The sequence below is a fragment of the Caloenas nicobarica genome, chromosome 1 (genome assembly GCF_036013445.1).
Source record: "Caloenas nicobarica isolate bCalNic1 chromosome 1, bCalNic1.hap1, whole genome shotgun sequence".
NCBI lineage: Eukaryota > Metazoa > Chordata > Aves > Columbiformes > Columbidae > Caloenas > Caloenas nicobarica.
The window spans coordinates 65,759,091-65,831,179 of NC_088245.1; the positions used below are offsets into that span (position 1 = coordinate 65,759,091).

Sequence of the window (72,089 nt, forward strand, 5' to 3'; positions counted from 1 at the left end):
CAGAAGAAACAGCATCAGGAATGTCAGAGTACAAATGCATCAAGGCGTTGGGAGAGAATCACCAGGGATCCATGATTTGCATCAGAGACACATATCTCTCTCCAGTAACATGCAACTTTTCTTCACACACGAGAATGAGATTTTCAGGAAATGAAAAGGATTTTCCAGATCCCATCCAGGGTGAAGTCACTCCCATTCATTTTTACCAAAAATAATGCTAAGGGCCTGTTTTCAGTTTTAAAGAGAATGTCCATGGAGTTTCCTTAATGGAGATGACTTCTTATTTTGAGGAGTATCTCTGACTACTAAAGCTCACTTTAATTTGGGTGTAGAATAACATAATATATGAGATAAAATTACAGGAAAAAAAAGGAATTCATATATGCAAGTAGCAAATAACTGCTCTGTCATAATACAAACTGGAGATTTGTATCTTCTTGCCCTTTTGGAGCATAACTGGACTATTGATCTCTGTCCCCATTTGACATCTTTCCAGGCAGCAGTTTGCACTTTAGGTTCAGTACTGACAATCAACAACAGAGAAGCTGTCACATCCCGTCACATCAGGTCCTTCATTTGCTGCCTTGAGAACTTGAATTCATAGCCAGTATCCCTTTCTGCTCAAGCCAATAAATATTCTGACTACTGATTACTAGTGCATTTCACAAACTCTCAACAGAAAGTACAGCAGCAGAAAGGAAAAGATACCATAATTAACCACAGGTAATGAGCTCAGGTTCTCACTATAAATTTACATCCCTTCCCACTGCTAAGGAATTTGTTATGTAGTAAGTATTGAGTAGCACAGAGGAAAGTACACTTTACACAGCCAGTCTGATGAACAGCTCTTGCACTGCTGCACAGGTCACCCTGTGCTCTCATAAGTTTTCGCCCTTAAAAGGTGAGAAGTCAAAATTTTCCACAGTTTTCTGTTCAGCAAAACTTAAGGCAAGCAAAGCAGGGGTATCCTACACCAGCGGATGCTTGGAAGACCATGCAATGCCCCCATGAGACTCTGCCTGCTCTGTGTGCACCAACAAGACATGCAGTAAACAAGGCAGGGCTCCATAAATGAGGGACCCATTGCCATCATCACACGGACATTCTTTTTGGAAACTTTGAAAGAGAAGCAAACTGCACAGTGCTGCCTCCCCCAGCTAGATGAATTTGTGCAAACATCCCTCAGGCCTCAGGTTGACACAGGTCTTACTGCCACTGGCAGCACCACGGGGTCATTTGCACACAGAAGATCTGGCCCTGGCAGCAAATTAGGGACTAAGGCTTTTGTTAGATTCTGGCACAAAGATCTCATTGTTTGTGAGTGTCTTTGAACAAGCTCTGTTGTCAGTGTGTAACTGATGTAACTGTGTGACTGGAAAGCATAGTCTCTTCTTCATATCCAGTCACCACACTGCCTTTCACGATCCTGGAGAAGATTGTCTCACCAAAATATCACAGAAACTGCAGGAGGACTTGTGAAACCACTAGGATCAGCTTGTCAACTCCTAATATTCAAGCGTCTTAAAGAAGACCCTCCAGAAATCTTGTGAACATGTCACGGTTGGAGTGGGGGCAGTGCGGCAGCAAGGTAGAAGGGTTAGTGTACTGTTGTTGTATTTATTTATGTATTCTCTCTCACATGCACAGATACACACCCTTCACAACCTATGTGATACACAACAACATGAGTTCTGTCAGGTTTCACAAATATTTATCCTGGGGAGCCTAATATTTCTACTTCTTGTAAGTCTTCCCAACAAGCAGATGGTCCCGGCAGATCTGCAGTGACATCTCACCTGACAAAAATGTCAGTGTCCAAATTCATCTTACCCAAAGCTTTCGAAGGACTATAAACATGGGAGTAAATATTCACATCTAAAGAACTTCATTGGGTTCAAAACTGCCAACCTGCCAGATCAAAACCCATAAGCAATGATCCATGCCTTCAGCAACTGACATTTTAGGACCAAACTTGTTTTCTTGAAAGCACAAGCTTTTATTCTTAACTGAAGCTGTGATATTTTCGCACGTCTGCCAAAGAGTCTTTCAGCCCTGCAGCAAGGCGAAACCATCTTTGTTACTCAAAATACAAATCAACAAAGTGTCCCCACCATAATGTAAAAGAGATAACTCTCACTAATCAGCATACTTTCTAAAAGCACAGCCCAAATGATATGAATCAGCATCTGTATGCAATTCCAGTCTCAAAATTCTGACTGAAAAGTGACTCCCATAGTTAAAACTATTGCTTCTTTAAAAGAGTAGGTTGAGAGGACAAGAGACAAGAAGGGCATGGAAGGAAACAGAGAGAAAAAAGAGAAAAGAGGGGCATGGAAGGAAATAGAAATTGATGAGAAAAGGACATCTGTGACATAGTGAGTCACGGATTTGTAAAAGTCAGAAATATTCACAGGATTAAAGAATCCTGTAGGCCCTCTCCTCTCCCTGGCCAGCAGCTCAGACTCAGGTGAGCAAATACCTAGCAGAAGAAGCAGTCATTCGATTAGCAAAGGGTTAAAATGGAGAAGGGTCAACACTTCTCAGAGAACTGGAAATTATTGAGGACTGAAGGGGCAAAGTTAGGTGAATGTCCAAAGGCATGTATTTCAGGATTAATAATAGGATTTTCTGCAGTTAGAATGCAGGTGACAGAGGAGGTGGAAGTTCATGTGAGATCAGCCAAACAAGAGAGAACTATGAGCCAGAAATATGATGCAAATGTGAAAAAAAGTGATGTAAGGTCTGTCAGGGAAGATGTTTCTGGTAGAGAATCATTAGCAAGTAGCAGTGGAAAGACTTTATTCATGCTGATGGCTGGAGGTCTGGTTTCCTCCCTTCCAGACAGTCATAGCTCTCGGCCATCTCAATGGGTTCTGCCACTGCTCTCCTGCTCCTGGGGGATGGGTTGCTCCAGTGCAGGGTCAGCCCAGACATGGCCTTGTTGGCTAACCCTGCTGGTGGCACTGACGTGGAAAGGGCTGCGAGGATCCTCATCAGGGCCTCAATGTGTCAGCTCGGGAGCTGCGTTTAAGCTCCAACACTTGTCCTTGGTCAAGGCAAGTTACATTGTTGACCCTGACCCACGAACTGATTCCTTGGCTTGACCTCTGTGGATGCATTTGCAGTCCCTGGGCTGTGTCTGGCTCTGGTGACTGCCGATGGATGTGCCCTGCTCACCTCTCTTCATCACGTGGGACTTCGCCAGCAAGTCCACTGCCCTGCCTGCTCTGCCCTCACCCTCGACTCCTGGCTCCCCTGCCCTTGCTGCACCCTGATACAGGGAGGAGATAGTCAACCTGGAGCAGGTTCAAGGTGATGAGAGGAGCGCAAGAGAGACTGAAGGGGCTTGCATTGGTCAGCCTTGCAATACCATGGCTGATCTGGAGCACAACTGCGTCAATAAATATCTCCAATGTAAGCAGACAGGAAGAGGAACAAATTAAATGAGCAGGAAGTGTTAGCACGAAAATAAATGTAATCTGGAAATTAGACACAGATTTCTTACCACCAAAGCAGTCCAGGTCTTGAAAAGCCTGCTAATCAGTGCAGAGGGAGCAGGCACAACAGCTTTCAGATGGAGTCCAAGCAGCCCATGGAAGACACGGAGAGCGAGGCCCAGGTCCAGGATCTCCTTTGTGCAACACCTGCGGGAACACAGCAATGATCAGTGCACTCCTGAGGCTGGCAGCAGGCTGGGAAAAGGGGGATACCTGTGGAGACCAAACTCTTCCTTCTCACTTGCCTTTTCACCACAGTGTTTGTGTCTTGTTTCCCTGCTTCCTTCTCCACACTGCATATTCCTGGCATTGTGACTCCACCATGGTTGGCTAAGGGAAAGGAGGTAGAAGTCCCCATTTATCTTTTTGGTAAAATTCCACTTTGTTTTAAACTTTTTTTTTTTTTATTTAGCGCTACCACACTCAGGTGCATCTGACTCATCCCTCACTTCTCGACCTAGCAAATACTGAAGTTAATTACAGTTGGTGTGCTGACTGCAATCGACCATTTACTCTGTGCTGTTCTCTCACGGTGAGCTAAAGAGAAAGCCTGAGCCCATATTTGAAATCCTCATTCAAATACTGCTTTCAGTCAAGCAGTTTAAAATCGCTTTTCGGGAGGGAAAGAGAAGGAAGGGGGCTTAGGGGGAGTGTGGTCTTATATTTGGTGACTGCTATGGAGCTGGAACAGCAGGGAAAGGAAGGGCCTGGTTTTTGCTATCCATAGTAGGGAATTTAATTTAAGGCTGATGTGTTGCTGGTTGGAAATATGTATTAAGTACCCAGATGCAAGAGAAATGGGTACAGAAAACAGCAAAATAAATACAGGATATTGGCTCATCTATTCAGAGGGCTGATTTCCCAAACCTGGCACATTGGGGATGCGCTGCCTGCCCTGATTTTGTGTGTCACTGATTTGGCTAGGATATAAACACAGAGCTTCACAGTTATTGAACCACTGTCCCAGACCCAGCCAAGGCTGAACACAAAGCAGGCCTGAACAAACCAGCAGGCAGACTACAAAGGAAAAGCAATTGTTCTGCTTAGCAGCAGCACTGTTTCTGCTACGCTTAGCATTGGAACAAGTTAATTTGGGAGCACAGTCTTCTTTAAAAGGAAGCTTTGCTCAGCCCAGCATCCCAAGGTTTCATGCAGCGTGCTGCCCTTTTCACCAAGCATGAGCCACGAATGCTACTGACGAGATATTTTTTTACTACGCGAATAGTATAAAAGCTTCTGATAAAAATCAGCTTGCTTAAACCTCTGTTTGGCATCTTGTTAAAAACTGATATAATGTTTGTCTGTCATCATTGGCTCACAAGGAAGTTTCTGCCATGATTTAATGAGCAAGAGGAAGGATTTTACTCTTGAGACAAAACAACAAACTGCAATATCAAAACGCTAATACAATTTTTCCTCCAATGCCCTCACTTTAAATCACTTGATTTTAACTGACCTTTCAGAGAGGTAAAAATAGATCATCATGAGTAAAAACCACAGCCAAAAAATAAAGAGCAGAGTCTCTGAATGCACGTAAACTGTCCGTAGCTCCATCCTGGTTACCAGAGCTATAGAGACCACCAGTGTCTAGAAACTTGGCCAACAGCCATTCAGCAGCCCAAGAGCCATGAGCGAAAGTGAGGAGGGGGCACTTGCAGCACAAAGACTCACTATCCCAAGACCCCCAGTACCTGGCAGGGGCCAGAGGAGCCCTCGGGGGCATCAAGTTCCTTTGGCGTAGGGGATGGAGGGAACTGTCCTGCCAACAGGACAGAGCAGGCACCCACAGCCTCTCTGCAGGGTGCGCAGACAGCCCTGGCAGGAAGAAAAGGATATAGCCTTGTCTTTTGCTTGCTGCAAGTGACCATCTTCCCACACTTTCACATTTCCCGGAGGCAGCCAGCATAAATTAGAGCAGTTTTCAGTCTTCTCTGAGCCATTCAGGGTACCCAACATCAGGCTGCCAGAGGTGTAGCCTGCACTTTGCACTCACTGCTGGATTAAGCTATGCAAGTGCCTCAGCTGCTCCTGTGCTGTCCATGGCGAGTTATCCCATAGCTGCATACAACTATTCTTCATCCTCAGACATTTCTGTGAGACGATAGCACCACAAAATGCCACAAAAGGAGAGCAAACAGCCGCTCAGACCCACTCTTCCTCGCCTGCCAGAGGGCAGGAGACACATTGGGGAACAAGGAGCGAGAGCTTAGGAGCCCCTTCCCTCCTTTGCACAGCAGCAGCGCTCTAAATTGCACTCTGGCCTCATTCACCAGAGCCAGCCAGCTGCGCAAAATCTGAATGAAGACCTGCGAATCCATCCCCACGCGCGGGTGTTGTGCAGGCAGCCGGGCCAGCGCTGCCCCTTGGCCGTGCCAGGGAACCGGCTCCAGGGCCATCAGCTGGCGTGGCGGAGCGGAGGCACCGACCCTCTTGCTTGGGCATTGCGTACAGGAACAAAACGAGAGCTGTATATTGCATCCTTGTTCAAATAGCACTGTATTTTAGCACCAGAAATAGTATCTTTTTTTTTTTTTTTCAGCAAAGCTACTGGCAGAGAAAGATACAACTTAGCATGAAAATAGGTATCAGAATAAGGCCCTAGCTGAATAGTCAGTACTCTGCATAATTCTCTCTTTTCATCCCCTCAGCCTAGATCCTCTCCAAATATTCAGATCAAACTCTGCAAAGGAGCTCCAGCATTTTGGCCATTAGACGTGAAAGCTGGAACATTTGGATTCTGCCTCTATCATATCCCTCTATTTTGAATAAAATCGGCTCTCTGATTTTGACATCAGGCTAATCATGAAGCCTCTGTCCCTTTCTCTCTCTGTCTGGCAAAGATCAAAGAACTGAAGGAGATATACTTACTAGTAAAAAAAGAAAATAAATAGATTATTTTAAGGAATGCATTCAATTCCCCCTCTACTAATATTTTGTGCAAGAAACATATTACTCAACCTTCAGCATATATGAAAGCATGTAAGGAGAAGGACAGAGAGAAAACCAGAAGTCAGGATAAACTGCAGAATTATATTACTGACATTTAATGGCAAAAATCTTTTTCAAAGACCCCAGCATGGTTTACACACTGTCTACATTTGAATGATGCATTGTTAGACAATGGAAAAGGCCAGCAGAGGGAAGTAGTCTAAAATTATAAATGAAAATTACAAATTACAAGTGAAAATACAGAACAGGAGACAAGCCCAACCATGCAATTTTCATTTTAACTCTCTGGGCAGTACAGTAAAAGGGCTAGCATACGCTCCCATCAAAAACAGTGAGAATAACCCTAAGAGCCATCTTTCTCAAATCACAGATGAATTCAAATGGGAAGAGGCATGCAACAACAAAAAAAATAGTTGTTAATGCATAAAACTACTGTATGTCTTCCAATAGCTGGACTCAAGAACCCTGGTTAAATACTGACTTTCTTTCAGAGTCAATCAGATAATAAGACCCCTTTAGAAGCACAGAATAGTTAAATTCATCACCATAATTTAATTGTAGAAGGTTATTAAAGAGCACTTCGACTCCCCTCCTGCTTCGGCGCTGCTTTTGTGTATTAAACTCAGACTAATCAAATTGCAGATTCCAAGAGTACTGTATTAGTCATCCCCATCCCTTTTAATTTGTTTAATGGCCTCCTTTTTTCTCCCTTCTCTTGTGTGTGTGTTCTGACTGGCTGTGCAGCGCTTAGGCTCACGACATGTAAATAAAGAATGGATAGGGGAACAGTTCGTCGAAAAGAATAAAGCGTGCCTCCATTCTAAAGTTACATTTGATGTCAGCGTAATTCATGGGACGTGTACTGCAAGCAATGGTGCTTATTATTTCTGCTTAACTGTCTACAGACACAGGAGGAGAGGGGAGAGGGAGAGGAAAAAAAAAGGAAGAAAGAAAAGAAGTCTGAATTTACACTTACCACTTCAAAAGCCCTTTTGTGCTTCGCCAACTTCTCCTGGCTGAAGATGCAGTATTTTGCCAAAAAGTCGACTGCAAGAGCAGACAAAAAAAAGATAAAATAGCCCCAAAAAGTACTCTTCCCTCCACTTTTCCTTAAGCATTTTTGTAAATTGCCATAAAGAAAAGTATTTTTTAAAATGCACAACAATGCTGGCCACAGAAATCTCTTGTAAAAATTTCGGTTTGTGGGCTGCTTCTTATGGGTTTGGGGGTTTGTTTTGGTTTGGTGTGTGTGTTTTGGTTTTTTTTTCCTTACACTTTCTTATTTAGAAAAGTCTTTTCACCTGGCCCAGGGCACTAAGTCAAAGTTAGCTCTGAATAGGAGATGTTTAACATGTATAACACATAAGAGCTCCATCTGGGTCAGGCAGTAGTCTGGGAGCGTGGCAAGGGCTTGTTGTTTGTTTTAAATGTCCCAGAAAAAAACCTCTTCAGACTCAAGTTCTGCAGACCAGCATCTTCTAGATATACTCCCAGGTCCAGAGGTATCAATAGAAACCAAATTCCTTTGGTTTGTTCCAGTCAGAAGAAACAGGTATAACAACATAAACTTTCCTCTTCTGGTATTAAGTAGCTATATCACAGAAATGTCACACTTTAATCTCTCTTGATTGAGACCAAGTGGGATATACTGGACCATTAAAAATATCATATGTGATTCGCTGTCCTCAAGGGTTTTTTTGCTTGTTTCCAGGCCTATGATCCAAGAAGACATGCACGTTGAGTTATTGGGCTGTATGAAGTTGGCCTTGCTTCCTCACAGCTAATACAGCATGAAAAACTGCTGGAAGTGGGATGAGGAAATTGAAGAGAAATTTCAGGTCGTGCCACAAACACAGGCTGAGCTCATGAGCTCTGTGGATGGTACTGACTACATCACCTCTGCGTTCAAACTCCTCCTAACACTTATTTGTTCCCTTCTAATTTCTTTCTCTGTGTCCCTAGGATGCTGTCTCTATCACTTCATCATCACCTTCATATGAAACAAATTCCATTTTCACTTCAAGAGAAACTGCCAGCAAATTCAGGACCTGATGGGGAAAAAGTGTTGGACCTCAGCTCTTCTAATTTCCTGTTCATTTAGAACAAGAACTGGAAAATAGCAGTAATAATTTGCAAAAGGGTGCCATAAAAAATTCTGAATTATTATTTTATCACCATAATCATCATTATCAGTAACATTATTTTACTGTAAAGAGAAAGCGAGTGACTCACAGGGCTGTGGCAAAGCAGTATTCTGACTGGTATCTAAACAAGCTCGCAACATAAATCTGCTTCTGTTTAAAAGAGTACATTTGACTTCAAGTTGTGTTTTGTGATATGTGCAAGAAAGGTTCCTATTGGGAGGGAAGGCTCATTGTTTGTTTATAGCTGTGTCCTAAACAGTACAAAGGGACAAATGAGATACCTAAATGCCATTGTTTCTTATATGTACTCCAGATGAACCAAATCTGTATGATAGCAACAACAGCAAAAGTATCTTGGCTTTCCATGGCAAAACAACAACAGAGGTTTCTGTTTCAAGCACAGCTTGACAGACGCTCCAAGACTGTTATTCACGTGATGTGCTTCCAAATTCCAAACTATACTACAATACTGAAAGGAATGAGAAAACTAATTTCTGACAAAATTGTTTTTGCAGTTATCTATCTTATTGGCAGCACCTAAGAAAGCTTTAAGTCAAAGAAGACCAAATGCACTAGTGGCATAGCTTCTGTAAAATAATTGCACCATGCTTAGTACTGAACACTTCCCCAGGATTTAACACAAGAAATTTTCAGAAGTTGCCATCTTTTGTTTGCACACTGACATGGACTTGGGAGGTGTAGATGTTCCAACCATCTGTGAAACCTCACATAGGGTGATCTGCATTGGCGCCATCTGGTGATTCCGGAAAATATCAAACCATAAAAGAAAAAGTGTCATGCTTGCTCTTAATAAAGTCTTGACATTTCTTCTCACCAAGTATTCCATAACATTGCCACTTCACTTTCAACTAAGTTGTTAACCAAATAGCCCTGTAACGATTTTGGAAGGGGTAAGGGGGTAAGTCATCTCTCTCCCAGAAACAGAGGATCAGGAAGGCAAGCTTTAGTTTTTATTTAATCAATTTTTAAGGTCAGATTGGGCTTTTAGATCATCTACTCTGATTTGGTGCATAACAAAGGCCAAAAGATGTCACATATTCCTGTGTAATTGGTACAATTATTTGTACCTAGCTAGAGCACAGTTTTCTGGAAGGGTGTCCTGTGTTGATATGAAGCTGTTAGAACATGGAGAATCCCACACAGATATGCAGTACATTATTTCTAAGATCAATATTTGGCTTACATGTCACTTGAACTTCTGTTTAGTCTCAACAACAGCAGTTTTTGCAAGGTTAAAGAAGCCTTTAATATCCAGTACATCCTCCCTGTAAAATTACTTATACGCTGTAGTAAAGTTCACGCTCAGAGAAAATTAAGTGGAGCTCTCTTGTCATTTCTGTCAGACATTTTTACCAATCCTAAAGGATTTTTCAAGTGATTCTTGTCCTCCCTCGAAAAGTTGATATATTTTTAAAACATGGACACCAAAACTGTATGGACAGCATCACCAGCAGCACAGATCTCCTCTTAGTTATTATTTTCCTTTGGTATGGCCAAAGGGGAAAACAAAGAGCGGTTTGCCATTCTGATCTTGGGCATTAATGTCAGCTTTAGGGAAGGGGTTTTCTCTAGCCATGTTCCTCATGCATCTGTTTCTCCCTCTTTGTTTATTCCCTCCATCCCCAGGAAGTTTCGAAATCGTTGATCAATTTTGACCAAGTGCAATGGAGGCGCAGAGGTTTGACAGGAATTAAGTACCTACAAGTTTCATGAAAACAGGCAGCAGAGTAGAGGGAGGGAGGGAGGCCCTATTAATTCCCTCATTGAGGGAAAGACCTCAGCATGAGCTCAACCTTTGTTACAGCTTGGAAATCCACACGAGAGAGAGACCCTGGAAAGCAGCCATCATTAGTAGCACCGCTCATGGAACCACCTGTTTAATTAATTATTCTCTGCCGTAAAGAACCGTTTAAAAAACAGCTCCATAGCTTTCAATATAAGCTTGCTTGCAGTGCCCCCAGTAGGAGTCGTGGAGACTGAGGTCAGGGGAAACTGGGCCCCATGTGTATTGTACCTCTTATAATACATACCCCTAAAAGGCTGCTAGAGGTCTTTGGGCTCGGGCAGACCCAAATGCGGGTCTGCCATATTTGTCCCGCTGTTGCTCAGTACTTTACAGCCAGGCACGCTCTTCTGCCCTACCGCAGTCAGGCTCTTTCTCCACTCCCTAGCTTTATCTGAGAGCCCAGAGCTAGTGACAGAAGTGACTGCATCCAAAGTCATCCTCAGGCCCTCTCTCCATAGCTCTTCATTTTGCATATAGCTGAGAAAAGCCTAAGAAAAATTTGCTAATTCAAAACAAATCTGTGCCCAGCATGTCTGTACCAAAACTGTTAGTATCACGAACTGGCTGGCTTTACGGGGTGGTGAGAGGGTGCATCCGTCATGCTGGAATAGTTAGTCATCCTATGCCAAATGTCAAGTCTTGACTCTAAAGCATTGAAGTATTCCAGCTTTGCAGCAGCACATTTTCAAGGCTATTACTTCCATAGGTACAGGTAGAATAATGTACTTTTCCCTAATGTCAAGGAATAAAGAGACTGTTTTTACTTAAATTAGAAATATAACCAAATATTTCAGAGAGGATTGCAAGACTAAAATTTAGGCTCTTAAAAGAAAACAAAAATATACAGTAGCCAGGACTGGAACACTTTTCTAGTCCAGTACGTGTAAGACCTTAACTCAAAAAGGCACTTAAGAGAAAAATAAGATATATTACTGCGACGGATAACAGGAGAATTAGTCTTTGCTTCCTTGTTCACAAACTGTGCACCACCCGTAGCATTTACTCCATACACTGTATAACTGCTTTCTGCGCTCCTCCTGTGTGCTTCAAAGAGTACACAGGAGAGGTTCCATGAAAGCTGGCATAAGTTTGCAGAAGGAAAGGGCCCAGCAGGTGAGTATGAACAAGGGTAGCTAGGGAAAGGTCATATAAGACACCAGAGAAATAAAAGAGGATCCAGGACACAGCCAGGGAGAGCGTCCAGGCTGGAGGAGACTTGCGTGGGGACCTCACGGCCATGCAGAGCTCATGAGCCACATCTGCTTTGGCAGCACACTCTGTTCCTGAGGAGGGGAAAGTGGCTTACTTTGCTCTTGTGAAATAAAAATCTCATACTCAAAGTAAGCTTCTTGTATGAAAAGAATATTAGAATTGAAAAGTCAAGTACTTAAAGGCTAGGAAATAATGGAAAATACTACCATGCTGCATTCTGAAAGGCCACATCCTGATGAAGGGTGGAAGTCAGACTATACTGGAAACTTCATCTTTGGCATTTCAAAACACTTCAAAACAGGAGAAAAACTGAGGCAGCTGTAACATGAAATCAGTAGCAACCTCTGTTCCTACCTCCATAACTTCCACTTAATTTTTGATTACATTTGTTGTATGTTCTTAAAACTATAAAGAAGATCTAACATTTTATGAACATCAAAGGATTAACCCACTTAACCCTCCCTGAACAACACATAATTCCCCTTTTACAGATAGGGAAATCAAGAGATTAAGTAACATTTCCAAAGCCAGCAAGCACAGTGGTAGCAGACATAAAAAATCACTGCTCTTCAGCACCATGCTTTAACAGGAGACAATGGTCTCCCATGGGTTATCTCTGTCAGAGATTTGAAGGACATCAGACTACACTGGGCTGTCAACAGAGATAATGGAATAATTGGCAACTGTGTCTACGGTGCTTTTCCTTTCAGCAAAGCTGGATTAGGACCTTCAGCCAATTAAATAATGCTGTTGACTGGGCAATCATAGATGTTTACGAGACAGATAGAAAGAAAACTACAAGAAACAGAATAATGAGGAGCTTGATTAAATACTAAAACAAGTATACCACTTAAAAGGAGCTTAAGAAGCTTTGCTGAAATAGAAACTACCTGTGTTGGGACTTGACCATTCAAACATCAGAACTGGGAACCCAAAACTTCAGGTTCCCAGCAATAATTCTGGAATATTGCTATGCAATTTATCACATCTGCCTATGCAATTAACACACCTGCCCATGCAATTAACACACTTGTTCTTCAGAACAAAGCATTTCGTATGGAACCAGGGGGCAGAAGAATACTGAGTAAAGATATAGGATGAACGTCAAAAGTGTATGCACAAGCATACACACCTCTTCCCAAAAATCAGTCCACTTTAAAGGAAGTCCATCGATATTTTGCAAATGCAAGGGAATTATTTTCTTATTTGCATTTGCCTGGCTTCGAAATCTAACGTTAGCATTTCTAACCAAACTAAATGATTTTTAACCAAACTAAATGATTTTTACATACTCTGTTACAAGAAAAATATGAAAATTCATTTAATCAAAAATGTCTCCTAAATGGGGCTTTCCAACGTTTTTACAGGTTTTCAGTGTTTGCTATGAACTGTGTACAGTGCTAGATTCAATAGATCACCACTGCATAGATAAAAGCATAGAATAGGTTCAAGAGCCTGTAAAGTCTGTACTCTCATACTACACAAGTAAAAGCAAATTGAGTCACATAACAACACTGTTTCATATGAAACAGTAGACCTCTTTTCTAGGGTAAGGGGGTCCAAAGGGCATCTTCTTTTACAGGCCTCCCCAACAGACACTCCTGTAACTCCCAGGTGTGGCCTCCATGAGACACTGTAAATAAAACATTTTATTCCCCCTTAAAAAGAAATACACCTTATAAATTTAAGATTCAGTCTTCATTCTGAAACTGCTTTCTCCTCACTTCACCACCTTTCTTCTCTCTCACACACCTATACATAAACACCGAAATCCTTATATTTTGGATCCCTCTCCCTAGCTTATGCAAAGATTAGTTATTCTTGGCAAATAAGGGTATGAATGCCATTGTAGTAGCAAAAGACAGCCAGTGTAGTAGGAAAGGCCAAGAGGAAAAGATTCTGCCATATATCATCAAACTCAGCCTTCCTGGGCATAAATATCTGAATGTAATGAATGGGATAAAGGCTGCTCAGGTAAGAGAAGATTCTCAGTAAACTGACTTGTAACTGAAAGAGAAACAGAAGAAAGTTTATGTGTGCCCCCCACACGTGCCCAATTGATGAGCAGCACAATCTATTTCATTGCACCTGTAGCCCTTGATAAAACTTACGTGTTACAAAATCATGTAGCTCGAATACTGATGTCTGCTCTGGAAAAATCCGTTTCTCTCAAGCCATCATTCTTCTTGTAAAGGGGTGGTTTTCTGACACCAGTTTTTCCTTTGCTAGCCCAGCTGCCTAGTTCAGTCATGCTCTCCAGCCTTACTTTGTGCAAACCAACATGCCAAGTTTGTCTTTTACCAAAGCAGAAGTACACCTGCAGCTTTTACACCCTCCTAAAGATTTTCCACTAACATTCAAACATGATCTGGTTCTATATCATCAGGCAGACATTTGATTCATGCTGCTTCTGGCTCATGCTCTCCTGGCCAGGCACAAGCAAGAGAATAAGGATTTATGTTCTTATGTTTATATTAAGTTATTATGCTTTATCTCATCTAGGTCTTAATATTTTGGAGTGTATTAAAGTTTGATATTTGGCTTTGCAATTCAGTTTTCTTCCAAGATGCTCTGTCCAAAGAGCTGTGGGTCATTGGACACTTTTTGGTTTCTTCGCATCACAAAAGCATCAGCAGGAAAATCCTCAGTGATCCTGCTTTATGAAAACAAACAGGCAACACAACTCACAACAGTTGTTTTCATCCTTGTTTTCATCCTTGGCACTGATGTGGAGGTTTACTAGTGAGCATAAGAGAGCTTGGGGTCTTAATTGTTCACTTGCATGAACTTCTGGGGTTGCCTGGAAGAAACTTGATCAAATCAAATAAATTTCAAGGCAGCGTCTGTCTTGTCAGGACAAAATGGGAAGCCTTTTGTTTCTGTGGGACTCAGGCCTTATCAGCTCATTCTGTCATTCAAACTTTCTCAGCCCACTTGCAAATCCTCCTGGATTTATTGCAGATGTATGAAGCTTGCTGGAAATAATAGTACAAGCAAAGAGGCTAGTCAGCTATCAACTCCAAGCTCTGGGTAATACCAATGGGAAATTATTCACACAAAAGGTGCGCTGGGGTGACAAATGAAGAGTGCGCTTTGGTCCATTGAAGATGCTGGGAGCTTGGACAAAGCTAACACACTAATACCAAACAGCTCGCTTTATCTGATCACATACTGAGCTTGCCTCCCCTTCCCCAATGGCAGCACCCTGCCCCCACGTCCCCCCTGACACTTTCCTTTAAAGGACACAGGTCACTTTCTTATATGCTGTGTAGCATGAAATGGTAATCTACAGCAGGAACCTGTCTAAAAGGCCATTATCTTCTCCTCTCCTTCCCGAAAAGACATCTTTAATGTTTAAACACAGCAAAACAAAAATCTTCCTCAACAAAACAGGAGATTTATGCCATGTTTTCCTATATATCCTACCCACACCACTGAGACATGGAGATAATTCTTTTGCCCCCTTTTTAATATTTGAGACTTTCCTCCACATCATTATTGTATACTCACACCCTCCTTCTTTAATTTTTTTTTTTTTTTTTTTCCCTGAAGGTCACAAATTAATTTCTAATGGGTCTCCTGCAGGGGCTGCATGGAAATACCAATTTGGTCCTTGGGTCAGTTAGTAAGCAGTACAATCCACTGGCCCCCAACACTACCACTGTTTCCCCCCAGAAAAGGATGCACCATCAAGTCAGCATGGGCTGAGCCTCCAAAGACCTGACTGCCCAGGTTCTTTTGGGTGAGTCACACAATATCACATTAGGCATGGTGGCAACATCTAGGTGTGCTGTGAAGGACCCTGGGAAATTTGCTGACTTCCATGGGGCTGAGCTCCTTAGTCAAATTGCGAGAAAGTTTGGACATCTGCTCACCTAATGCTCATAAAGTACTTTGAGGCAAATGAGCACAATGGAAGATTTAAACTGTATCGGAAACAAAAGAAATCCTAGCATTGGCATTAGTCTACTACGAGTAAGAAGAAGGTACATAAATGACAATAATAACAATAAAGAAAAAGCAGAAATGTTCAATATATAGTCCTTTGGTGTAATTAAAAAACCACAAAACTGATATACTGAGCTCACTGACGTAATGAAATCATAGGATGATCATGATGTACCTTCCCTTGCAATAATAGTTTACAGGAATATTAGAAAGCAAACACAAAAGTTAGATATCAGCCCACCTGGAAAACTGTTTCCAGGAGTTTTAATAGAAATCGGAGCAGTTCTTTGGCTCCCAACTCACTGAACACTGAGGAAGCACCAGAGCTGGGAAGAAAGCTAATATTGTGCCACTGTTTAAAAAGGCTAAATGGCATGACCCAGGTAATTATAGACCTGTCAGCTTGACATCAAACCCAGGCAAAACAGTGCAGCAGCTGATAAGGGATTTGATTAATAAAGAATGGAAGGAGGAAAATATAATTAATGCCAGTCAACACAGGTTTATGAAAATAGATCTTGTCAAACTAACTTGATTTCTTTTTTTGGGTAAGATTACTGGTTTGGTTAATACAGGTAATAGACTTAGGACTTCTACTGTGTATTTCACCTGGTATCATATGAAATTTTAAGACACCAGAATGACACAAAACTATCATGCTACCTATTCAGTCGGTTAAAAACTGTCTGACTGGTCTAAAACCCTAATTGCAAATGAAGAACATTTATTGAGCTGTATCTTGGCCCACTCCTATTTAATATCTTTGTCAATGATGCAGAAGGAAAACTAAAGGACCACAGAGGGCCAGTTGCTTGGGAGAATGATAAATTAAGCAGCTTTGTTGCTGATCCAGAGTAATCTGGATGGCTCAGCTAGCTGAGAAAAGGAAAGTGATATGAGCTTTGAAGTGACCAGATGTAAAGACTTCCTAATAGAAAGATATGAGGGTCATAACGAATAGTCAGCTGAACATGAACTTCCAGCTCAATACAACAGCCAACAGCTCTAATACACTTTCATATAAATAAAAAGGAGAATATGAATGAGGCCTAGAGTTGTTATATTACTTCTGGCTGAAACAGAGTCTCTGCAGATGCTCTTAAGGCCTGATTTCCTGCTCATGTACACCGAGAAGACTCAAGTGCCATCCCTAAGTGTCCTGCCAGTACCCAGATGCAATGGAAGGCAGTGCTACCAGGATGGCATCTCTCCCTTATTGCACTACTCAGCACACCTCCCCAGCAAGCATTGCCTCCATCTGAAGCTATCCAAGTTGGCTAAAATGCCTACAACATGGCCACATTACCTCCAGCCACATTGCTTCACAAGTTGTTCAGTTTTCCATGAACACGATGCTGCTGTGGTTAGTCCTTCACTGAGATCCTAGAAGTCCATGGTCTGGGTTGCCTCCTGCTCCCAAGAGAAGGCCCAAGAACTTTTTGCCATATAGATGATACACACCATCTGCAGATGGCATTATAGATTTGCCAAAGTCTTTCAAAATCGGAACCTGTATAAGCCCCTTGTTACCTGGCTGGTCTGACAAGGATAGAGGCCTAGAGTAGTCTGAGGTCACATTAAGGGTCTGCTGTGTGGATGATAGTCACACGCTCCCAGAGGCAGTCCTTGGAAGTAAACACTGTCCACATAGCATTGTTGTGATATTGATGCCAGTGTTGCAGAAAAGCTGTCCAACATCCTCTTCACAGCCCACTTGAGAGGACACCAGAGAAGAACCATGCTGAGCAATGTCAGCAGAGCAATTCTCTTAACTACATGATCGCTCTTTGCGACACTGAGTGATGATTATATCAGACCTACTCTGAGAAGCAGAGAAGTATCCAAGCACCCTCCCAGCATGAGGTTGGAAAGCTGTTCCAAGGGTCTTCATGTAGGGAATTATTTCAGTACGGCAAGGATTAGGACTGGGCATTCACTGGCTTAAACCATTTCCAGAAAGACAAAGCTGAACAAGTGACAACATCTGAGATGACAACTTGGAATTTGCCAATCAGATTGAACTGCTTTGGTTTTATTGAAGGGAAGAACAGGAGTCAAGATGCATTCAAACTGTCATTGTAACTTTTGTGTGTTGTCCCAGATGCCTTGTGATGAGACAGATTAATAAGAAGTTGCTAAATTTCTGACTTTAACTTCATGCAGAAAAAAATATTGATTTTTTTAAATTTTAGGATTCTGTTAGGTACAGCTCTATTTTAGATGTAACACAAACACTTCTTTCTATCCATATTTTTAGCATCGAAAAACCTCAGCCTTTGTTATATTTTTATGGGCCCTGTTGTTCTTTCAGAGGTATTTTAATGCACATTGTTGTTTCTGTTTCAGCGAATGTTGCTCATTTTTTCAGAAGCAGATGGTGTTTGCTGAATTTTGTTTGTTCCAAAAATAAGCAACATCCAACTGTTCACTATAGAGGTGTGAAAGAGGAAAGGCCTGATGCATAAACACAGTTTCTCCCTCCTACTTTCTCTTGCTATTCTTCTGCTGAAAGAAACTGCTGCTGTCTCGTTACAAGCCTGCAAGGCTGTGCAGTTCATGCTGTCACTCTGCTAGAAAGGGCACATATCTCCAACGAGCATCCCTGCCAGAGCAGACCAGTAGCTAACAGCTCCTGGGAGGCCAGCCCACGGAGCTTTGTGAGAGCTTCTTTGCAGCCCACCGAAGGAAGAAAACACTGCAAATGTTAGCAGGTAGCCTAAATGAGGACACATCAGTATCCCTCTGTAGTCAATGGAGAGAAGTAGGCTTTTCCAAAGACATGTAGCAGAAATTGTCTCTCTGCTGACTAAAGCCTATAAATATTCACTTCCAACTTACAGTTTCATGGGCAAATGAGGTCTCCAATCTGCTGACCTCCCTCCATGTGCCCCTGGGCAGGAACAGCAGTGCAGATACTACACAAGGTCTCTGGGGATGGGTGCTCCTGGGCAGACTGCTCTGAAGATGGCAGGGGAACCACTGCTTTCCAGGACTGTACTCTACCAGGAGGAGCGAAACATGTAAGGGGTGAGAAGATGGATACAATCTGACTCACATCTAGGAGCTCAGAACACCACATAAAAACCACAAGGAGACAGTTCTGGATTCATATGATCATCTTTGTGAAAATAAAGGCATATAATTATAACAATTATCTATAAGAACAGGAGCAGGGACAATGCCTATCCATCCCTCTTTCCTCTGAGCAGTGTGTTCCGTGATCCCAGACACCAGCTCAACACCTGAGGCTTACTCCCCAGGGTTAGACACAAAGGCCCAAGAGCACCAGTTCTTTGTGCCCTTATAGCCAGGAACTGCACTGTGCTATCTACACACACCTCAGAACACCAGCATCAAGCCCTTCCTTGGTATTCGCACCTCTGTAGCAGTGGTTTGTGCAAAGTCCTGGCTGAGGCTTTCTCCAGCCCTTGCTCCACCTCATTAAGCCTCATCATGATGTGACTGCATCGAGGCCCAGTTGCTTTGATTTGATTAAGCTATTAGAAAGTGTTAATTTAGCCAAACAATCCAGCAGCACACCTTTAAATCCTTTGCTAGACAAGGACCCTTAAGGACTCCTGAGGGCAGCTGCCTGCCTGCAGACAAGGCTCAGCAAGGGTTTTGAAACACCGGCCACTGAGCAATGCCAAACTGGAGAATCTGTGGCATCTGGGAATATCTTTTCCGAATAAAGTATTAAAAAAAACATAACCACTGCGGGGTGCCCTATTATGTTTTTAAAATACTCCCAGTTTGCTTAGTGTTTATCCCGAAAAACTAATTATACTTGTCGCTTAATGTAAATTGCTGGATAAATAAACATAGAAAACACAGAAATAGGAGCTTAGAGACTGCTATGCTTTCTTCAAAATGCTGTCTGAAGGTTCATTATGCTAAACACAAAAGAGAAGGGAACTTCTCACAATGCACTTATTAAAGGCACATTTTCTACAGAAATGATTGTAGCATGATTGTACAACAGCATATAATTTGCTTTGTTGGCATTTTCAGCATGAATATTGCCGACGGCAAGTGTGGATGGGAAAAGTGGCTGCGGGGCCACCATTTGCACTGTTGGGAGCTGTCAGGACCGGTTCACAGGAGGAGGATACCCCAGCCCAGGAGAGGAGCACTGGCACAACACACATGGCCGACAATGGGGAAAGAAACCCTATGGCTCATTTGCACACACGCCTATCCCTGTGGTGGTGGAAAAGCTCAAGTTAATGCTGACACCTCAAAAGACTTATGTGACACCGCTGTGATCATTAAGAGCAGAACATGTTGCAGCAGGTCCCTAGCTCTACAGATGGGATCCAAGCCAGGTGTGAACATGCAGTTATATTTCTGTCAAGACAGACAGAAGGGTACAACATGGAGTTATGCAACACTAATGACCGCATGCTGGCTTAATGCCACCTGAAAGAGGATAAAAAAGACCTGATACAGGAAAAGGGTGGTCCAGAGGATCATCACCTTACATGACAAAAAAATGGTACGTACAAAATTGACCCAATAAAACTTTACACCACAGCCATGGTAATTCTGACACAGCTGGAGGAGGCCTAATATCAGTGATACCATATCATTCACCCACCACCTTGGAAGGGAGTTTCCTGAGAAGCAACAGGGAACACATCTTGGTGGGGTTTTGGGTTGTGGTTTTTTTATTGTGCAGATACAAGCAAACAAAGAGAGAAGCTAGTGGAAGAGGTAAACATGAAGATGATACATCTGAAACTGACCACTGAAATATTTCTTGACTCTAAACAGGAAACACAGTTGGATGGGAGTTTGGCCTCACTTCAGTTGAATTTACCATCTACAAGACCCAGTTGCAATTTTTCCTGTATGGCACCAAAACAGCCCCAGAACCACTCAGACCTTGGTATATGCAGCGAGGAAATCAGGCTGATGAGGCCAGGAGGGCAGGGATTCCTCTGGGCAGGCTGTGGTTTTCACACCTGGCCATGGCCAGGCTGCAGGTCACTGTGTAGATTGAAACACTCACAAAATAAATTTGTCTTTCACCTTTCTAGCCTCTTGAGAGACTTTTTTCTGCCACCAGTCTCAGTCCAGTAGATGTTTTAACTTTGTCAAACTGTTCCTAGGAGTCGTGTGTTAGTTTGCACTGCCTTTGAAACTCAGTTGTTATCCTGAAAGGGCAGGAAGTGGGGATTAAGTCCATTAGATGTTGTTTGAACAACCCTCTTTTCACTCTGCGTTGTGACTCTGCAGTCTGCCAGCACATTTCAGCCTCTTTCCAGGAACTGGCACCACGGGATGAAGCGTGGCTGGCTGAAGACCTGGCATCTGCGCTGACTTTCATAGGTACTACACTGGAAGAATCAGAGAAGGAAACTCAGGGGTAGAGGAGGAAGAAATGTCCCTGGCACCACCCTCTGCAAGTGGAGCCCAGAGGACTTGGGTTTTAAAGAAGCCCTCTGCTGCCTGTGGGATACAGGAGCAAAGTACATTATTCGACTGAAAAACGTGACAACCTAATCATCCTGAAGGGTACTATTATTGTCTGCTTAATATGCTTTACAGTTCCGATGAACAGGGAAGGCTGGCTGACAAGTGTAGTATGATGTATCTAATGGCTCAATACTACCGTGATGGATCCATAAAAGGAATCTAATTTCACAGTCTGAGGGAAATACAGATCATACAGTTGGCACTTTAAGGCCACTGATTTCAGCAATCTGTACAAATAATTCCAGTTTAGGGTATTCTGGTGGTTCAGCATTTTGCTTTATTTGCTGCTGTCTAATTGAAATCTGGGACCTAATACTGAAGCCTGTAAAGGCTTAGACATTACAGGATGCAAGTCTTATTTGCCAATCACACAGTGACACCAGCGAGGATGTTTTTAGTTCTAATCAGATGAAACAGAGCATTTGAAAACTCTTCGGATCAGAATTATATCGCAGATCAGCTTGAATTGCACATGCAAAAAATTGTAAGTTTCATGCATCTCACTGGTGCACATGACAATTGAATTATTTCATACACATAAATTGGTCCAATTGTGTAAAAAGAAGGCCTGCTCAGGTTTTGAGTGTATTACACAGTTTCGAAAATAAACCCCCTGTCTCTCTTCTGCTATCATTAAAGATATCACTTTACACAGGACATAATCTTCAAGAGTGTATTCCTGCTGATTAAGGGTTATTTGATAATCATGATCATGTCTGAAGTATGGCAACATAATAGAAAATAGTGGGGGCAGGGGTTTGTTTCTAATGGTACAGCTACCCTCATTCTGTTTGATCTCTGGAATGAAACATAAGCTTAGACACAAAAGCTCACCAGCTTGGAAGCCGGAGATGGTCCTATTTTCAGTATGTTGGCAAGGGGGATCTGAGCGTTCTTGAGTTTTGAATTAACATGAAAGACTTCTGCTTCTTCCTCCTCCTCTTCCTATTGCCGCTCCATGACTTGGTGGCTTCTGTAATCCAGACTGGGAGGTCTACCCAAACCCACTTCAAGGGTCTCGTGCAAACCTTCCTCACAGTTCAGAAATCCCACCTCCAGTGCAAAAGCCATCTTTCTTTTCATGTGAGTCTTCAACTCGTTCTTATAATGCTAACTGACAAAAGGTAAATCATACATAAAGGTATGAATGGTAAGAATTGTTCCAAATCAGAAAACAAAATATTAGAGACTAGATATGCGTTCCTTTTGGCCCTTCCCTGGTGAACAGTTAAGAAAAACATGATGTAATAGTTCAGAGCACCGAGTGTTCGTATTTCTGTTGCCAAGTAAAAAGGTGCTTACCTCACATTCCCAGTGCTGAGAATGCTCTCATTTCAGCTGTCTTCAGAAACTTTGCAGAACTACCTTGGTCTGTGTTATTGGAATAATGAATGTGCATGCCCTGTTCATGAAAGTCTGGAATATTACTCTTAGGGGCTACACTGGCTGTTAGGAAAAAAAATAGTGAAAACTGTCTGGAGTTCAGCCTTTTATCATTAAAAGCTGTGCCTGAGCAGTTAGTTTTATTTGACACTTGCTTGTTAGGAAGACTTTAGCTTGCTGGCCGCTGTTGGGTGGGGATGAAGGACCTCTGAAACCCCCTGGGCACCCTACCTGAAAGGAGTTTGCCCAGTGTAGCTGGTGCTTTCAGAAAACCGAATACTTTCTTCACCCTGAGAAGCCCATTTACACCAGCCAGTTTGGTTCAGATAAAGTGCTAAGAGGGAATATGGTCCCTTTCTGAAAAGGAAGGACGGAAGGAAGGACAGAAGGAAAGAAGGAAGGAAGGAAGGAAGGAAGGAAGGAAGGAAGGAAGGAAGGAAGGAAGGAAGGAAGGAAGGAAGGAAGGAAGGAAGGAAGGAAGGAAGGAAGGAAGGGAGAGAGAGAGAGAAAGAGAGAGAGAAAGAGAGAAAGAGAGAAAGAGAGGAAGGAAGGAAGGAAGGAAGGAAGGAAGGAAGGAAGGAAGGAAGGAAGGAAGGAAGGAAGGAAGGTAGGAAGGAAGGAAGGAAGGAAGGAAGGAAGAAAGGAAGGAAGGGAGAGAGAGAGAGAAAGAGAGAGAGAAAGAGAGAAAGAGAGAAAGAGAGGAAGGAAGGAAGGAAGGAAGGAAGGAAGGAAGGAAGGAAGGAAGGAAGGAAGGAAGGGAGAGAGAGAGAGAAAGAGAGAAAGAGAGAAAGAGAGGAAGGAAGGAAGGAAGGAAGGAAGGAAGGAAGGAAGGAAGGAAGGAAGGAAGGAAGGAAGGAAGGAAGGAAGGAAGGAAGGGAGAGAGAGAGAGAAAGAGAGAAAGAGAGAAAGAGAGGAAGGAAGGAAGGAAGGAAGGAAGGAAGGAAGGAAGGAAGGAAGGAAGGAAGGAAGGAAGGAAGGAAGGAAGGAAGGAAATAAATTACCCCTAAAAGAAAAATCCATAATCAGGAGGACCATCAATAGAGGAGATTCCCCGTTGGTGAGGTGCCTTCTTTCAACTGAGAAAATTCCCTACATTTGTTTATTTTAATCCAGCTGGCCTGACTTGGATTTGTAACCACCAGATGCATTGCAAACAACTATGGATATTCTAAGGAAAACCAAATAAAGGCTTTTAAACCAATAAGTAGCATTCTTGCAGATGTATGCAGAAGACATTCACAAAATGGATAAAATTGCTGCTCCTCACACCCCCCCCCAAATATTTAGGATGCCTGCATCAAGCTGTCTTTGGTTTGTATACATATCAGATTATAGAGGATCTGCCTCTTAATATTTTTTTTAAAGGATGGCAGCCTTAGTTCAATAGAGTTAGTGAGGCAATCCTTTAAGCTGTGTCAAAATGCCAGTTATCCTAAGATGCCACCCAGATTTGAATAATTTAGAAAGAGACAAAACCACAGAAAGGAGGAATCATCCTTTGACTACTTTTGCTTTTGACACGGCTGCCTCCCTGTCCTTTTAACCAAAGCATCTTCGTCTCTCTATCAGCCATGACAAGTGCCAATCAAACCTTGTGTTCTAGGGGAAAATGAAACATGAAACATTTTCTAACAATCACTGACCAAAGGTCCACTATCAGTGTGTGGTCTGGGGGAAGCCAGCCTTTTCCTTTTTCTCTTCTAATCTCTGACCCACTGTTTACCTCTTCTTTTTTATATACTTTAATCTCTTTGTTGCTCCAAAGGATACTAAACAAATTGTAGGTCAGCATGGATTAGGCTGCTTTGTTATCAATGATTGGTACATTTACTTTTGCTTTAACATCTTCAGCAACAGCTGAATGTCAAAAAGATCCAGCAAGGGTTTGTTTAATCACAACGAAAACTATACCCGCATAGTCTTACAATTGCATTGTCAGTCTCAGTATAAAAAACTGGGATACAATAGGAGACTGTGACCATGGACCTGCATTGTTAACATGTTTTTTTCAGAAGTACTACTCCAGTAATTCAGTATTATTATAATTATAATCATATTCATGGTAACCTTCATCAGATCAGGACAATAGTTAAGCTTCATAAATTTGCCTTTCTCAATTCTGCTCCCATTTGAACAGCAGTTGCACTGGATTCAGTTTATGCAGCTTGACAGCTGTGGAAATATTTTCAGTAGAAAAATGACATAAAGTTGCTCAGCAAGCATACAAATGTACGGATCAGAATTAAACAGGGGCATCATTGGACAATGGACAGATTTTAAAGATATATATAAGGATCAGATCTCTTAAAGCAAGGCAGACATCTCTAGACTCAGGTGAGGTTTCTTAAATCAGCATTTCATCTGTCCAGCCTTCATACAGAGAAGGGTGCTGTGATGTACATGTAATAGGTCATAAGAAATTAAAAATGGGCAGAAGAGGAGAGGAATTTTGTTTAAAGTCTCCTGACACTGAAATTGGACCTACTTACATCACCTTACACATTAGCAAGGCCAGGGCCAGGAAGTTTTCATATAATCCCCACAGCAAATAAGATCATCTTTTTATACTCTTGCCCCATCTTATTTTTCCACATCAAGTTCAAGGGTTTTGTCATCAATGTCAAAGTGACTTTACCATCCTTGACAATTTTATTTTCTCTTACCTGTCATTGCTTACCACCCTCCAAGCACCACCAGAAATACCAGACCTGGCCCTTAGTTTTCCATGTCTCTGACAAGTATCACTGTTGCCTTCCCACATTCACTTGACGTGGGAAGTGACAGTCCCAACCTGAATTGAATTATCAGATCACTATCCTCCTCTGCACCAAACTACTGCCTACTGTCACCATGTATAAACCCTTCTCATTCAAATTTCTACAGGAAATTGCTCAGAGGAGAACTGCTAGGACAAGAAGTTGTTGGCATAATCTGGTACGCCTGACCGCTTTGTAAAGTTTCCAGTTACTTTTAATTTTAGACATTTATTTGTTTTGGAGTTTCCACCCATAGTAATAATACAGTGATATGAAGGATCATATGTCAGCAGCTATTTGTATGTTTCTTTTCACTGACAGAAAAATAAAACTCATACCCAGTGAACTTTTAGAAATTTCTGAGCAATTTGGAAACACAGATACTCAATTCCATATACAGTATCTTAGAAGGTTCATTGCCCATTGTAGTGTTTATGTAATATATAATCTGTGTAAATATATCACTATAATTAAGGCCAGAGAAAGAACATACGAAAATGCACGTAATATTGGAGAAATAAAAAAACAATAATTGACTTACGAAACACCTGAGAGCTTTTAGGTCCCCAAATCAAGCAACCAAACCTTCAAAAGTAAGGACTATTTGAGATCAGCCTCTGTTCAGCAACCTGTGAGATGTATAATAAAGACAAAGTGAGAGATCAGAGGAAAAAAACCCCAAACATGCATGAGCAGAGGTGAGCTAAGAAAAGGGACTAGAAACCAGGGGATAAAAGAGCAATTTATCAAAGGAATCAGTAGTATTTGTTATTAGGTATACAGGCTGGTGTGCTTCCGTGAGAATGTACACACAATATATAAAAGTTAAGAAAGCCTTAAGGAAACAATCCTCAGCTTACCTGTACCATCCCCAGTCTGACAATTGTCCAGTAAAGTGAGCATCTCAGGTCTCCAGCATGGATTCAGTTTTATGCAAACCTGTCAGAAAGATCTACAATAAATGAGACTGAATGAGGGCCAAGAGACTTTTATCATATTCTAAATATTAACAAGTTTATCAGCAAAAGTCACCAATCTCTTATTTTAATGCAATGGCCTTTGTTTTTCATATTATTCCAATCAGATACCTGAAGAAATACTTGACAATAACAGCAATAGAAGATTTGAAGATCAATGGAATAATTGGGTTTTTTTGAACCCATTTCTAACATTTAAAAGGCCTTTTAATGAGACATTTTTTCTTTTGTTTTCTTTTTTTTTTATACCTGTGAAAGCAAAAGGAAATTGTACCAAAAAAAAAACAACCAACAACCAAAACACTTTCATTTGGATGCTTTCTCTGCCAGTTTTTTGCATGTTAGCAAGAGATTCTCTAACAAAGGTGATGGACACAGAGCAAGTTTAGCCCAGACAGCCTCATGCCCCAACAAGTGCATGTTGCCTGCAACACTTCATGAGAACTTCGCTCCCCAGCCATTACAAAGGTAAATGGGGCTGTGTGAACCACTTCAAGGCAATATGCTTGAATTTACAGTAAGGGGGACTCCACTCACGTAACAGAGAGCTGATTTTAGAAGATATTCCTGCCAGTTGCCATCACCTGGTATAAATCTACGTGTGACTCCATGTGTCTTCATCCCCAGTGGTGGGGCCAAGCTGCTCAGGAAGGAGGTTACCCTCAGGATCTCCCTCTCGCAAAGCCCTCAAATCCAAGCTATGGGACATGACGGCCTGACTGAGGCAGGGGAGATAGCTGGATAGATGGACCACAAGATACAGCACAAATTTAGGTTCATATCTGAGCCAAGCATATAACAATGACATCCCTCAAACAAAATGCAAGCTGGCAGGCAGCATCACTTCAGCCATCTTATTTCCATTAGCCTTCTTCCCCAAGTTTGGCCTGCTTTCACTGTATGTTTTGCCCTGCTGACGCCCAAGACAATGAAAATATCATAGTTAAGGCTCTTGTCTCCTACATAGAAGCCTTTTGCCTTTAAAAAAACTGAAACTGAGAGAAAGAGTTTTTACATCTCCACAGTACAAGCCGTTGAGGACAGATACCTATGCTCACTTGGTGATTCTGAAAAAATATGAAAAATAAACACCAGGTTGATAAACAGCAGAAAGTACCACCATCTGCAAATTAAGCTGTACATTCAAGTCACTTTACTCAGGTAAAAATGCGAAGAACTGAAAGCGTTGTACATCTGAATATGAGAACTCTCGAGGGATCTCAGGGCAACAAATGGTAATCTGCACCTTGGTCTGCTGCTGGGGCACCTTAAAAAAGCTCATGTTCAGGTCACTGCTTGGTCTTCAGTCAGGCAGAACTTCCCAAAGAATCAGGAAGGTGTAAAGACTGAGGTAACACAAGCAGTATGTTTGCTGGAAGTACATGTACACTCCCTTGCTCCATGGCAAAACAGAGGAAAAAAAGTTAACTTAAATCATTTAAGTGAAGCTTTAGGCCTGTTTGGGGCTAAGACCATGCACATATTCCACTTCTGCATCTGGTCTGAAGAGCATAATCTCCTCTATACATGCTCTCTGGGCGTCTCCTATGCAAGAAGTACGGGAGATATAAAAAGTTCTTAATGAAAGTATCTATATGAGTAACAGTGGTTTAATTGCAAAACATCTACAGATCAGGATATCCTTAGTCACTGTCTACTGTAATTAACTTTTTGAGAATATGTTTTGCCTGCTACAGCTTATAAATAATTGTGGTTAGATCAGTCTAATTACAGAATGTGAACAGACTTTTCATAAATAAAATACCGCTGATGTCTTCACACTAATTGTTGTGTAACTCTAGCCTCACATGTCCAGGAGTAGCTGTGCTAAAACACTGTAAATCAATTTAGCAGTTGCATTCACACATTGACAGACTCTGTGACAAACAGGGTCACATTTCCTACCTAGATAGCCCCTGCTAAGTAGTCAGTTCTAAAAGAGTAATTTGAACAGGTTCACATTAAAAAATACATGATATTACACAGAGGAAGGTATAATGCTCTTATTGCTGCTCCATCCCTACAACAACATATTCTGTTGCATGGCTAAATGCTGCTTTTGTGGCCAAATTCATGGTAAAACTTCAGCAAAAAAAGGGAAACACTAGACAATTAACAAAAATAATGGCTATATAATTCCTTAAGAGGGTAGTTTAACTGCTAGCAGCTGTTGGTGCAGTGCCCAGGTCTGCAGAGGTAACCCCCACACAGGAGCCTACCTGTGCTGTTCTCAGAGCATCTCTGGGTGTATGTGCAGCATGTTCCCCTGAGCAGGACAGAGGTGACAGTAGTGACAAGTATAGGGAGTGCCTGTTCTTACCCATGTACTCCAGAATCTGACTTTTTTTTTCTCCTTTAGCATCAGTGCCCTTTATCTACTACTCAGTCTTCTGCTTCTCTCCAAGGTAAGAGCAACCATCCAATATACATCACAGTTATTATGCAGAACTCTTCCTTTAGTAAATCAACTTCAAATGTCTAACATACCTAAGCAGTACTTAGTCAAGGCCTACTAATTTATTTCTGGACAAACTTTAAACATTAATTCTTTTTTTGCAGTCAATTTCATTACACTTCAGAATGGTCAATACAATTTATTCCCACCATCCCCTCGACTATATCTGAATTTGAGGACTTTTTAGCAGAGAGCTTTAAATGTAGTTCAGCAAAATGACAGAAGGAAAAAAAGTTCAGACAGGTTTGGACAGCTCTGCAGAACAGGGTGAAGACTGAAGACTGCTTCTGGCAGTAGCAGTGCTAATATAGGTTATTAAGTGTTACTTTCAGTGACATTTTGCAGATCATGAGCTACAGCCACTGGGTTGCCGTTCTCCTTTGCTTTCTCTCCTGTATAAACTGCCAAAGCAGCATGGTCTGGTTCACTCCAGAGCCTGGGATTGGCTATAGACTGAAGCAAAGCAGGGCAGTACTCAGCCCTGCTGCATGCAGGTGGACAGCAGAGGAGCTCTACGTGCTTGGACGTAGAAGGAGATACTATCTATAGGAGACGTGCATACAAGATATTGACTTGACTTATGCATGAATGTTCAAGAGCAGCTGAACGGACACAAAAAGACTTGACTGGTGGATTTCTGCAAAATTTTCAGGGTCTTTCACTGCAGTTGAGGGGTAGGAACTGCTTCACCACGTTGAAAGAAACCATAAGACTCACCAGGAGTAGAAAGGCTTGTTGCGTGCTGAGAAGGTGTTGCTCACAGATGCCTGCTGATCCTGCACAGAGCCATTCTGCCCTGGACCATCCTCGCTTCCCTTGTTCCTTCACTGTTTTAACTAAGCAGAAAAGTACCACGACTACAGCAATTGTGCCCTCACTGCTATCTTTGCTGGGCTGGTCCAAAATATACTCTGTTTGTGGCTACAGTTGCGCTGTTACTGAGAAAATGAGCCTCCAAATACTGATTTTTTTTTTGCTACATGCATCCTTATTAGTGAATTCAAGACTTCAAGAATTCAAGAATTATTTGTCCGTGATGTCACAGCTGCCTTTTACTGCCAATTCTATTTAATCCAAGCATCTTATTCTATCCATTCAAATATCTTCTCAAAGAAGGAAAATGCTATGGCCACACTGTCTTTAACTATTTAACATTGAAACTGACTTTGAATTTGTAATAATTCAATATTATGTGGAATAGTACAGCATTTGCTGAAGGTAATATGTCCAGTGCTAAAATACTGTGAACAGGTCACGGACAGACACATAGGATTCCATCAAAATTATAATTTATTATGGAAAGAAAAAAACTGCAGTCCAGAAAACAAGCTGTTTCTGATGTCTTTTCCCATACAATTGAAAAATTCAGCTCTTGTTCAGTTTGAAGTCATTTGGGTAATCAATTTCCATAGTCAGAAGTGGGAAAGGAGCAAGAGTTTATATTCAAGAGCTATCACCACAGAACTGCTGTGCATTCCTCCCAGATGAGCTCTGTGGCCATTTATTAAGCAATTCCAACACAAGTTTGAAAAATAGCCCTGGCAGAGTTCTGGGACTGTTTGTATATTGTACCTGTATCAATTGTTGATAAAATAACCGATGGCAGCAACCAGACATGTTGCCTTCCTCCTCCGTGTTGAATGACACACTCACACTCATCCTTTTCTCTCTTTTTTGCCCAGTACATTTTTATTTCTGTTTTGCACAGAGGTACAGCTTCAGCAGGTGGGTTATAAGGGCCAGTGGTCACAACACAGGACCCTGTCATGGAGGATGTGAGATTGAATCCTCTCAGGCAAAGGTAGGAACTGACCCTGAGAGTCCTGTCTCCTCTGTGACGCAGCTCTCTCCACCCTTGTTGCTGCTGGGACTTTTTAGGAAAAGCATTTTTTAGGAAACTGCATTTCAGCTCTGTCCTGCTGGTTGTCTTGGACAAGTTTCAAAGACACTTGCTGGACCAAACCCTTCAGAGGGGTTATGTGGAGGAAGCCAGAGCTTCCTATTCTTCTTCAGGCTCAAGGCAAAGGAGGGATGGAGCAGTTTAGCATTGGTTGAACCACGGCAGAAGCAGATCTGCAGTATCTCTGGACTTACAGTCAGTAAACATCAGTAGGAAAGCAGTGACAGCAACTTTACCAAGTGGAAACTACTTATCTACATTAAGGTATTAACAGCAAATTGGTCTGAGGACCTGGTAGTGGTGGGCACATCAAAGAGGGGTGGCCCTTGCTCTGAGGGCTTAGGGTCAAAACAGGGGAGATCTGGAGTAAGCCAAAACATAGAGACGTGAAAAGATTTATCCATGCTTGCTTAGTACACCAACCTGAGAACTCAGTACATTTCAGTGCTCCTCTCAGTGAATTTCTGAGAGCTTGACATGAGTTGGCCTTTAATGATGGAGGTACAGAGCAACTGCTGTTTCCTGGGAGGTTTTTTGAGAGAGTCAGTGCATTTATTGTTTTTGTTTCAAAACAATGGCATGGTCACAATTTCCTTTCCTTTGTTCTAGCAACAAATTTTCTTTTATTTTTTCAATGGTTTTATCGCTGAAGGCTGTTTGGCTTACAGGTTGTACCCTGCTGCTATCAGGTTAGACAGCATTCACTGTATTTGTGTTCCATGGTGGTGCATTAGTCATTTATACAATACAGACTAAACCAAATCACAAAGGAAGCAAATTTAACTGAATATATGGATCAATCAGGGAGCTTGTGAATTTTCAGCATCGCTTGTAAAAATTGCGAGAATGTTGAAAATCATCTCGCTTTCCCTTCTATTCCCATTTTTTTCCTCTTAATTTCTGCAATGATAGCAATATGAGTGGAGATCTCACCCAGAGAGCTGAAGTGCCTTCAGGGTTAAGGTCAGCATGTAACACCTCCCTGCCTGTCCTCTTGAGGTCTGAGGAATTGCCTTCATCAAAGGCAACTTCTGTTCCTCCTGAGAGATCAGTCCTACAAAGTGATAGGCTCAGGAGTCACAGGTGGTCAGCACTGGGAGCAGCACAAGCCCATACTGCAGTCTGGCTTTGGAAAACAACAATAGTTTGAGAATGCAGTGGTTTTCTGTCTACTTTAACACCAGACAACAGTAAGACAAGCATTTAGCAATAAGAGTAGCACTTCATCAGGACAAACCACAGAAGCCTCCTGCCTGCATGAGGCAAGAATGTAATATTGGGTTCACAGTGATATTTCAGAATGCTATATTAGCTATACCACCAATTTCCCTCTGTTGGTTTTCATTGACTGTTATAATTAGTTCATTGAGTTCATATAGTTCAGGTGAACTTCCCCAGGAAGCCAATCTACTTAACATGAAGACAGGATATTTGGTGAAAGGAAAATATGTATTTTCAAATGGGGCTTTAAGATAGCTATCTTATCATTTTGAGAAGTGCTGTATCTAGAAATTCCATCTATTTTTTGTAGGTTTTTCCCTCTCTCTTCTCTTGAGGAAAGAAATGTAGGCAGCAGGTTGCACTTTGGACACTACAGTTTACCTGCTTCTGCTTCTGACTTATCTGGTAACTGCTAGGGTGAGCAGCAATCTTTAACCAAAGAAGATTCAGATATTTTTATTCCTAATTGCTTGTTGCAATGCATTTCAGGAATAGATAAAGCATTTCTGAGGGTGCTTGGTGATTTTATTCCAGTAGACTGCAAACAAAAGCACAATGAGAAGTAATTTACACCACATCTTGCAATTATCTGCTGGTGATGAAGAGATACTCAAGGCTATGTTAGACCCAGTCCCACTCCAATGTAAAAACCAAGATCTTTTACACCAATTTCAGTATGGTAAATCAGACATACAGTGCACACTATCATCCTTCCTAATGCATACAAGGATGTGCTATGAAGACACACTGCACTACATGTAAGGACATTCAGATTGAAGATTTCATTGTACAAGGTGCTGAGTGCTCTGGCCATGAACTAGCATGTGGGCAGCTACACTGAGAATGAGCAATCCATAAACCAGCAATCTGTGCATGCTGAAACACTCTGCTGACAGCGAGAGGAGGGCAAGTGTGTGAGTGCATGTCAGGACTCAGTTCCAGGGACACCCGAACCAGGGGATGGTCATCGGACCAGCTGTGGTCAAAGGTGGGAAGTAAGGAGAAGCACTTCAAACCTGGAGATGACTTATATCTGTGCAGTGCCAGTTGAGAGCCAGAAGCAACTGTGTTAGCACACCCTGGGGATCAGCCTTGTACTCACAGCCATGTATGAGCAGGGGAGCAAAGACACCAAGCTGTAATTTTTCCTCTTCTTTTCTTCTGACAAATGCTAAGTAAAATGATGGTTTATACTAATTCTGGGCTGTAATGTCTGTGCCAGTTAGTTACCTTGCATGTGTTATCTACTAGAGTGCTTCAGTGAGAACAGAAGTACTAACCTTAATAGGGTGTTGCCATAAATCCTCACCAAGGGAGCTCTGAATTCAGAAATCAAGCTTTCAGTAGCTACATTTTGTTAACGTAACAATTTTTTACTGAATCTCATTTTATAGCCATATACACAAAATTTGCTGCAGTGTCGTCTTTTTTTTTTTCCCTCTCCTCTCTCTATGGCTTATAAAACACTTCAGTAATGGAGAAGTATAAATGTATTCTTAAGTACCTAACAAAAAACTGTTCTGATTCCCAGAGAGCCATTAGAGTCCCAGTTCACAGTCACATTGCCCCAGTGGTAGTCATTTGGTTTGGCGTCAAATGTATCTGCCGAAGTACTGTTATCAATAATTATTTGCTTTATACAATATGCCAGGCCTCCAGGCATGGGTGAGGACCTCACTGCACTGGGACGTATAGGCCTATGGATAATGTAACCTGGAGCTTGTTCTGCTTATGTTAGATTACCTTTGTGCTCATGTAGGACATGTAGCACACAACATTGGGAATTCAGAGAACGTATTTTTCTACTTAAGACCTTTATTTAGTTTTGGTGCTGATAGATTTTCTTGATTTTGATGTGGAAATTCTCAAAACAGTTGGCTTATCTTAGCCATAGCTGCAGGATGACAGATGTGTTAATAATTTTTAAAATATTTTTAAAATAGTTCGCAAATAATATACTAACTAGACTAAAGCTTTTGATCAGTTAAATTGCTTACCATTAAATAGAATATAAGTTAGGTGGAGAGGTGTATTTTGACCACCGGAGGGCTCCTATATTTTTTCCATTACTAAATAAAAACACTAAACAGTGGCTGGCCTCATTTAAAGTTACTGAAAGAATAATCTGGAGTTAGCAATGTATTTGATTAATTTCGCCTGTATTTGTACTTGGGTCACTGTAAACAGACTGTCTTGAACCTATGAATTATTCAAGTCTATTCACAAACGCTTTCATCAAATATTTTCAGATTTGCAAATTCTGCATATGTTCACATTCCAGTTGAATATCTGATTCACGATGTGCATGGCCACTTGAGATACTAGTGCACCAAAGCAAATCTAAACTTTTAATTGTGTGTTCATTTGTATGAACCATTTAATTCATATATCATTTTCCAAATAGTACAAATGGCCAGATAAAAGGCCACCGAAGACAAACTGATGATTTGTGTAGCTTCTGGATGAGGTCAAGCCTACATATTGCTCATTACTTCCACAATTCCATCAGTGAGAGACAGAAAAAAATATCACTAGAGTCTTCTTAACCAGAAAAAGCAGCCAGGATTTGCAACTTTTCTATCCCAACACGCAACTGAACTGGAGTTTTCCAGGACTGCTTGAGCTTTAAAAACTGATTTGCAGGCCTGCTGGGATAGGAAGGCAGGTGCCTCTCAGATCTTTGTGGAAAACAAACAAGTAGTTATTTTCAGGATCCAGATCAAACACATTCTTCTCACATCACTGACCCTCACCTGAAATGCACATCACACTCAGACTAAACCACAAGCTCACCTCAGCCTTCTTAATGATAACAGGTCACTTGATACATTCGATAGAGCGTGGCTGATTCAGAGGATCTGGCCCTATTTACGGTTTAAGCCAGTTTCTTCTTGTTCTAGACCTCCAGTGCCTTCCAGGCCAGTGGGGCCGGTTGACAGTCCCTGAAAATTCTCACAGGATTTTTTTAGGCTATACTTGAACTTTTGCATGGAAGTTACTGTAGCCCCACATCCCAGTACTTTCCATTTCCAGTGAGTAAATCTTGTCAGTCCTTTGGGGTCTGGCCAGATATTCCTCCTGTCTTCTCTGGGTTGGTGTTGCTTGTGCCAACAGCAGAGATGTTTTGCTGGGACTACTATCTTTCCTCTGTCTTGCAAATGTAACTTCTTTTATAAGAACATTTTGGCTTTCCCCAATACTTGCAAGTTCCAGCCATGAAGCAGACCCTTGGTAGGCATTTGGATGCTGTATGATTGGCATCATTTATATGACAGAGTGAAATTAAACATCAGGTTGACAAAAATCTCCTACAACAAATTAACAAACTATGTTATGCACTTCTGATGAAAGATGAATGTTTCATACATGTGAAAATGAGAGGTTGCTGGGAGCCTGAGGAACTAAACCCCTTAATTTCTCTGATTTCTGATAAAACACTGGATCAGTAAATATTTGTCAACATTAAAGGTCCAGCTCATAAAGTAACTGACATGATGGAATATCTTCTCCAGGAGAACAGCAGTAGCACAGGGACAAACTAATTATCATACATGGTTTTTTTAATTTGTTATGGATCTTTAACATTTTTAAACATTCTGAAGAAATACAGCACAAGGCTTTCAGCCTTCTTAGGCTTTAATGCCAGGGGGAACACCTTCATAGAATCATAAATCATAGAATGGTTTGGGTTGGAAGGGACCTTAAAGATCACCTAGTTTCAACCTCCCTGCCATGGGCAGGCACACCTTCCACTAAACCAGGTTGCTCAAAGCCCCATCCAACCTGGCCTTTCTAAAAGCGATGTACAATATGTCATGAATTGTCTGCACTTTTTCCATTTTCACTCAAAATCTGTAATATTTATTGAAACTTTTACATTGATTTGGAATTACTCAAGGAAGGATGCTTATGTTAATGTCATTTACCATTTGTGATTGGACATGTCTGTGGTTCTAGCAACATTACACAGCTTATCTGCTTCGAAGCTTTGCCCCACTGCCCATCGATGCAATGAAACTTGAGTATCTGCAGGATAAAAAGATTGGGAATAGTCAAACCCTTAGTAAGTTTTGAGGAGCCTGTGGGTCTTTTCCTTTTGGAGTAGAGGAAGTTTTCTCACCATCTGTGTTAGTTTGGTTCAGATCTAAGCACAGAGGAGAAGATTGGATGCTGTCATGGTGGGAAGCTTTTGCAGTGGGAATGGCAACCACAACTTCCTAGTGGTCATTTGACTTCCCGGTAGTCATGCTCTAGATTTGCCTTTTCTCCTTTGGAAAATTATCTCCAGGTTGCTTCCTTCCTCTGACCGTGCTTGTTTGCCTCACTGCCCACAGATTGTTGTAACCTCCTCTGTGGGGTATAACTGTCTTTGAAGCACAGATTGGATGGCACTGACTTAAACCAGAGCGAGTTTTCCTCACAGAAACTCAAGTATAAAAAGCTGCATTCTATATTAAAAAAAATCCCAGTAGAAAGACCCTGCCTGGCTAATCTTTTGGGGTCTTTTCTTTCTCCTCAGATAAATATAATTCCCACCCCCAAATTACCAAAATCATTGAAAATTACCTTTTACAGTTTTGGCTAAAAATTGGCTCAAAAAACCCCTAATGAAATATTAATAGTTTTCCAAGTGCTGATTGCTGGGCTCTACTTCAGTCTTTCCCATCTAGTGCATTGTACAGATTGTATTTGCTTACAGACCATGCAGACCCACAGGTCCTGTGTAACTTCACTGAAAAAACAGAGTGCAAGGCTGTTTTCAGCATCATCCAACTCTTCCCAAAAGCTCTCGCACTGATGACTCTCATGTGTATGAGCTGAGCACAACACAAACATCTGCAGTGACAGCAGGCAGAGGACACTGTCTCGTGCTCAAAAAGCGCATACAGCTACAGATCAGGTGACAGGATAATTGTTGGAAGAACTGAGCCTATAACCCCACCACAGGCTGTTCTGATCCCATCTCATTCCATCTTCTCAGTGTTAGCAATCCCGTTGTATGTAAAACATGCTCCTATTTCACTCCTCTTTTTAATTATGGCAGGAAAGGTTTACCCTTGAATTAAATGTAGTTAAGAAAGCTTTCCACCATCACGAAAAAGAACCCCTTCGTGTTTTGTATCTTTAATATGCTTAATTTGCAGGGTCCTTTAAGAGCAGCTGCTAGTTTTATGTGTCAATCGACTGCCACACAAAAGAGAGTGTGGCAGTGAGCTGTGGGGTTTGCTGACACAGCACACTGTTTCAATTGAAAACAAGAAATAGAAGGAGCAGTTTGGGAAACCTGACACTAGCTGTTACCTTTTGAAACCAAAACTCAACAAAATAAAGGCACGCATACATACTACATTTTTCTTTTTTCAAATGAAATCTTTTAGATGCTGTTGGAGACACAGGTGATTGGCAAGTCCTTCTGAAAAAAAACATCTGTTACAAAGGAGAAGAGAGGGAGATGGAGAAGGTGCCATTTTTCTATCACTATAGTAAACACCTAATGCACCGTAAACAGAGCAAGTCATGCGGTAAAACATGAAGAAGCTCTTTTTTAATCATCTGAATAGAAATTTAATATCTTTGCATTTGCTAAGTAAGGCAACTTGCCCAAGCAACCAGATACACAAAGCCTTATGCATTTATTCTGCCTTTGTTGCTACTGAACAAAGCTTCTAAGTCACAAGCATTAAGGCTGGTATTTACTATGCAGTTGCACACGAGGGCTCATTAGGAAAATTAAGGTATCCAAACATGTAAGGAAACCTGAGAAATCAAATAGCCACATACAGAGTAGGAAAAAAAAAAAGCTACTCAAAACTGGGTAGCAATAAGAAGAGTCATATTCAATATACCAGCGAAGCTCTTATACTGCAATGGCAACACAGCCATACACCAGCCTTTTGGCACAACTGTTTGCACCACTGCAAGCACTATGAGAGGAAAGTCTTCCAAGAAGCCTGCCAAATATACAGGCATCATCTCCTAACGCTAGGGATAAATGCAGAACCAGGTCTGGAGACCTTCAGGAGGCAGAAAATATTTCTAATGCTCAGCACACCACGACAAATTAGAAACTCTTTTGTGTGATAGTTATAGAATTCATTTTGCAGAAAAATAGAAAGTCTTCCCTTTGCATGGGCAGAAAATAAAATGGCACCTCAGGTTAAGCCCAGGCTATGAATAAATGCAAATTCCCAATCAGAATATCAATATGAATAATTCTTTCAGAGGAGACAGAGACCAGATTTAGCCTCTGGATCAAATGGCTCTTGCAGGTGGTATTTCAGTAGGCAAATATGACATCGTGAGCTAAAATCTTTACGTTAGCTTTAAATAAACAGTTTCTCTTAAAGTACTCTGTTGTCTACCATGATAGTCCTTCTCTGTAACCACATTTGAAAGTTTGATGCATGACTGCAACAGCTCTGACAAGAAAGAGAGAGGCCAGCCGTTCCCCAACCCCAGGGCATTTTCCTGGCACAAGGATTCCTGAATTCAAGTTCCTGATTTGAGATGAGTACCAGGAAGAAGCATTTTGTCTGTTAATGATCTGAGCAGCTCTGCACATTATCTCTTCACTGTGCAAGGTACCTCTACATGCTGCCTCTTCCCCTGCACTCCTCTATATAGTTATGACTCTTTTTCCATCAGGATCCAAGTGTCTCTTCCTGACAAATTTATGGTGAAGAGAGAATTCTCTGAGGTCAGATTTTTATCTCATTTCCTTCTTAGCATTTGTATTAAGATATTTTAAAAGCTCAGGAACATCTGTCAATGTACTGCTTGTCTAGGTTTGCTGATACTCTTGTCACTTTTCTCTTAACTGCTGCATTCTTGCTGAGTGTTTCTACCCCCTCTTTGTTTTTTTCATTAGATTGAGAGCTCTCAGGCAATTATTATACTTAGTTACAGCTCCCAACACAGTGGTTTGTTGATATGGATTCTTAATAATCACAGATAATACGGTATTCATCAGTGGAATGTAAGTCGGCTTTATTGATCACCAAGCCACCATATGCAGTTGTATTGTTCTAATATTTTTAAATGCTTTGGGACAAACACAAGAAGCTGACTGGTGCCTGCGCGTGTCTTTGATAACCACACATACAGACAATGCATAGGGATAGTCCACAATTAACTGTTTTACGGAAGCGAAGGGGGCTCAGAGGAGCTAGGAGCCAGTCCCAGGGCATTGGTGGCCCTGCAGGGAGCTGGTTTCCACACCTCAGGCTAATGCCTTAACCAAAGGACCCACCTCCCATACCAGCAGGAACATGACATCCTGCTCCCTAGCAGTTATCCAGCGAGGCTTGTAAAATGCAAATTCTTGGTAAACCACATGACCTTTCGTTTCATACTGGTGAATAATATTTTATGTATCAGTTTTATGAATATTTCCTACCATTCTCTTCACATCTTGACTCATAGATATAGCTTTCCTTTGATTTCTGCTTTATTTGTGCGTTAAGGCTATAATCTGTTCTTCAGAAAGTTTATATATACACACACACATATATACACATATGTATGTGGGTGTGAATACATATGTAAATATACACAGTCACACATATATGTAATATATGCATATTTCAAATGGAACAAATGCAAATTAACATATAGTTTTGACTCTTCTTCCACTTTGTTTACCTATAGAGAATTACTAAGACATAGTAGCTTCATGACTTGAAAGATGAGACCATGATATTGCTATTTCCACACTCCCAAGGAGAGTGCAGGTGTTTCAAAGCATTTATGAAATCACTTGATTGACTCTTATATAGAAATCTATTGACAATAAGTTGAACTTTTGCAGCTAGGCTGTAAAAGATTTGATTATAGTAACAATACTAACCGTCATCAATGTCATAAATCTTAAGAGAAAGGACACATATGTCACATACAATGCATGAAAAAGTTGTCCTTTTATCATGGATAACTTACCATTGTGTAGACACTCTGCTGATCAGCTATTGCATTATTTGAATAAGTATCTGATGTCTTGTTTTCTTTCAAGGAGGCAGGTGCAAGATGAAGCAGGAAGCCTGCCAAGAAAGATGATAAATTGCCACTCAGTGCTGGGGACCAGTGCTTAACATTAATGCAATGCTGCCAGGAACTAAAGCAATAGAGTAATAAGAAACTAGGAAGAGAATAACTTATCATGCCCCATTAAATGGATTTGCTCCATTTTCTTTATCCATTATAATTTCTAGCACCTCTAAACCAAAACATTGTCATTGTCTTATTACAAGTGAAGTAAAATAGGTTTGGAAAACATCCTATGACTTACAAGCCATGGAACTATAAAACAATGATACCAGTTGCTTTTCTGCTAGGGGAGTAGTCTTGAAGCTAACAAGTTCAAATAAAATTATACAGACAAATATTTGCAAAGAAGTATGGCCTAGATTTTGAAATCCTTACCCACTTTGGCAAGTGTTACTCCCTGGATGAACTGGCTCATTCAATAACTAGATCATGGTGTAGCTGGAAGTAACAGAGGGCCCATAACATCCCAAGATGCCTTGCGCACTGTTTATCCCTCACTGCACTGAATTTGGATTAATATGATATAACTTTGAAAAGAATTCCACACAATTTACATCAGTTTATGTGAGAAACAAATGTAAGCCTTGTAGCAAACTTACAATTGGGTACTTACATGTAAGTTAAATACTGCACAAAATGCCAATTGAGTGAGAAGATTTGCATTCATGTTGACCAAAAATAAGGTTCCATGAAAAATGGGTTCTTAACACTTTGACATTAGAAATTATATCATCCAGCCATTGTATCAATATCAGTCTAAGGTCAAGTTACGCACAGACACACACTTTCCACTTTCCTAAGCCAACAAATAAAAGCAAAACAAACACATAATTTATTTCTCATTTGTGTGTACAATAGAATACATGGGGAAAACATAAGTTTGCAAACTCTCCAGACCTTAAAACTTTGACTTCTGAGGCAGCTATGGCCAGGCTATAGCCGAAGAAACAGACAGTGAGGTTCTGCTGGCATTTTGCTTCCCAGGAACAAAACTCTGGCAGGAACAAGGATGTTCCTTGCAGGCTCAATCAGTCCATCTGTTTTGGTTTGTTCTTTTCTGGGTGGCCAGGTCACAGGCATTCTGGAAGATAAGTGGAAGACCTGGCCTTAAAATGATCCCTGCCTTATTTGTTTTGGGTAGTGGTGTAGGATGAAGTCTATATGTATAACCAGAGACCCTCTCTGGTAGTGAAATAGGCTTCAACACACTGTAAATATTCTATGCTATATTGTCCCCCACCATTTGGGAACAAAACTAGTCCTGCTCATATATAGCCAGTTCAAGAAGAAGCTCTGTTCAAACCAGTTGTTTTAAAAAATACTCTGGGTTTTGCCAACTATGGGAAATATAGATCTGGGATTCCCTTCCTCTCCTTCATATAATTAAAATATAAATACAGATATCACTCTGGGGCATTCAACCCCAATCTTATCCAAATCAGTAGGTACTAGGGAAACCCACATCAGCATTTTACTGGAATTCTGAAACACACAAAAATTAACTAAGGTTGTTCTCAACATTCATCCATCAGTAAAATTAAAATTAAATTGAACAACTGATGACCAATGTCATTCCTGTTCTTGCACCACAATAACTTAGGGTAATCTTTATATTTTGAAATTTGGCCATAAGTCAAACACTTCATCTTTGGAAATCTTAATCTTCATATAGGAAAGCTGCTTTAAAGCTATCAAGATGAAAATCATTTAAGAAACATTTTTTTAAAGCTTGCATAAGATACATATCCTCATCTGTATTATGTCCAGAAATTTGAGTGATGTTCAGAATGAAACCTGAAAAGCCATGCGCAATTTAATCTCATCTGCATTTCCTCCAGAACTATGCATCATACCACCAAGACAAAGCCAAGACAGAGACAGATAGCTCACCATTTAGGTGTTGATTTTTCAAGTTGTACATCCCTCTGAAACAATTCACCAGCAAATGATTACATCCTAGCTTTATTTGTGACATGTGTGGTATGTCTGCCCATGTCCCAGTTTATCTTAAGCAAAGGTGGATTTCCTGTTGCAGATGTGACTATGACATGATTAGTTTAGTTTCTCACTTAGTGTACATAATAGGAAACCAAAGACAGAAAAAAAGCTGTGGCAAAATCTGAGGAAAAATGTGCCTGAAGTTAATGTGATGAACTGATGCTTGGGAACTGAACATGGGGGTACCATAAAGGAGGTAACTTGTTGCTATAGGAGAGGCACAAGTGCTAGTTCATAATCAAACTCCCTTCTCAGTTTACACTCAAACATCTTCGTGGTGTCATTAGCATATACATAACTAAGGAAAGCACCGGGCCTTGAGAAGTCAAATTATGGGTTTGCATTTCAGCATTTCTGAGGGAACGAGGAGATCCCAGGCTCAGGATTTCCAATTTACGGACCTTGTCAAGAACATCTCATGCTAGCTAGAATAAAACCAAATAGATATTCCTAAATAACATTAATGATTTTACATCCTCATCCTCAATCACTGAGGTGCTATCTTTGACCACAGGGACTATAAATGGTAATAACAAGATGGCCTTCAGGACTGGCTTTGTAGCATCATCACTAAAAGGAGGATACATCTGAGCTCAGTGAAAACATCCTTGGACTCTGTAGATAGGTACAGCTGACATACATAACCTCATAGAAAGGGGCTGGGTTCCACTGCCATGCCAATTGCCTTCTCCTCTTCCATTTCTGTAGCCTGGCTCCTGCATTCTTTCAATTTCTACCCAGCTGCACCTTCTATGTGTTTGCTTATAACATACTGGGACTAGTTTCAGAGTCAGAGCACTATCACCATTAGATCTGAGATTATCTCCCATCTTTTTGCACTCCTCATTCTTTGCTTTGGCTGAAGGAAAATCCTCAGTAAGAATGCCTTGCCAGTTGGTTGGACTTCCTGTATCTGCAGGCAAATATATTAATTGCTGTGCAAGTGAAGATCAGAGTGACTCTGAACAAAAGCCCTGTTGGTGTAAATGTCTTTCTACTGTTTATGCTGGTGGTGTTAGGTCCAACATTATTTTGCCTCTTATATCCTGAAAGATCTGCTGAAAATTTGCTTTGTTCGCAAATCATTCTAATTATACTTTTCGTGATGCAACTTTTCCTATTTCTCCAGCAAAGAAAAATTGATACCAGGCACTCATTCATTGTTGGGCATATAACCACTGCTCAAAGCTCACTTCAAACAAGGGGAAAAATGCTATTAATTACACTGAAACTTTCTGAAAGGATAAAAAGGCATTTGCAAAGATTTACTGATTTTGCTGTGAATACTTAATTCCTAAGAAATATCACTTCTGCCCTGGCTTCTTAGGAGAGAAGAAAGGAAAATGTGCCACAAAATTAAATTCCAGCAAACCAGGGGTTAAAGAATTAGTATAGTATGCAGATTCTCTAGTGCCTTTCTGCATCTGTAGTCATGTAAGCTATGAAAAGTAAGTGCATTTCTTGTGCTTGACTTTCAGAGTTGCTCGCTGTTGACTCAAAGAAGGTAACAGGGAAGAGACGTCCAAGAATTGTTTATATTTCACTGTACATTTCAATGTACATTGCACAGGTAGGTTTTTGATATAAGGAGAAATAAAAAGGGATCTTCAAATGGCTTCACCTTTATTTTTTAGGAAAATAATTGTAGTATTCCTCTTGCAACACACTAGTACGATGTCTTCCTGTGATCCTTTTCTCTATAGTCAACATCAGCAAGTGTGTTTCAGCTAAAGCCATGTTCCAGGACCGGGAGATCTGGACTAGCATTTATTGAAATGAATGTCATTATCAATATAAATCTTAATTAAATAGTAAGAACTTAATTCCTTGAACTGACTTATCAGTCACCCTACTAGTGCTAGTGGCCACCCTCAAGACTACAAACAGGAAGGTTAAATCTTAGCCAAGCAACTGATTCCTCAGTCAAGCAAGAAGACCGAGAAATCCTGAACCAGTAACCCATACATAAGTTAAATTCAGTGCAACACAGAGAAAGCAACAGTTGCTTGTTTATGGATTTTTCTATATCATGATCAAGTCTGAGAAACCTGAAAAGAAAAATATACCTAAATGATTAACAGCATCTAGTATGCTTCTAACTTAAAATATGTTATGTTGACATTTCCCATGGAATCAGAATTCCAAAATTTTGGGGCAGAGATCCACACAATGATGGAATGTTTTTTACATTATCAAATGTTTCACAGTGATAATTCATCCTTCTGTTTTGTTATCTATCTTGTATCATAACATGAATTATAAATAATGATGAACACGAAAAGCAGTTAAAAAAGTAATCTGAACTTATAAGAAAAAATCGCTTGGGGATTTTTAATTAAAATAGTAACAAAATCAGGATGATTTGAGGGAACATATTGTTTTTCTAAAATCAAAATATTATAAAAGGAAAATACATGAAAACAGGAAATTTTCATTCAGCCTGAATAAAAAGTGCAAACTCCTTCAAAATAATTTTAGAAATCATCTAACTCCTACATAAAATATTGCAGTAGGATTCACAATATTGGGGAGAACTTTGCTTGGCTGCTGTGCATCATTTCTTTCAGTCCATCCTTAAATTCTTACATGAGGGAAAAATCCATAAGTGAAAAATCTTAATGATTGAACATCATCCTTATGATGTAGACAAGAGACTAGAGACAATTCATTCTCTGCATTTTCTTCACTACATAGTCAGTGCACAAATGAGCATTTCAACAGCTATAGAATATAAGGTTGTAGTTATTTTTTGTAGCTATTAATATACACATTCAATTTTATTAAATATTTCAAATACAAAAAATAAGACATTGCAGAGTACAACATCTAAGACTAACCTTACCTATCAAAAGGATTAACTTTTGACTAGTACATTTGGACACAAGGCTAGAAAGATATCTTAACATTTTGACCATATGTCAGCAGCATCAAATCAGTACTGAACTGAGATGGTTCACAAGAGACTTCTATGTTGATGCTTAATTTTAAGGTTTGTTTGTTGATTTTAAACCTTGGTGAAAAATCTACTCCTAAAGTGCTATAGGCTCTGCTTATAGATCATGATGGCTATGAGCTGGAATCAGAAGGAAAGACTGTCTTGTCAGATGAGTCATCTTGTGCTGGGACAAAAATGAGCCTGTGTATGGATGAAGTTCTCAAAGTTCATTAAAGGTCTCTTGTGAGGCACTATATTCGGATGTTCAAGCTGCCCTCTCACTCATGGGGTCTAAGAATGCAAAAATATATGAAACACTCTCATTAGGTTAAAGTTCATGTTCAAACAAAACCGTATTCAGACGACGGTTTTCAAAGTTTCATAAAGCAAAAAATGTCAAAGATTTTGACCCAGAAACCATCTATCAGTAGTAACACTGATGCTGTTGGCTCTTGCTTAACTCAGTGCCCTAGAACTGGTCTGACAAATTACTCCTATCCATAGAAAGACTCAGTAGAACTCCCTTTCCTGCCCTATGGGCCTGCGATCATTCCTGTACACCCACCAGGGAAAAAAGTGGGCTTTCTCGTGTTTTGTCACTCTAGGGAAACTTGCATCAATCCATTGTTATCCTGCCAGACAGGCGAAATAATTCCCACGGGAAAGGATGTGCCTAGCATGGCTTTCTTGCTAACGGTGTGATCCATATTTTACCAAATTGGTGGAAAGACACCAAGTTGATTTTAGTTGGCTTTTCATCAGTGGATTCCTTACAGATTATTCCACACTCAATACTTTGACGGCAATGGGAGATGCTATCAGGTGGCAGGTGCATCATTTAGTCAGCACTCGGGTGTCAGATTGACTACATGGAGAGCAGGCACAGCTCTTCTCAGCAATGGGAGCACACAGCTTGGTCTCAACCAGCCTTGGGGTGAGTGTCTTGTTCATACTGCATTCACTCATAGGATTAACGTGGGAATTAGCACAGTCAGCTCCCATATCAGCAGCATTATGTTATCCAATTTGCATAGTCTCCCCATGCTCACAACCCGATACCAATCCTGACAGTAGGAGCCTATGCCTTTGGAGCAGAAGGTACAGCGCTCTATCTCCAGTGACAACCATGACGTCTATATGGCAAGGGCAAGCAGAATACTTGACAACCATGAAGTTTGTATAGCCTGTGAATTGTTACAGTGGGCATATTTTGAGAGATCAGCAGCCTGTGAGAACTCTGCATATTTTCCTACTAGACCTGATCAAAAGAGCAACCACCTTAATTTTGTTGAAGAGAACCCTATAGAAATTTCAGATACTGATCAAGCAATAAATAACCATCTCACTGATGACCATAGCAAGGACTCTGCCACGCTTACACTGGACTCCTCTGAAAAAGGCATGGGTTCCCCTTCAACCTATTAATCTATGCAACGTCCTCAAATAGTGAAAGGGAAACCATAAAACCGAATGTGATGCACATAGTCCCAAGAAATGAATCCTTTGTGAGTCCTTTGGCAAAATTCTTCCAGCTTCAGAAATACTCTATTTTTCAAAAGTCTGAAGCAATTTAACATTGGTTCCATTTCGTTCTTCCCTGACTGATGTCAGATTTCTTAAGACAAGAGCTTTCCATGACACATACTAATTAGAGATAGTGTCAATAAATAGGCCTCTTGTTAAGACCATCCAACAATGTTCATAAAAACCTGTTCTCAGCTGCCTACAATGTATAACTACAAAAATCCATTTTGAAATATCAAGTGTTGCTTATACATTTTCTAACATTGTGCCATGCAGAGTTTCAATCAGTCATCAGTCAATACATGAATGAATCTGTTACTAGTGGTAACAGGTGAGCATGGATGGCAAAACCCCTGTGTTTTCAGCTCAGAAGAATAGCTACTAAAACAGGGAGATTTTGTATCTTGTTTGCATGACCGACTTACAAAAGCAAGAGTTAGAATATAAACAGGAATTACTTGAAAAGAAGAAACTGAAGATATGGAAAATTGATTCCAAAGAAGCACTTTTACCATCAAGTATAATAATTGTTGAGACCCGTCTATGGCAGCAGACAGCATTTCAGACAATGTTTTGGCCATGTATTTCAGACCAATTGATCTCACTTGCTTGAGCACTGCTGTAGAATACTTTGCTGCACTGAAGCATCTAGCAGTAAAGAAATAAATATAGCCATTCATTGTTTTGGGTAACACAAGCACCAGTCAAAAACTTTCCAAAAATTTTATCACTTTAGAAGAAATAATTGTAGTTTTAATGCAACATTATCCACTATGTGCCATAATAATACATATAATTTTTAAATTGTGATGTATGCTAAAACACTAGAGTAAGATACTCTAAAGCATTCCTCAGAGGCAAGCAGACATCTGTGGAAACCACAGAAGTTGATGAGTTCTTGTCATTTCTGGAAATCAGGCCACCAGGTCACCCAGCTATGGCCTACAGAGATTTACCTACTAGTTATTGATTTTTTAAAAATTTTGGTATAAATATTTTAAACTTGTATGCCATGAGCTATTAAAGCAAGTTCTCCATGTTACAGTAAATTATGTTGTCCATTCCTCTATGTGGTTGGCAGACTTTAAATCTCTCCCATTGAGTTTATGTCATGTGAAGCAACTGCAAAAGAAGATCTTGTTTTCAATTTTTCAGGGTCAGGACGTCTTTCAGTAACACGAATGTCATTCATGACACAGTGAATGAGAGTCATACCCAGGCAACCAAAAGAAAGGATGTTAACTCTGAAAATAAAAATAAAACATCAAAGATAATAGCAGGAAACTCTGTTTAAGCCCAAAGAAGTCAGGCAGGTAAAAGCAGACACTTATATAAAAAGATACTACAAGGCACAAAATGCAACATCTTCTCTGCATGATCGGTTTAACAATGCTGCTATTTACAATACAATAATTAATAGCAGGACTAAAAACTCTCACAGTTGACACTGTAAAAACATTGACCACAAATATAGAATGCACTCTATGTCCTCCAAAAAAACGAAGCTACCTCACTGAAAAAGACTCTCTGTAGTAACTTTAAGAGTATTAAGAAAGAAATAAAACACTCTTACTAGGGGCAAGATAAAACATTTTTCAAGTTTTAAAACTTTAGCTTGGAGTTCTTTTCCCCTCAAACCAGTTCTGATTATGTGATGGGCCTGTAGTTCGTTTTCACCTAGGCTGATTCATATATGAGCAAACTAAATCTTTCCTGCTCTGAAGTAACAGCCCTGAAATGTTTTTATACAGGCATAGTTCACCACAGCCAGAGATGAAGTTATAACATGATTTTATTCGAGGACATGCTTTTGTGTGTCTTTGCCATCTCTTTCTCTTTTACCATTATAATTTCCTGAGTTATAACTGCCAGTTATCATGATCAAAAGGTTGGAGAGGTTCAAGTTATGGTCACTCCGCCTTCCCATCTGGGTTAGCTACATATATGCAAAGGGACATTAAAAAAGTGAGGGAAGTAGAGAGAAAAGGAGGATGGAAGGCTTCACCACACCAAATGAAAAGCAAACAATATGCATATCAGCATCCTAAGGAGACGTACCACTTCGCTGGGAAAAACCAAGACAAAAGAATTATTTGACACAACAGTTCAAAGCATATTGCACCTGTCAAAACGTCTGTCATCTTCTATAGAAATGCACCATTCTAAAAGAAAAAAGGGAAACTCTAGCAAAGTCACTCAGAAACAACAGACCACTTTGTCTCCTTCCTTCCAGCCAACTCCTCCATCTGAAAGCCATTTAACTCAATGCTAAAGATTGCCTGGAAGGATCAGACAATAGGAAGGTCTCTTTCATTGTCAAGGACAGTTACACTTTGAAGATGATGCTCAAAAGGGGTTAAAATGGGTCAACAAGCAATTGTTGGGTCTATCCAAGGAAATGTGAACAGAACATTGTTAAAGTCACACACAAAAAGTCTAAAAGAGCACATCTTTAAACTGGGGAAGTATGGGGGGAGCAACACAAAATACTGATGTAATCTCATGGTGAAATTGAGATAAAAAACCTAGCAGTACAAGAGGACAAATGGTGAATTTCAGTCTAGATATGGCAGTTCTCAGCAAAATGAATCCAAAGCACAGAAAATACAAGAGAGATACAGGATAAACAAAGGGAAATACAACAGCAACCCTGAGAGAAATAGAAGTCATTTTTCTATGACTTTTTCATTTGTCTGCTTCCAACTTTCATGACATTCCCTAGGAGTCACTGTGTGTTGCACAGCTAGACGGAACAGTTCATCTTAGGTACTGAAAAGGATTTACTGATCTGTCACTACCAACTGTATTAAAGGAAAAAAAAAAAGGAAATTGCAAAAATATTTTTGACTACATGCAAATGATCTAAGTCAATCCTTATACAGCCTACCGAAACCTCTTTGTGCATGTTCTTTTCATGCTTACATGACAGATAGAAGTTACCACTTTAAAAAAGTTTGTAGACTTAATTTACAAAAAATTAATTCCTAAAGTAAATATTCTATGAAATAAAATATTTATCTAAAGCCTTTTATTTACCTAAAACCAACTCTTACTTTTATTATTAGAAGTCTAATTTTTCTATTAATTGAATTTTGGTTTGGTTTTGCTTCTTAAATGCAGCTTTGCATAGGAATATAGGCACCAAGCCTGAAAAAAACCCAGTTCAGCAGAACTAGTCATGAAGTTCATTCATTTGTATCTGCATTTGCAGCAAAGGGACGTTCCATTATGAGCGACTTCAGAGAGGAAAAATGCCTGAAATTTCCACTCTGCTGAAATTAGTAACAAAACTCCCAGTAACATCACTGGGGACAAGAAGTCAGCTCTGTTTTCACACACTTGTACTTCTGAACTAGTTCCATGATGGTCTTGCATATATTATTAGACAACTTCTCCCTTTTGGCTCTTTCAAATCTTCAGGCAAGACAACGAGAGCAGAAAATCATATTTGAAACTGTGTAACTGAACTGAATGGGTCCCCAAATTTTGGAAAATCCCTGCATCCAGAGCTCAATTTTCTTACATCTTCCTGTATCTGTTAAGATGCAGAACTGGCCTCTCATGCCATGTATCTTTTTATCTCCCCAAAATCAATGGGCCAACATTCAGCATGGTCCACAGTCTTCTCTTTAAATCCCCAATGGTGTTGGACACTAAATGTATGAAGACCATGAAAAATGAAATCATTTGAGATTTGAGGAAGTTCAAATTCACATCTAACTTCAAAATCAAGATTTATATTGGAATCCCTTTCCTACAAGAATAAGAAATAATGAATGTTACAAACGCTATTTAACATTACCTTCTCTCTCCTTAAAAAAGCAACTTAAATCACTGAAAACTTCTATAGACTTTCTTTTTTGCCCCTTGTTTTTTCTTTAAATCAAAGAGAGCTATTCCTAAAGTATTAATTGAAGCTCAATATCTTCAAGAGTTTGCAAAGTAATTTTTCAGGCATAAAATATTTTCCAACCATCTTTTTGACAAATAATTTAATCTCAGATAGCACTGGAAATTTGTCTTGTAGCAAGCCCTGGTCGGTTTTTATAGATATGACAAAATTCTTATTTCATCTGCTCAGTTTCTTTACTTCACACTCATACACTGGATTCCAACAAAAAAATTAAATACTCAAAAATGTTGATGCCTCAGTGTTCATCTGACACCAAATATTGCTATGAACGTAAGTTGAGTTGAAAGCCTCATAGATTAATCCTTGGTACTTCATGTTCTTTGTCTCCAAATTCAGAAATAGTTTTTTCATAAGCTTTTTATGTTCCGATGAGAGTCATCACCCAGTACTAAAAAGTTATGGGAGCCACCATTGTATTATCAGTACCTCTTTCAGAATTAACTATTTTCAACAACATTTATGATTTTTAAGCTTTCTGCAAAACCAGTGCATTGGTAGAGGTCAGAGTACAAAACTTCCCCCACCAGTGGTGTGAGGCAATTCAGACTATGTCACTATTCTGGTTTAACTCCTTCATCCCCTCTCATATTCTACCTCCATCCCCCATAACACCACATTCTCCACACTCTGCATCTCCTTCAGATGACTTCTTCCTCTGAACGGCTCATGAGTCTCAGTAGATGGGGTTCCGGAGAATAACGGAACCATCGTACCCTTGTTGGGTTCTGATGTTGAGGATGAGAGCAGGCTGCCACAAGCAGAGGAAAAAGAGGAGGAAACCTATTTTCAGCCTTGGAGATCCTGAAATGGGGATGCTACACACACAGTCATCTTCTCAAGATATGCGAAACCTCTGCATGCTCGAGGCCAGTGGCATCTCAGGAGAAGTGAGATGCCGAACTCTTAGACACAGCTACAGTGCACATGTGCAAATTCTTGTTTTCAGGATGTAAGAATGAATCTAAAATCACATTCCATCTAAGATGCCACGTCTTCCTCCACATTACATTCTAGCTAGAAAACAAAAACAGTTTTCCTTTGTTCTATTTACTATCATGGTCAGGAACATTTCACTGTGAGAAAAACAATATCCTGCCTACATCTATTTCAATTGACTGAAATTGACAAATAATATCTGCTGAAATTTTCCAAAAGATTTTATCCTAGCATTCGCAGCTGGCAGAAAAAACAAACAAACAAACAAACAAACAAACAAAAAGCTTTAATACACTTCAGCAAAGTGACATGCATGAAAAAAGGGGTCATGATGATAAACGTGTATAGACATCACTAACAGCACCACAAATTGAATAAACTGAAAATGTAGTATCAAGTAAAAAGACTTTTCATGACCAATGTGGGGTTGATTTTGTTGGTTTTTTTCCTAACTAAAGTATAGTTAGGATTTAAATTTCCCCGTGACTGATAGCACTCTGCAGATAACACAAAAATGGTGGGTCTAATTTGCTGCTGGTGTGTCTCTGTGAAAGACAGAGTTGCACAAGCAGCAAATTTTTCTTTTTTTTTTCTTTTTTTAACTTGTCCACAGTCATGTGCTTTTCATATATGTCTGTACAGCATTAAAGCAGACAAATTCTCCAGTATCCTCCATTCCCCTGTATGCATGTATGGACATGTGCCCAAGAACAATCTTTAATCACAGCTCATTACTCTTCTTTTTAGAAAGAACCAGTCCTCAAATCAGGGGAAGGAAACACATTTGACCTAGGAAAGCTAGTGCTCATATGCATTTCAGATACACTTCTGAGGATAAGAAGTAGGAAAAAGGATTAAAATACCACCTTCAGATAGCAGTTTCCAGTGCTTTCGTATCAGGGGTTTTCCTCTCTAAAAAAGCCTTTTTCCTCTGATCTCAGGAGCGTATACCTGCCTGACACAATGCAATTCACTTCTGTCATTAGTAGAACAAATATAGCTTTGTCCTCTTTCATGTGTCATCCCTCAATTGATTAGCTACATTCGTATCTCAGGATTTTTTAGGAAAAGGTGAAGTTCTAACAGCAAAAAATTTGGCCTTGATTTTCAGGTTTCCATCAAACACAGTACTGGAGGTGACTAGGAAAACATCCATTTTTTAAAAAAAATATTTAAACTACAGTGCAATTACCGCAGCTCTTGAAACCTTTCATGGGTAAGCTTTGTCCTTTATAAGAAGAGTTGCCCTTTATGAGAAGTAGGGGCCTGAGCAAACTGGATTTGGAGGGTCACACATTCTCTCTCATCTTGGCCCCTACTGTAAAAGGTGTGGTTGAGGGTACTTTGAGTTATTTACTTAAACGTGAAACAGAGGACTGGATAACACCATTTCAAAGTGCAGAATGAAACTCCTACTCTGATTTAAGGCTCAAGAAGCCCATAAACATGTGACATTTGATCTGATCATCCTCACAGCTAAACTGAAGAAGTGTGGACTGGACGATCAGGTAGTGAGGTGGACCGCAAACTGGCTGAAGGAAAGAAGCCAGAGAGTCGTGGTCAATGGGGCGGGGTCTGGTTGGAGGCCTGTATCTAGTGGAGTGCCTCAAGGGTCAGTTCTGGGACCAGTATTATTCAATATATTCATCAACGACTTGGATGAGGGAATTGAGTGTACTATCAGCAAGTTTGCTGATGACACCAAATTGGGAGGAGTGGCTGACATGCCAGAGGGCTGTGCTGCCATCCAGCGAGATCTGGACAGGCTGGAGAGTTGGGCGGGGAAAAATTTAATGAAATATAACAAGGGAAACTGTAGAGTCTTGCATCTGGGCAGGAATGACCCCAGGTTCCAGTATAGGTTGGGGAATGACCTATTAGAGAGCAGTGTAGGGGAAAGGGACCTGGGGGTCCTGGTGGACAGCAGGATGACCATGAGCCAGCACTGTGCCCTTGTGGCCAAGAAGGCCAAGGGCATCCTGGGGTGTATTAGAAGGGGGGTGGTTAGTAGGTCCAGAGAGGTTCTCCTTCCCCTCTACTCTGCCCTGGTGAGACCTCATCTGGAATATTGTGTCCAGTTCTGGGCCCCTCAGTTCAAGAAGGACAGGGAACTGCTGGAGAGAGTCCAGCGCAGGGCCACAAAGATGATTAAGGGAGTGGAGCATCTCCCTTATGAGGAAAGGCTGAGGGAGCTGGGTCTGTTTAGCTTGGAGAAGAGGAGACTGAGGGGTGACCTCATGAATGTTTATAAATATATAAAGGGTGGGCATCACGAGGATGGAGCCAGGCTCTTCTCAGTGACAACCAACAGTAAGACAAGGGGTAATGGGTTCAAGCGAGAACACAAGAGGTTCCACTTAAATTTGAGAAGAAACTTCTTCTCAGTCAGGGTGACGGAACACTGGAACAGGCTGCCCAGGGAGGTTGTGGAGTCTCCTTCTCTGGAGACATTCAAAACCCGCCTGGACGCCTTCCTGTGTAACCTCATCTGGGTGTTCCTGCTCTGGCAAGGGGATTGGACTAGATGATCTTTTGAGGTCCCTTCCAGTCCCTAACATTCTGTGATTCTGTGATTCTGTGAAGCTGGGATTCCTTCTTGGCAGACAGGACGAGGCTCTAGTTGGAAAGGCTGTTACTAAAATGTATCCTTTTGGAGAATCTCAGTTTTTCATTCAATCGTCCATCAAACGCCTCAATTCACTAGGGAATTTCCCCCACCATCCTCGCAATAAATTTGTTTCTGTCCCCTAATGAGAACAAGGAATCACATAGAGTCTCATCCTTGTCTTTCCAAATAATTCCCCTCACAAGCAAGGTCCAAAAGGCAGGAAGACCAGGCGCACACCACAAAGGTAGCAGGGCTATGAAAAGCACACAGATAAGTGCTGATCCGTAACACCAGCCAGACTCCTGGCTGCGTTCCATGTGGCTCCCAAGCCGTTGTCAGAGGGGACATCTAACCACCTGCCCGGCTGGCGCGGGACCAGCACCCTACATCGCAAGAGCCCCAACAGCATCAGCTGGGTCTCCTCAGGGCTCTGCCGGCAGGCAATGCTAATGGCCATTGCAAGCAAGGCAAAGGATCTTGAAACCAGAACAACTGAAGAGCACTGGAACAGGCTGCCCAGGGAGGTTGTGGAGTCTCCTTCTCTGGAGACATTCAAAACCCGCCTGGACGCCTTCCTGTGTAACCTCATCCAGGTGCTTCTGCTCTGGCAGGGGGATTGGACTAGATGATCTTTCGAGGTCCCTTCCAATCCCTGACATTCTGTGATTCTGTGATTCTGTGAAGAGGTCCCTGGTAAGACAGCGCAAGCAGGGAAGAGAGCAGCCCTGAACAACAGGTGACAGTCATGGTGCTTAATGCAATGTTCAAAGGTATCCATTCTACAGGGATGAAGGGAGAAGCAAGGCAAGGTGAGACAAGAAGAGATGAATTCTTGATTTCTTCTGAGAAGTTCCACAGTCTCCAGCAAAAGAGAAAAAATAAATTGCAGGTATAAATATAGCAAAAGAAACAGCAAATATCAACCACCAAGAACTCCCATCTCTAGAAATCTTTAGATTTTCTCTCACAGTCAATTTAATATTAAAGTTTTCATCTTCCTCTCATCAGCAGCAATTGTAATTTTTTTTTATTTAATTTTTTTTTCTCTAGGTTTTATGCACTAATGAAACGCAGTCTGAAAGAAAAAATGTCTCACCAGAACCGATGAAGATTCCCCAGAGGAATTATATTTCATATAAAGGAAAACTACTGTGAAATGTATAACCTTAAGCCTTGGAAATATAATATTATGTTTGCATCAGAAAGGCAGCGAGTCTCAGTTCAAATCAAATTTGTACAGTTTCAAAGTGTGCACACACAGATTCATATCACTAGTCAAAGCTGGATTTTTGGCAAATGATGTTCAGGGCATCCACAGCCCTGTCACCAGCTCAGCAATGCTCATGGCTACAGCTTAGCACACCTGATGCTGCTTCACTCATCATGCTGGAAGTTAATCAGGTTGCTCAGATCTGTTGCTCTTTTCCACTCGTTACCAAAGCCTGACAGCAGCAAACAGATTTTTTCCCTGCCCTCTACCTATCTTCTCACTTTTACAGTCCACCAGGCAGCCCTCAGATTTTTAATTACTGAACTAAAACTGACTTGTAGGTCCAATCTAGGCTCTGCCCATTGCAGAAGGACCGTTCTGTGTCTACTATACTATCTGTGTTACACGGTACATGTTCTTTGAACACGAACAGCAAGGTTAGGCATGTTTTTTGTAGTATAGAGAAGTAAAAGGCCACATATCTCTCAAATCAAAAGAAACATGTTTCAGGGATAAATTAAATATTTTGCATTTCTTCAAGTAATATAACAATTTCATCAATCATTTGTGAAAGAAAAAAAAAATCCTATGTATTCTAATTATATAGGATGTCCAAGGGATGACTTTATCTCTTTGGGCCATCTAAATCAAACTATATAGTATAACTTGTATGGAAAACGGCCCTGTTTATTAAAGTACTAGAGATTCATTAGACAATCTGCACCACAGGGGTCTTTCAATCCTTCCTGGGATTCTTAGTTTCTCAGAAGACCATACATATTATATTAGAGACAGTCTCAGTATAGACCATATCAACCTTCCTTTTTTTTTTTTTCTCCAGATGTTCTAAAAAAACCCATAGGAGACCTTGCAAAAATTCTCATACTGTGGAAAGAAAAAAAAAAAAGACTGAAAATTTATAAGAAAAAACCCCGAAACTTTCAAACCCTGATCTTCTTGGCTACCTCATACGGTAAATAAATGTGAACTCAGAAAACTATAGCTGTTAATCAGTGTAACTGAGCAAGTAAGCAGCAGAAGCTTAAAATACCTCGGGGATTAATGACTGTGTATATAGACACACTCGTGTTAGAGTCGAGCATGCCATCTTGGGTACCAATGAAGCACCTGCCTCAGCCTGGGCTACCTGCCCAGAACACTTATGGGGGCCCAGTTTACATCAGTGACGGTGCATTTCTGAAGCATTAAAGCAAGCTTATACCCACTATCCTTTTCACCCCTAGGTGAATTCTGGTTGAATGTCTTCGTCTCCTTGAGAGCAGAGACTTCAGCAGGTTGCAGTGGCAGAGATGCTGGGTCAGGCCAGTTTGACAGCAGGAGGCTGGGGATCACCCCTTTCCCCTTGCCAAGGCACTGGCAAGAGAAATGGCCAGGAAGTGTGTCAGCCTTGCATGGCTAGAGGCAGTCTGTTTGAGGAAAACAGGGCAATGCCATTAGATGGTTATTACCATTATTATTCATTTTTTCCGTAACTGGGGCGCCTTCTCGCACGAGCTGGGATGAGAGCCCCATCACCTTGGTACTATTCAAACGACAGGAATTAGCCTACCCCAGACCACTACCGACTGGGATGCAGGAGAAGGAGGAAGACCTCCCAAAGCCTTTCCAAACACCACCAGGCAGATCCATGCCAGCCTGCTCCTTGGGGGATGCTGTCAGGAATTCCCATGCCCAGCCAGTAATTTACCCACTGCAACACAGCTTCTGCCTGGCACCCACTTTTCGTGACAGGGAAGCCACCACATACCACAGCTTGGCAGCCTCTGCCATCAGTCTCCGAAGCCTCCGAAACAGCTGCTTCTCCAGGGCCATCCTACAGGTTCCTCAGAGGGAAAGTCCTTAAGAAAAAAAAAGATAACGTCGAGATGAGCAGCAAACTTCACCCTCAGGAGTGTCTCCAGCATTTTAAAAACAGTGGCTTTGTACTACGGTACAGTGGTCAATAACTGGTGTATTTTAAGAATTTAACTGCTGTTCCACTGGTTTTGTGTTATTATTTGGATAAGTCTGACTGTAGACATATACAAAAGTATTGAGAATGGTGCTGTTCACAGCCTCTTTTCTTTGATTCTAATATTTTTTTTTCCACTTATTTATCAAAAAACTATTTTCCCATTTCATTAAAGTAGACCAATGGCAGCATTTGTATTGTGGTTTGGGGGATTTGGTCAGTCATGCCTTGCAGCACTGTTTCAACGAAAACTTGAAGGTATTAGAATCACTGTTTTAGTGAAACACAAAACAATTCTAAGCCAGCCCTAACCTCACTCTAAAAGTCATTTGAATCACCTAAGTTTACAAGAAAAATAGAATATCTCTTACAAAGAGAGACGACTGCTATTTAAAATTACATTGAGTTTTCTTATGTTGAAACAGAAAACCACAACTATACTCAAGAACTTTTATTGTACCTATCCTATCCAATAGATCTGTTTTATCCAGCATTCCTCTTCATAATTTCAATAGCAAAACTAAATTCTTAATACTTTTTTTTAAACTTCCACACAGCTTTCAGGATGTGGTTTTCTTTTTTTTCTTTTCTGGCAGACACTTTGATAATACTGTTATTTAACTTCTGACAGCAAATCATTATTGCTGGCTAAAATCTTCTCCACAGACATCTTTTATTTTGGTTTGAGATAACAAGTTAAATTTGGAAGACAGGAATTTAAAACAATCTACAAAAATTCTATTACGAAAATTTCTGCTAAAATTGATTACTTCCTGCATAGGTAACGTGCATCTCTGTTTTCAGAGGGGCTTCTTCAGGTGTTTTTTCCACACCCAAATTCATCCCTTTTTCCCACTTCAACAGATGAAGTGAAGATATTCCAGGATTTATCAGCACTTAAAAAACGCACTGATAGGACTCATATTTGACCCACTCCAAAGGGATGTCAGGTGCTGTCCTGCAACCAGTGTTCTCTCAGTCGGGGCCAGCAGAACCCTCTGCTCCTGGGGAAGGCAAAACAGCTGGTGGTCCCCACTCCTGCCTCTCATTGCCACACCATTGTCATAGCTCAGGGTCCAAGAATGCTACACCCCTGTGCAAGGACAGTTCTTTTTTCTATTTTTTATTTTATCACGCCTCCATGTGAGGCTCAATAAATCAAGCTTCTAATAATCCTGAAGATAGTTCAGTGGACTTATGTCTGTGTTAACTTTCTTTTACAATTGGTGCTTAAAATATAAAAAAAGAAAAATACATTTTCTTTCACAGGACCTAATCACTATTTGTTCTGGAAAAAACTCTAATTGGAGACTCACTATGATTTGTTATATCTTATATAATACCTATTAACAATAACATTGTCTACCTACTGTAGGTCTTCTAATATTTATTTCTACTGTAGCTAGAAAACAAGTTAAATGTCTCGTTTAGCACGAAGCTGAAATGACTACCAAAAAACCACACAGTTTAAACAGTTGTTTAATACAGATAACATCCAACAGCTTTGATGCCACAAAGAAAATGAATGCACAGAAATCTGATGTTTGACATTTTTCCCCAGAGCCCAATTAAAATAAGCAAAGTAAAATGCACACAAATAAAATATGTCTAGCAAACATGTTTCATCCTAGTTTTATTTGTCTCACACTATTGCACTTCAGAAATAGGAATATTATCCACAAATTAAACTACAGATTAAGGACAGCCCAAGTTTATCATTAATAGATAGTATATAATGAATCGTAGTGAATCTCCAATTAGAGTTTTTTCCAGAATAGTCATTAAGGTCTAGATTAATAGATATTGCAGCCAGAGGGGACAAATGTGATCATCCTTGGCCATGGTTATCAATGTTTTTCAGTGCATAAAGCAATTGTTAAAACCTTGCTTTAGACATAATTTAATTACAAATTATACAACAAAACACAAAGGAGGTTCACTGAAATAGCATATAATTAAGTTCAGAGATTTGTTTTCCTTCACTTCATTCCATCATTATTAAGACTCGATCATCCTGTAGTTTGGGAAATTCAGTAGTATTTACAGTACTGAAGTTCATACGGTTATTCAAGGCAAGCTAACGTTTATGTAAAGAAAGGGGAATGCCTGCCCAGAAAAGAAGGACACGCATCCCTAAATAAATAAATAAATAAAAATGGCAAAGTGGCACGCGATATACCAGATTCCTATTGTGAAGCACAAATTCTTCACAACACTGGGAGCCATCGCAGAACAAAAATACTATTAGAACTGTTTCAAAAGGAACATTTTTGGCTAGGATAGAGACTTTTGACATTATTTATTAGGTTCAAAAATGCTTAACAAAGGCCTAACAATAGTCCTGTGGAAACCACTACATCTGAGGCACTTTCTGTTGTTATGTGCAGGCATTGATTTGAAGATGGCCAGCATTAGTAGAACAATTCCCTCACAGCAGTCAATGCAAGTGAGCATTCATACACACACAAGCAAAAGCGTGTGAACAAACCATATGGACACAGGAGAAAAAAGTAAACATTTATTAACCTCTTTGTGGGGAGATGGGTAGAAGAACAGGCCAGTGGAGAAGGAGACGGTCATGCCAAATTTCTGCAAAAGAAGGTGTTTGCCCTGAGCATTTTTTTCATGGAATATGAAGAAGCCAAGAGAATGTCTCCAGTGCCATGGTAACTGGGGCTGCTGGGGCTACTGGGGCTGCCAGTGCCTCTGCCACCCAGATGCAGCCTGTATGTGGTGCAGGTTGGCAAGTTTGGAAGCTGCTCTTGCCCCCTGCCATGCCCACAGCCAAGGGGACCCTGGCAGACATGGAAAATGCTGAGCAGATTTCTGGAAAAAAAAAAAAATTGGATTTTGCTCAGACACTGAGCTGACATACACATGTACATGCAAAAAGACCCAGAAAGACATATATTTTTCTCACTGCATGTATAAGGAGATACAAAAAACCTGCTTGACTGGTGCAGGCAGAAGGTTTGTGAATGATGGAGGAGGGTGAAGCAGTGCTTAAACACCACCCGACATGTGGGCTGACTCTCTTCCCATCATAGCGGGGCCAGAAAGTCACCTCCATCCTCATCTGAGGATGCATATATGGGGACAGAGACCAAAACGTCATTTGACTTATAAGGTCATCAGTGACTAAAACATGTTATATCACTGAACAGCCAGAGTAACATCTCACAATTTGACTGTTTAAGTTTACAGCTCAGTTCCTCTTCTTTTGCATCAACCTTGACATAAGATTCCTTATGACAGAAATTTCCATTTTCCCATGTAACCAGTATTTAAATTGGTCTCGAAGGAAAGAGAGAGGAGCTCCAAACTGTGGAAAATACACTCTAAAGATAAGTTTTTCTTTTGCATTTAAAATGTGACGAATGGTGTAACTGGTTCCTGAAATACGCTTCAGAATATTAGCTGCTACAAAGACATCTCAGATGGGCTTGGTTTGGTGCTTCTGAAGACAAGACTGAAAGTAAAAGAGCATGAATGAGCCCACAAAGGGAAGGAGGAGGAAAAATAGAGGTAAGATCTAACTGGTCTGGCAGCTGCTCTCTCACACTGCCTGATTAACCTGGGCCTTGCCCCACCACAGCCCCAGGCAGCACCTCACCTCTGCTCTCCCCAGCGAGCCACAGCCTTCTGAACCTTTGCTAGTGCAACTATCACAGGAGCATCTTTATCCAATGCCTGCATTGGCCCACAGGGTCGAAGGAGGTTTGGGTCCTTTCTTGCTCTCAGCCTGGTTGGGAAGCCCCTTGGGGTGGGGGAGGACTTGGAAACGCCGTGATGGCACAACCCATCTGTCCTCTCTTCTAAAATGGGCTGAAACAAATCGAGAAAAAAAGTTAAAGCAGTATACAGTGGAGCAGCAAACACCAAGATAAAGTTATTAACTCAGCACCTCTCTTTCCCTTTTACATGAAAATACTGTCTTTCCAGTCTTTGTAAAACAAAACGAAGATCCTGAATTTCTAAATTCCAAGCAAAGAGGTGGTTCGGTTAATGATTTCTCAGTGCTGGGAGGCAGAAGCATTGTGTCTGCTTAGATCTAACAGCTCGGCATCTTTAAAATTAGCCCATAGCCCGTAGATCCACTCAGCTACCCTTACATCAGGCTATGTGCGCAAACCCTAAAGATCCACGTACCTTGGAACGCTTTTAGTTTTACATGAGTTCAATGTTTCTAGCCTAATCAAAACAGCATTTTATCTGGCTTATTTCCATTCATTTCTCCAAACAGGAAGATTTCTAGCACTGGACATTTCTGTTTCCTGTGCAACAGACCTTGACAAGCAACAGCTGAACATTTTCCCACACCACCTAAAGCCTGTTTGTGAGCGACACGCTTTTATATAGACGATTTATTATATTAAATATGCATAGATGAGGTTACTAGGAGGGTAGGCTTAAAACAATGCTTTAAAAAAAAGAGCAACAAACGTGCAATTGATATTAGTTAGTATGTTTGCTTAGAACTGCAAAAAATGTTCCTGGGTGCATTCAACAGTTCCACATTTTATGGTCATGTCTCACTACATTGCCTTCAAATAAAACGAAGCACACGCTTAAGGATGCCCATTCCTACAGTCAAGTAAGCTCTGAATTGGGAAAGTGTTGCTTCTGAGGGCAGCTCACACACATGCTTTTAACCCTGACTGTTCATTTCAAGTCAAGTCCAAGATCAGAAGAGATTTCAAATACGCTTTCTTCTGAATTATCACTTACTTTAGCAGACCACTTGAACATATTAGTGTGACTTTTAGAATACATATAAAAATAACAATTGGAATTAAATTGGTACAAACCATTGGTATTAAACTATTAAAATGTTCTTTCAGTGATTTTAACTATAATAAAAGATGATATTTTACGGCTTCTACTGTATATTATAGCTTGAGGTGAGTTTTTCAGTTTTCAACATTTTCCTAAATTGTTCACTGCCTATACAAATTAGTTTCAAGCCTTACTAAATATGATGACAGCTTTTAAAAGTAATTAAAAATGTCAAGTTATTCACTCTCAGTAGTCCAGAAGGCTTTGGCCACAAGGTGTACATCAAAAATTTTGAAACCAGTAAATATTTATTGTAATAACTGTAGTCCTACTGCAGCAATACCAGAATTTGGAAATCAGTAGGATTGTGGATCTGAATAATCTGAGTTTCGGAAAGAGATTTAAGTCCTCAGTTTATGTCCAATTAAAGAGGAATTCATGGCATGAGTATTTTCCAAGAGCTTCTACAGCCGAGACTGTACTAGAAGCAGTAGGAAAAATAATAGCAATATCAGGCCTTATACTGAACTTTTTATCTACACATCTCTTGAGAGGGACATATGCAATTAATTTGACATTAAAATTATGCCACTAGCTGCTCCATCACTCATTAGGTTCATGTCAGGTTTAAAATACCATTCTGGAGGAGATGTCAAATTTCTTCCTAGCAATACCTAAATATAATAAGAAATAAACCAAGAAGAAAATGAGGTTTCACGGCCATGCAGACATGCACAAATAGAAAAATGGAAACACATAGGAAGTTTTGAAGCACATTAAGGGTCAGGAGAAGGCCAGGAGCTCTCTTAAGGCTGCTATTGCTGTGGAAATGCATGTTCAAGCTCTGGTTTTGCTAGCAAGCACCTGGGAAGTGGTCAGCAAAATAAATGTGACAGCCCTATTCTTGTCCCAAAATGATGCAGTATGTAAAGAGTGAAAATAACCATCTATGCTTGATTAATTAGGTTTGTAAGTATTGTTCAAGAACTAAACAATATTTCTAAAGATTTCAATAGTTCAAAGATTGCCCTATGGCCGTCTGGCCAATACATCTTCCAGCACACACAGTTTACAAGCATTTTTCTTCCCAATATGTTGTCTTCGTTTGGTGCGACATTGTTTGAGCGCGGGTCTGTTTGGGTCAGCGTGGTTTTCTTCCCATCACAGCAGTGGTGCTGAGGACGGCACTCGGACCATACATCTTCCATGTCATTTCGGTCAAAGGCACATGATGCTTCGCGGTGCCCAATCAGGAAGGGTCCGGCGCTGAAACAGGGGTGCATATTGGCAAACTCAGCTTTCTTGATGACAGCCATTGTTCCAGACAAACAAAAGCACGGGTCTGAATATTAGCATGTGGCCTTGTGCAAAGTTCATCTGTATAGCACATTCATCATCGCCCCAAAACAGGGGGGCAAAACGCTTTAAAAATTCTGTCAAAACCTGTTATTGTCAGAATACATTTGAAAGTTGGCAACTGATGCAAACACAGTGACTACTTTGAACTGTCTTCCTCCTCTGTAGTGGCGATTCTGCAAGGGGCTGAATGCTCGGTGGCAGTGGAGAAAGAGAACGCAAGATAATAGATATATTCTTCCTAAATGCTAGCAGGGGGGCTACTTTAATTAGGCTACTCAATTAAAAAATTAATCTAAAAATCTGTAATAATTAGGCTGAACAGCAGTTCTTCCCATAAGGTAGAGCTCGCACAACAGCTCTTGTATTGGCTAACTAGTAATGGCATATCAGCAACGATGGTCTGGTTTCGATGCTCAATAATACACTGTTCACTTGTAAAAACACTTGAAAATCAAAATTAAAAGGATATAGCGCCGTGGGCTAAAAGCTTTGACCGATTTTTCAGTAGTCATGAAAATAACGCCAGTGAGGTTACGCCAATTAAATGCCAGTTGTATTACTTATATCAGCAACTGCTTCTCAGTATATGACATTCACAGTCTGGCCCTTAGATGGCATGGAAGGGACAAAACTGTTACAATCATTTTAGAGTTCTCTTCAGTAAAATTAATAGATGACATGAAAATTTGATTATCGGTGTTCATTCATTTAGGTAAATTAAATAGCTTGACTCCTTTGTTCACTGAACTAATACTGGCTTCCCAATCATTTTCTGCCCCACTAAACAGTTAGAAGCCAGAAAGATAATATTATTTGTCACTTTGGATCTAACAGCTGTTCAATGTACAGCAGAATCATACAGATACATATTTAAAATGAAAATCTTAATATGACACATTTCTGTAAAATCGTCTCTTTTCTTTCTTTTTTTCCCCTCCTTTTTTTTTTTTTTTTTAAACTTGGGAAGACTGTTTACTTAACAAGAAGGTGAAGGAGAACACCTAGCTTCCAGATCAGTTTTACAGCCTTACACGAAGTAGCCTGAGAGGGATTCCTGGGCAGGCACCAAGAGCGACACGGACAGGTCTCCATCAGCCTCAGACCCATCAAAGCAGACTACTGTGCCGCTCACTACTCAACAGAGGCTTAAGGCTGGATGGAAAATGCTCCTCACCATGGTGAAGATTCAGCCTGAGCCGTGGCTTCCCAGGCACAGAAGCACCTGCACTTTGGATCAAGGTCCTTCCGAGCAGCTCCTCTCTGCTCTAATAAATACATGTGCTCTGGGGGAAGGGTGCTCCCAAGAAAGGCAAACTGCAGCCCTAAGCAAAATGTGACATACATGAATCTCAGATTCACTGGGAGCCAAGCTGAATTCATCCTTATGTTCAGAGATCATTTATTAAGGCTGTTATAGCTCTATCCTACCTATACTTTAGCTCACACAGCCTGTTCAGAAAGAATACAAAGAAAAGTGTTAAATACCCTCAGTTCAGAGTCTGAAACACAACTTAATCAGAATTGGAAGTCTGTGGTTTAGTAAAAGCAATATCAAACTCAACTACAAGCCTATATGCTCTTAGTAACCATGTTCCAAGATCTTCGGCTAGATTTATTTTTTCAGTAAGTGTTAGTGAAATTCGTAATGAAATTCAGACAGCATGCCAAGCACAAGATTATGTGAAAGATATATTTTTCCATACTTGTAATGTGTCAGTAAAGAATCCACGGTGTTCCACAGGAAAGCAAAACTGAATGGTGACAGCCACAGCACAACAAAATGGGAAATAATTTCCTGAAACGTTTTCAAGAAATGCACTCTTTAGCTCTACGATAAGCATGGCTTAGGGGGACTCCCCAAAACACAGGATGCTCACTGACTTCAGCTTGGCAGAATATTTCTGCACCTGTTTAGCTGCAGCCTCTGGCTCTGCAGACAGCCTGGCTCAGTCTCGCTGTGTCCTCAGCCCTGGAGCACAAAAATCTGCAACTATATTCCTAAAGCCTCCACCCTGTATGTGTAAGACCTAGGGCTGGCTCTGGGATAACATCAGATACAGGTAACGTATGGTAACTGCATCTAGATCTTAAGTCTAATTAATCTGGCATGTTTCAGCTGTCTGAAAGTATTTCACCTGTTTGACTGCTCAGTTAAATTCAATTTAACCAGCCGGTTAACAGAGGTGGTTATCCTGCTGTATTCAGCATTGGTGCAGCCTCACCTGGAGCACTGTGTGCAGTTCTGGGTCCCACAATTTAAGAAGAATGTGAAGATCCTTGAATGAGTCCAGAGAAGAGCATCAAAGCTGGTGAAAGGGCCGGAAGGAATGTTCTCTGAAGAGCAGCTGAGAACTTTGGGTTGGTCTAGCTTGTAGAAAAGGAGGCTGAGGGGTGACCTCATGGCTCTCTGCAGCTTCCTGAGGAGGGGAATGGGAGAGGGAGGTGCTGAGCTATTCTCCCTGGTACCCAGTGATGGGATGCATGGGGATGGTTCAAAGCTGCATCAGGGGAGGTTCAGACTGGACACAAGGAATAATTTCTTAACTGAGAGGATGGCCAAACACTGGTAGAGAGGTGGTCCACGCCCCAAGCCTGTTAGTGTTTAAGAGGCATTTGGACAATGCCCTTAGCAACATGATTGTTGTAGTTCCATTTCAACTGAAATAGTCTATTCTATTCTAAATTTACAACTCAGCACAACATAGTAGTATATCCAATCCAATCTTCACCACCATTTAAGAAGAAATATCCCCCTGGGATGTTCTTATCCCCCTGGGTGCCTGCCTGGAGCAAAGGACAGGTTTGGTCACTAACCTCTCCATTCACGATCAGTGACAGCTCATCCCATGCTCTGAGGATGTACGTGGAGGTCAGCAGGAACCAGCACTGTCCTGCTGGTACTTGGGAAGCAACCCCACCACCATGGCTGTTCCAGTACCTGTCACTAATACTGCCACCAAGTGGGAAGGCATCCCTGCTGAGGACCTCCCATTAAACCCGCAAATGCTTCAGCACTGAAGACCAACATCATCTTACAAGCAGGTGGCCCTTGAGAGCTCCCTGCTCTGGAGGTGCATCCTCCCACCTGCATTTCAGGAGGACACTCACCTGCCAGTCAGTCCACACCCACACAGCCATACAGGAGGATTTGGCTTTCACTTAGGTAATACTAATGAAAACCCAGATGCAAACCCAAACATCCCCCACAACAAATATTTTCAATATCACCTTCTGCATTGACTGCAAAACTGCACTTGTTCAAAGACTGAGGGAGCAGCCAAATAGACAAATGTGCATGGAAATTACTTTTAGGCATATGGTACATTCCTATTTCAGCCACAGAACCAATCGCATGTTCACAGCTGGAGTTTGCTTTGGCCATGGGTCCCATTTGCTGCAATAGTGAGTGCCTGTGTTTGTGTAACATTCTCAGAACAAAAATTAGATAGCTACAGAAAAGACCCACCACATCAACACATCCCAGCTGTCAACACACATATCTCCTTTTTATAACTTTTTCAGAGATTCATTTCTTTCCTTCCCAAGAAATCCTGTCTTTGGGAAAAAAAAAAAAAAACAAAAAAGCCAATCAAAAACATGGACTTAGTAAAGTTTTCATTATTAGCATGGAGAAAAAATATTTCTTCCCTTAAAACCGATTATTTGTCTTTAAACTTCATCTTTTTTTTTTTTTTTTTCCACAATACAGTTCATGAGGATTTCCTTAGCAGATGGTAGGTGCCAGAAACAACTTCTGGGTTATGGAAAACCATCATCTGCACTAAGCAACCAGAGGAAATAAGATTCCTGTCTTGCAGCTACAGCCATGTCACACAGCTGTACCAATAAGCTCAGAGTTTATTGAGTCTAATAGCATCTATGTGTTTGCTTGTGTCCATACATGTACATTTACAGGACTGTTATAAATTTGCATGAGACTAAAGCTACATGGAGAAAAAATATGCTTCTTGACTAAACTGTGATGGACCAAAACTGAGTACTTTTATGTGTAAAATCAGCAGACCATAAATACTTGCATTCTCATTCTGCTGTGCCATAGGGGCATAAGGGCACCACTATAACTTAAGCCACTGGGAAGCTATCTACCCCTTCACACATCTCCAGTTTTGTCATTGCTATTAATATCACTTTTGTTATTTTTTGTCAATCCCAGTGTCCACCACGCCATATGTTTGGCAAGTTTACCAACATGATAAATAAAATCAACTTACTACAAACATTTAATTGTGTGGATATGTATAGACTTGTACTCCCACAGTATATACAAGCATCCAACATATTTTCTGACATCCCTTATTCTTATCACAATGCAATCAGCACCAGTCACTTTGCTTGTGTTTTTGCCAGCTTTCAGCAACATTGAAGCACGTTGCCAAAAAGAGTCATAGAGTGTATGCTGGTCTCATATCCATAGATAATTCATTGTACAGTCTTTGCAAAATGCAGACAACATTATCATAAGTCACATCATTACACACTCACTGGCCTATATAAGAAAACCACAAGACATGTTTACCATTGGGGTTTTTTTAGGTACACTTGACAGGCAATACAAAAAGCTGATGCTGACACAAACATCAAATAGAATATGTGTAAAGGTGGCCAGATCAAATAACGAGGAAGGCATTTTGTGGCATTAGGTTGAGAACATGTTTCTGAGGCCACAGAAGTATTGACAACGTGGCAATGGGATTAACCTTTTTTGTGTTAAAAAAAAAAAATCCCTATCTGCCAAGCCATTTGCAGCTAATCTGAAGCAACCCGCTTTAAACTCCAGCCACTGGACACAACCCAAAAGTCTTCCAGGGCTCCAAGTTAAACTGGTTTTGAGTGCAGCAGCAAAACCATGAAACCTAGTCCTGTGCAAGAAAAGCACATGCAACTGGTTTACGTTGCCTGAGGGGGTTGCAGAGACCCCACCTCTGGAGGCCTTCACAAGCCTGTGGGACAGATTAGTCAGGAGCAGCACAACTATAGCTGATCTTTGCTTCACTGGGGGCTTCCAGATACCCTGAGGTCCTCTCCAACCATAAAGTTCAGTGGTTAGCGCTAGTTTTGTGATAATTTTTTTTTTCCTGAGAAGAATTATAACTAACAGCAGGGAGGTTTGCTCTTCACCCTGATCTAATTAAAATCAAATTCAGGTTGAATTGTTTCTTGGGAAATGGACAGTAAAGTTTTGGTTGACATTCCCCCAAAAAGGGGTTGTACAATCTTTGCTTAATCTTCAGTTTAAACCATCTGCTTGAACTCAGCTGTTTAAGGATGAAAACCTATAGTGCCTATAAAACACAGGGAAATACAGAAAAAATAAAAAAATCCAGACTCTTTATCTTTTTTTCTTTTTTCATTGTTTATGGCCCTGAAACTGCTAATGTGTGACAGGAGAATGACAGTGGAGTATTTCCCAAACTATATTGAGTTAATGGCCCACTTAAGCACAGTGAAGATGGTAGCAAAGCCAAAACATCCAGTCAGCATATGTGATGATTCAGCAAATAAAGCTGACAAACTGAAACAAAGCTAATTCAATAAGTACTGAAGATGTTCTTCCTGGAAAAATCCCTGTACTCTGATTGGGGATTTTTTATTACTCTCTATGTGAATGGAATCAGAAAAAATATACACAACAACATTTTAAATACCCAGCCTAATACTTAGAAGCACATATAATCACCACACATCCCTCACTTAATCTCCCATTTAAACCAATTTGGTTCATATAATCTACATAAGACATGTATTAAACAAGGATGAGAGGAAAACAATTCAGCTGTTCTTAATGTAAGAGGCATTTTAGCCTAGCAACAGAAAAAACAGCATATCCTGTGGGTGTGTCCATCAGCTCGGCAAAGAACTGTGCTATGATTTAAGAGGACTGGATAAAGTAGTAAACTCTAGGTCTTAGCCAGAAGTGGCTGCACTGCTCTGTACCCATAATTTATGGCAATTTATAGAGATCTTTTTCGCCAGGCAAGCATTCACCAGTTCCCCATAAGAAGGTCATGGCAGACCTTGTGCCTCAACACAAAAAGGAAATTTTCCATTATATCTGGACTTCAACATTTTCTCTTGCTGGTTGCATCAGCGGGTTAAACAAAAGCTAAGCTTAAACTCTACACTTCAACGTCTGAATGTCTGGTATTTAGTTCAATTTAAAACCAAAACCAACCAAACAAAACACACACACACACAAACCCACCAACTTTTTCCTACAATGTATCTTCATTCATAAAACAAAACATTATGCTCATCTATCACCTATTTTAAAAGCCTGAACACTTTAATATGGTTCTTGTGAAGCAAACTTTTAAACCAAAACTGTTCAGTGAGCAGAAGTGTTAATATCAGAGCACAGTAACAGATTAATTTTCACACAAGGAATCATTGTACAACTCATGCCCATCTCCAGTTCATGTAGGAACCTGATCGAGAAACAGTAAATTCTGACTGGAGAAACACTTCTGCCAAATTTCAGTTTTCCAGAGCACTTTAAGCAAAGCAGACAACATATTAAATCCTATATTTCCCATGATGTGTGGTATTCCAGTTGATTACAAAAGAAAACCTATATCACTTCAAGTCTCATTAGCTATTAATACAGAGATGAATTAATTTATGTTTTCTGCAACTAGAACATAAGCTGAGATATTGGCTGCAACACAGATAACTTAGACTGTTCACATCCTTCATATAAAACTGGTTTTTTTAGATTTGAAGTCTAAAGATTGCCCTATATGTTTAATGTATTTCATAAGCAGGGTAGGAACACAGATTACACTTCCTTAATTGCATTGTAAAAACAAACGAACAAACAAACACATACTTTTAGTCAAATACTCAGATAAGAGTCAAAGAGATGAGCAGTTGTGTATGGTGAAATCACTACAAAATCATCTTTTGGACTAGAAGCACGTTATGAAGAAACTGGTTTGCAGTGTTTTTCCATCACTGTCTTAGGCCAACATCTGGCATTCTAGAAAAGGACAGCTCTCGTGTTCAGGGTCTTTGGCTTCATTCTTTGTGACCCAGTATTGTTACCATGCACCTTTTATTTTTAAAATAAATTATTTAGCTATTAAATATATGCTTGTATACATATATGTGCATGTCTGGAAAATTGCATGGAAGTGTGTGTATGTATATAGTATGTTTACGTGTAAGTGTGTATATGGACACATTTTCAATGCCATCTTCTCCTCTCTTCAAATCTGCAAAACACCTTCACACCTCACCTAGAGCCTTAAGAATTGTGTTGAATTTTTCTTAGAAATATTTATCCTCTTCTGGATTTTTCCTATGGGAAAAGAGACTATTAGCCATCACATTTGGCAGGCATTCAAATTTATAAACTGCACCCATAAGAATTCCTTGCAAATCTCTATACAAAATCTGAGGGACTTCTTCCAGCCCGGTGATCAGAGACATCTTCAAGCTGATGTGAGCAGGTGGAGCACATGTGGAGGAACATCTGATTAGGTGCAGGGGCTTTGGAGTTACCTCCAAAAGCTACAGGGCAGCAGTGATCTGAAAACCCAGCCCTCTAGCAGCCTAGTCCTAGCAATGCACTGAGGCACGGACTTTTTCTCCAGCAACTGCTAGAAGATAATGGTCCTAATCTTCTGCTGGACTCATTTCTTTCTGAAAACAGGAGTATCCCTCTCATTAACAAAGATAGGGAAATCACTGAGGGAAGGTGGGGCAAGCTCTGGATGAGTGAAAGAGCCATCACAGACCGATGAGATCACGAGAGCCCAGAAATGCAGGTGATGCACAGCAGGGCTAAGGGGAATGCAGCGCATTCCCCCTTTGCACTTGTTCAGACCAATGCAGGAGAAAAACGCTGGTGAGGAAGTACATCAAATAAAACACACTGGTTTACTCCTTCTCCAGAAGAAATAGTGCCAGCAGCGTTATGGGCTAGTGAACTTCCCTCTCATAGGGGAGATACATCTGGCAAAATGTTTTCCCCTAGAATCATAGAATGTCCTGAGTTGGAAGGGACCCACAAGGATCATCGAGTCCAACTCCTGTCCCTGCACAGGACAACCCCACAGGTCACACCATGTGTCTGAGGGCTTGTCCAGTCTCTTCTTGAACACTGTCAGGCTTGGGGCCGTGACACCTCCCTGGGGAGCCTGTTCCAGCGCTCCAGCACCCTCCGATCCCCTGATCATCTACGGGAAAGTATCATGCTCCAATGAAAACTAGTGCTATTTACCCCTGGCCTGTTGTAAATAGTGACAAAAGAATCCAAGAGAAAAACACATAATTCTCTTTTTGCTCAGTCTCTCTGTGTACTTGCACTGACACAGCGACGGTCGGCCTGCAAAGAGGCTCCTCCTGAGCACCGGCACACAAGCAGCAGATCCCACTTCCCCAGCCAACAGGCCCGGTTTTGATAGGGAAGAATGGAAAATGGGTCCTGCATGACAGCTGATGTGAGGACCCAGAAAGCCACGTGGCATTCACCCGACAGCCTGCTCAGTGTCATTCTGCCGTCTCTGCGGCACACAGCCGCAGAAATGACAGTGTCGCTTCTGAACAGCCAGCAGTGTAATGCCACAATGATAACCCACACATGCCCATTTGCTCATAAAGACAATTCGAACATGAATTGTAAAAATATTACTTGAAGTTTGCTATGTAAGAGGTTTTAATTTCTTTCTGCCCTTTTTTTTTTTTTTTTTACCAGAGGAAGGTCCTGTGTATGTGTAGACAAAATATGACAGTAAGAAATGTTTACAGAATGAGAATCCTGAATCAAGACCTCAAATACTACATTTCAGGTAAGAAACTTCATCTTTTGTTCCTATCAAGACGGACCCAAATTCAAAATGATGGTGGTTGATTCACCTGCAAACCTTCGCTCATGCAGAGCAACTTCACACTCAGTCCTGCTTTCACTTCACCTTTCCCTTCCCATCCTACCTCCGCTATGACCAGCCTGACCAGGAACCATCTGGGCAGGCTGCACAGCTTCAGAAGGGATCTGGCAATAACTTGGCTGCTCATCGACTTCTCCTCCCAGCTCTTGTGAAAGGAGATATGAGAAAATTCTCAACTG

General features: G+C 40.8%; 1 long non-coding RNA gene across 2 annotated transcripts; it reads right to left on the bottom strand.

Annotated features, from left to right (window-relative positions):
* Positions 1–21,875: 21,875 nt before the first annotated feature.
* On the bottom strand, positions 21,876–56,743 carry LOC136003273 (uncharacterized). Of its 2 annotated transcripts, none has more exons than XR_010608051.1 (5): positions 56,663–56,743; positions 39,663–39,763; positions 26,035–26,113; positions 25,716–25,803; positions 21,876–22,145 (listed from the first exon to the last, which is right to left on the bottom strand). It is a non-coding gene; the product is annotated as an uncharacterized LOC136003273 (long non-coding RNA). The 2 variants fall into 2 exon arrangements; XR_010608050.1 differs by having other exon boundaries at positions 21,876–22,149.
* Between the last annotated feature and the right edge of the window lie 15,346 nt (positions 56,744–72,089).